We start from the raw sequence: 68,979 nt of genomic DNA on the forward strand, positions 1-68,979 counted from the left end.
AATGAGCAGTGCCCACCCCGAGATGACCCCAGTTTTGACCGTTTGTACAAACTGTGACCCCTATTAGACCATTTCAGTGCCCGGTTTGCCCAAGCATACACCCTAGAGAAGTGTATTTCTATTGATGAGTCCCTGGTACATTTTAAAGGGAGGCTTCAATTCTGCCAGTACCTACCCAGTAAGAGGGCAAGGTATGGCGTGAAGATGTATAAGCTGTGCGAGAGTGCATCAGGGTTTACCTACAAATTTAGGATATATGAAGGGAAGGACAGCAGTATTCAGCCCCCAGAATGCCCCCCCTTACTGGGAATAAACGCAAAAATTGTGTGGGATTTGGTGCACCCACTACTGGACCAGGGTTACCACCTCTACCTGGATAATTTTTATACCAGCGTCCCACTCTTCAAATGCCTCGCTTCCATAAGTACTGTGGCATGCGGCACTGCTAGAAAAAAATCTGAGAGGCCTCCCTAAGACTCTGCTTGGGCAAACACTCAGAAGGGGTGAGAGCAGGGCACATTCTAGCAGCAACATATTGTGTGTCAAGTACAAGGACAAGAGAGATGTCCTTGTATTGACAATAATACATGGCCACACCGGTACCCATGTACCTGTACGAGGTACCAGTACAGAGACCCCCAAACCAGACTGCATCCTGGACTACAATAGGTACATGGGAGGGGTGGACTTGTCAGATCAAGTCCTGAAACCCTACAGCGCCATATGGAAAACGAGGGTGTAGTATAAGAAGCTGGCCGTGCACATCATACAGATGGCATTGCACAATGCGTACGTGCTACGTCGATGTGCAAGCCAGAGGGGAACTTTCCTGGAATTTCAAGAGGTAGTTATCAAGAATCTAATCTTCAAGGACCTAGAGGGGGGGGGGGGGGCACCCAGCACTTCTAGAAGCGAGGCCACACGCATCGTACCAGGGCAACACTTTCCAGGAGAAGTTCCCCAAACTGGCAAGAAGGGAAAAAGTCAAAAGAGGTGCAGAGTCTGCTCAAAGAGGGGGATAAGGAAAGACACAACATACCAATGCGACACGTGTCCCGAAAAACCAGGGCTCTGTATGAAAGATTGTTTTCGAATTTATCATACATCCCTTAATATTTTATTTACCCTGATGCATTCCGCACAGTTTTTCCCCCTCATCTTTCCCTTCTGAGCCCTGCCGTGTGCCCAGGCAGCTGATAACAGCCAAATGTAGGGTATTGCCGTACCCGGGAGAACCCACATTACACCTTATGGGGTGTATATCTCCGGTGGCACATGCTGGGCACACTATATCACACATAAAATGGGGTCACTTCTCAGGGGTTTCAACTGTACTGGTACCTCAGGGGCTTCTGCATACATGACTTAGCACCAGAAAAGCTCCAGTAGGCCAAATGGTGGTCCTTTCGTTCTGAGCCCTGCCATGGGCCCAAATGGCAGTTTATCACCACAAATGGGGTATTGCCGCACTAAGGACAAATTGGGCAACAAAATGGGGTATTTTATTTCCTGTGAAAATAAAAAATTTTGATCAAAAATGACATCTTATTGGAAAAAATGACATTTTTTTTTTATTTCACAGTCCAATTCAAATAGATACTGTGAAAAAACTGTGCGATCAAAATGACAACAACAACCATAAATTAATTCCTTGAGGGGTGTAGTTTCCAAAATGGGGTCACTTCTGGTGGGTTTCCATTGCTTTGATACCTCTGGGGCTCCGCAAATGCGACATGGCACCCGAAAACCAATCCAGCAAAATCTGGACACCAACAAACACATAACGCTCCTTTCCTTCTGAGCCCTCCCATGGGCCCAAACTGCAGTTTATCACCACAAATGGGGTATTGCCGCACTAAGGACAAATTGGGCAACAAAATTGGGTATTTTATTCCCTGGGAAAATAAGAAATTTAGATAAAAAATGATACCTTATTGGAAAAAATTAATTTTTTTTAATTGTACAGCCCAATTCAAATAGGTACTGTGAAAAAACTGTGCAGTCAAAATGATAACAACAACCATAAATGAATTCCTTGAGGGGTGTAGTTTCCAAAATGGGGTCACTATTGGGGGATTCCTACTGTTTTGGCACCTCAACACCTCTTCAAACCTGGCATGCTGCCTAAAATATATTCTAATAAAAAAAGAGGCCTCAAAATGCACAAGGTGCTTCTTTGCTTCTGAGGCTTATGTTTTAGTCCACGAGAACACTAGAGCCACAAGTGAGACATTTCTAAAAACGGCAGAATTTGGAAAATACATATTTAGTAGTATTTCTCTGGTAAAACCTTCTGTATTACAGAAAAAAATTTAATAATATTGAAATTCAGCAAGAAAAATGAAATTTGCAAATTTCACCTCCACTTTGCTTTAATTCCTGTGAAATGCCTGAAGGGTTAAAAAACTTTCTAAATGCTGTTTTGAATACTTTGAGGGGTCTAGGTTTTAAAATGGGGTGTTTTATGGGGGTTTCTAATGCATAGGCCCCTCAAAGCCACTTCAGAACTGAAGAGGTACCTTTAAAAAAAGGCTTTTGAAGTTTTCTTAAAAATATGAGAAATTGCTGTTTATGTTCTAAGCCTTGTAACGTCCAAGAAAAATAAAAGAATGTTCGAAAAACGATGCAAATCTAAAGTAGACATATGGGAAATGTGAACTAGTAACTATTTTGGATGGTATAACTGTCTGTTTTAAAAACAGATGCATTTAAATTCTGAAACATGCTATTTTTTCAAAATTTTCTCTAAATTTTGCAATTTTTCACCAATAAACACTCTATATATCAACCAAATTTTACCATGCACATTAAGCACAATGTGTCACGAGAAAACAATCTCAGAATCGCTTGGATAGGTTTAAGAATTCCGACGTTATTGCCACATAAAGTGAAATATGTCCGATTTCAAAAATGGGCTCTGAGCCTTAAGGCCCAAACTAGGCTGCGTCCTTAAGGGGTTAAGGGGTTAAAGTCAAGTTAAAGATCACTACATCTGTACATAGAAGCTGACATATTGTGGAACAAATATATCAATAGTGTCACTTATATAAATTGAATCATTGTGTAAAACTGTCACTTCTGTATTTAAAGGGGTCGTCTCATCATAACAACTTTACCTTCAAACAACGTATTCTTTTTATTCCGGACACTACAGACACTGACCAATAGGCAACTATTTTTCTAGACTGTGCTCCATTTATAATTCAAGTGTCTTCTTTTGGGGCCCCTCAGGTAGCATGGCACCAGTGAGGCTTTTACCTCTGCAACCCCTATTATAATGCCCTTGATGATTATACACCGTTTAGCCATAAAATTAACCCCTTAAGCCTCCATAAAATAAATGTACGTCGTAGAGCCTGCTCTGTGGCTTGAAAAAACAAGTGGGTTGTAGATCAAGTGGAGTTCCAAAAACCGGAGTTGAAAAGAGGAGTTAAAGCCCCAGTAAGTGCTCTTCTATTTCTTTATCTTTTTGATTAACAACTGTTCGCTGTTTTTTTTTTTGTAACTTGGATAATGGATAGCAAGATTGGAGGTTTTCTTCAGTGCACAGTTTGCCATATGTATGCACGACTGGAGCCGGAGTTACAGGGTGAATATCTCTGTGGCAGATGTGAGCATGTTGGTCACCTGGAAGCTCATATTAGAGATCTGGAGGAGCAGAATGCAACACTGAGGGCAATAGACAATCTTGAGCTGAGCTTGCTGCTCACGGAGAATGCAGTTAGTGGGTTAGAACTGGAGGGTGAAGACATGGGTGAGCAGGATCAGGTAAGTAGCTGTGTTAATGTAGTTAGGGGCAGTAGAAAGGGGTCAAAGAAAAGGAAGGCCGATCCGGTTTCTGACATTCCAGGCAAAATTGCCAAGTTGGGTGATGATGCGAGGGTGTCAGTCTCAGAAATGGCAGCCCTAGTGGATACTGATCTCCCTAACAGCTGGGAGAACAGCCCAGCTAGTAGTCGGCGGGATGGTAATGCAGGTAAGCCAAGACAATTGATAGTCGTAGGGGATTCTATAATCAGGAAGACGGATAGAATAATTTGTCGCCAAGACCACCTCAACCGAATGGTTTGCTGTCTCCTTGGTGCCAGGGTTCGGCATGTGGTGGAACGGGTGGACAAATTGCTGGGAGGGGCTGGTGATGATCCAGCTGTCGTGGTCCATGTCGGTACCAACGACAGAATAAATGGTAGGTGGAGGAGCCTTAAGAATAATTTTAAAGAACTAGGCTACAAGCTGAAGGGAAGGACCTCCAAAGTAGTATTCTCAGGAATACTGCCTGTGCCATGCGCATCACAGGAAAGACAGCGGGAGCTCAGGGAGTTAAATGCATGGCTGAAGTCTTGGTGTAGAGGAGAAGGATTTGGGTTCCTAGAGCACTGGGCTGACTTTTCATTGGGGTACAAACTGTATTCTGCAGATGATTTGCACCTAAATGGAAGGGGGTCCGCTGTGCTGGGGGAGAGAATTCTAGCTGGGGTGGTGGAGTATTTAAACTAGGGCTGAGGAGGGAGGTCAATGTAGAAAAAAAAGGGGTAGCCAGGTTAGAGAGGGGTCAGACTATATTGGTGGGGGGAGAAACAGAATGTGGGGAGAGGACTAGACAACAAGATAAGGAGATCCTTTCGTTACAAAACATCAGTGTAAATAAAAAGGCCCAATTAATGTCAAATCACATTTCTGATAATAAAAGTGAAAAACTGACAGGCAAGTTAAAGTGTATGTTCACAAATGCCAGACGTCTAGCAAGTAAAATGGGGGAGCTGGAGGCCTTGATACTGGAAGAAAATATAGATATAGTTGGTGTTGCTGAAACATGGCTGGACTCTTCACATGACTGGGCTGTAAATCTACAGGGTTTTACACTTTTTCGGAAAGACAGGACAAATAGAAAAGGTGGTGGTGTATGTCTGTATGTGAGAAATGATATGAAGGCGAGTCTGAAAGAGACAATAGTGGGTGAATACTGTGAGGAGGTTGAAACCTTGTGGGTGGAACTAGAAAGGGAGGTAAACACTGAAAAAATTACTTTTGGTGTAATCTATAGACCCCCCAATATAACTGAGGAGATGGAAGTTTAGCTATATAAACAGATGGAGCGGGCTGCACAGGCGGGTACTGTACTGATTTTAATTTCCGGGATATTAATTGGTGTCATGGTTCAGCTTCAACTGCAAAGGGTAGACATTTCCTCAACCTGTTGCAGGAAAATTTTATGGGCCAGTTTGTGCAAGACCCGACTAGAGGTGAAGCTCTGTTGGATCTGGTAATTTCTAATAATGCAGATCTTGTTGGGAATGTCAATGTTCGTGAAAACCTCGGTAACAGTGATCATAATATAGTTACATTTTACCTATACTGTAAAAAACAAACGCAGGCTGGGAGGGCAAAAATATTTAATTTTAAGAAAGCCAATTTCCCCAGGATGAGGGCTGCAATTCAGGATATGGACTGGGAAGAACTAATGTCAAATAATGGAACAAATGATAAATGGGAGATTTTCAAATCTACTTTGAGTTATTATAGTGCAAAATGTATTCCTATAGGTAAGTATAAACGACTCAAAGTAAACCCCACATGGCTTACACCTTCTGTGAAAGGGGCAATACACGACAAAAAAAGGGCATTTAAAAAATACAAATCTGAGGGTACAGCTGTAGCCTTTGTAAAATATAAAGAGCTTAATAAAATCTGTAAAAATGTAATAAAATTAGCAAAAATACAAAATGAAAGGCGGGTGGCCAAGGATAGTAAAACAAATCCCAAAAAATTCTTCAAGTATATAAATGCTAAAAAGCCAAGGTCTGAACATGTAGGACCCCTAGATAGTGGTAATGGGGAGTTGATCACAGGGGATCAAGAGAAGGCAGAGTTACTAAATGGGTTCTTTAGCTCTGTATATACAACAGAAGAAAGAGCAGCTGATGTTATTATATCAGTTGATATACTGAATTGGATGAATGTAGATATGGTCCAAGCTAAATAAAATAAAATAAATGTGCACAAGGCCCCGGGACCAGATGGGTTACACCCTAGAATTCTTAACCCCTTAATGACCGGGCCTGTTTGGGCCTTAATGCCCAAGCCAGATTTGTTAAATCTGGTATGTGTGACTTTATCAGAGAATAACTCAGCGAAAGTTTTGAATATCCAAGTAATTCTGACATTGTTTTTTCGTCACATGTTGTACTTTATTTTAGTGGTAAAAGTAGACTGATACGATTTACGGAAATTAATAAAAAAATAGAAAATATGAAGACATTTTGTAAAAATGATCATTTTTCCCTATTTTTAACGGCAATATGTCACATATGTACATACATACAGTACAATTTTTTTAATTAAATATATATTTCCATCTCTTTACTCTATTTTGGTAGCACTTTTGGAAAAAATTTTATTTTTTTGAGCAATTTAGAAGTTTAGTAATAATTTTATACATTTTGAAGTACATTTGGTTTTCCTGCACCAAGCCAGGTTTTCAGAGGCTCATAGGTGTCAGAATGGTGGAAACCCCCACAAGTGACCCCATTTTGCAAACTACACCCCTTAAGGTATTTATTAAGGGGTGTTGTAAGTATTTTGACCCCACAGTTTTTTTGTAAGAATTCATGCAAAGCAGGCATAAAAAAATATAATCTCACTTTTTTCATAAAAGTATCAATTTGAAGACCGATTTCTGTGTAAAGCGACCATAAGAATGAAGAAACACACCCCAAAATCTATCACCCTGTTTCTCCTGTTTTCAAAAATGCCCCCATTGTGACTCTAATTCATTGCCTGGACACACAGCAGGGCTTGAAAGGAAGGGAGCACCCGGAGGCTTTCAGGACTCATATTTTGCTTGAAAATGTTTTAGGCCCCACTGTATATTTGGAGAGGTTTTGAACTACCAGAACGATAGAAACTCCCCATAAATGACCCCATTTAGAAAACTAGACCCCTTAAGGTATTTATCTAGGGGTGTAGTGAGTATTTTGACCCCACAGTTTTTTGCTAAATTTAATGCATAGCAGGTGAAAAAAATAAAAAATCACTTTTTTCTTAAAAGTATCACTTTGAAGACCGATTTCTGTGTAAAGCGACCATAAGAATGAAGAAACACACCCCAAAATCTATCACCCTGTTTCTCCAGTTTTCAAAAATGCCCCCATTGTGACTCTAATGCATTGCCTGGACACACAGCAGGGCTTGAAAGGAAGGGAGCACCCGGAGGCTTTCAGGACTCATATTTTGCTTGAAAATGTTTTAGGCCCCACTGTACATTTGGAGAGGTTTTCAACTACCAGAACGATAGAAACTCCCCATAAATGACCCCATTTAGAAAACTAGACCCCTTAAGGTATTTATCTAGAGGTGTAGTGAGTATTTTGACCCCACAGTTTTTTGCTAAATTTAATGCATAGCAGGTGAAAAAAAATAAAAAATCACTTTTTTCATAAAAGTATCACTTTGAAGACCGATTTCTGTGTAAAGCGACCATAAGAATGAAGAAACACACCCCAAAATCTATCACCCTGTTTCTCCTGTTTTCAAAAATGCCCCCATTGAGACTCTACTGCATTGCCTGGACACACAGCAGGGCTTGAAAGGAAGGGAGCACCCGGAGGCTTTCAGGACTCATATTTTGCTTGAAAATGTTTTAGGCCCCACTGTATATTTGGAGAGGTTTTGAACTACCAGAACAATAGAAACTCCCCATAAATTACCCCATTTAGAAAACTAGACCCCTTAAGGTATTTATCTAGGGGTGTAGTGAGTATTTTGACCCCACCGTTTTTTGCTAAATTTAATGCATAGCAGGTGAAAAAAACGAAAAAATCACTTTTTTCATAAAAGTATCACTTTGAAGACCGATTTCTGTGTAAAGCGATCATGAAAATGAAGAAACACACCCCAAAATCAATCACCCGGTTTCTCCTGTTTTCAAAAATACTCTCATTGTTGCCCCAATCTGCTTATTAGACGTGTGGCTGGGCCAAAAAGAGAGGGAGCACCCTTTGGCTTTCAGGGCAGAATTGAATAAATTCTAGGCCCCATATCATGCATTTAGAGGCATTGAGCTGCCTGAAAAAAAAAAAAAAACACGCAGAAATGACCCCATTTTAAAAACTAAACCCCTAAAGGTATTCATCTAGTGGTGTAGTGGGCATGCGGACCAAACATTTTTCAAACGAGGAAATAATGGGTATCATTTCAGACACTATGGGTATATAATGTTTTCTTCAAATTCTTATTACGTTTCCAGATAAAATAGAGGAGACGTGGTAGAAGGTTATTTTGTTAGAAATATGCCACATTAATAAATTTGTGCGGCACAGAATAGAAGTGAAGCCGTGTATTCATAACGGATACATGTCGCTATAGACGTATTTGCCTGTAATTATGACTATGTCTTGCTGAAGAAGCAGTTGGTGCCATTATGATGTCATTGTGGACAGAATTCTGTCCTAATATAAAATCAGTCAGAGAGGAAAAAATAAACTGTACTGGAGTGACGGGCAATATCTTCAAACAAATGGAGGAAAATGTATCCAACTATGTTGCAAACTCGAGTCTGTTCACTAGATAGAAGAACACCTGCAGGGCTGTCAAGACAAGGTGTTTTTTTTTCAGGGACTGGTTGTACAACGTCTCTTTAGCTCCATAAATCCTTATGAGGGACGAATGTGCCAAGTGACGCGGTACACCATAACAGGCCCCTGCCCGGCAAGGTAGGAACCGCTATGTGCACAAAACAACCTATCACCTACAGAATATATAGAGGGGCAGTGTCCAAAACCATCTATAGAAACAGTAAAGGATCACTAATCCCCAAAATGATGTCAGTATTTCCAGAAGAACCGTAACAAAGCCCATGGTGTATTGATAAGGAACAGCTCGATTATTAGAGATCCTCCCAAAAAAATATATCATGCCCGTATCACGGTACAGAATTAGGAATGTAACAGCTGTATGTGGCAGGACATAGTCATAAGAAAAAGGAAATACATCCCCAATTTATTCTTGTAACCATTGCTAAAATGCACGACTTCCACTAATTCAGGGGCGGCACGGGCCGCAGGTGTTGGATTTATCTACTAATAAATGCAATGCCCACATTTATTTTTTATTTCAAGAACACTTGTGGGGTCCATGTTCTGAATAGACAGATGTGGGCTCCTGCACAATAAACTGTATTCATTTGTGAGTGATTAAGTCCTGGATTTAATTGTCCAAGAAATGTATAAAAAAAAAAATCAAAAAAGGGGAAAATTAGTTTTACAGTCTGAAATAAATACTTTACTTCCTCCCCATGAGAGTCCCTCCCTCCCTTGGAAAGCTCAGAAACGAAAAATAAAATATGAATAAATGAAACTGACTCCCTAAAAAGAATCCCCCCCACCCCACCCTTTTTGGTGTTCCCTAAATTATAGATAAAATTAATAATTAGAAACGGTGTGGTAGGTCTCAAAACAGGGGTAGTTGCACAGGCCTGGATTTGAAGGGCACATGGGGCAGTAAAACCGGGTATCCCTCCTCCTTCCGTGTTTACTGCACACCCGGCATCTCCTTTGGGGGTATTCCTTACTCTCAGTGGCAGGGACGGGGTGAAGGAAGTGGCGCTCAGTGAGCCTTTTGACATTCTCTGACTCAAAGGAGTCTCCAGGTGCGGGGGAGTCAAACAGGAGGTGCTCTATAATTTTCTCCTGATACTGGAGGAAACTGAGCGTTCCCTGGGTCTTATAGAGCACATAACTGTTGTAAGTGGCCATCTGGATAAGGTAGATCGCTACCTTTTTATACCAGGCCCTAGTTTTGCGCTTGACCAGGTACGGTTGTAGGACCTGGTCAGATAGATCGACTCCCCCCATGAACTTGTTATAGTCCACCACGCAGACCGGTTTCCTCTTATCAGAGGTAGCGCCCCTCTCTCTTACTGCCACTGTGGTGTCCTCGTGCACGGTGGAGAGCATGTACACATCCTTTTTGTCACTCCATTTTATTGCGAGCAACTGGTCACTGGTGAATGAGAGTGACGCACCCCTTACTAGTCGCCTGGACACCAGCTGTTGAGGGAAGCCGACTCTATTTTTTCGTACCGTCCCACAGGCCCCTGTATTCGCAGCATGGAGGGACTTATACAGGGGGACACTGGTGTAGTAATTGTCGGTGTACACATAGTACCCTTTCTGTAGGAATGGCAGCATGAGTTCCCAGACAATTTTCCCACTAATGCCAATATCCTCTGGGCATCCTGGGGGATTAAGGTGGCGGTCCCTGCCCTCATATATAAAAAAGGCACAGGTGTAGCCCGTTGTGCTCTCGCACACCTTATAGAGTTTCACTCCATATCGGGCTCTTTTGGAGGGGATATATTGGCGAAACGATAGACGGCCCTTGAAGGCCATAAGGGACTCGTCTACCGCTATTTTTTGGCCTGGGGTGTACAAAATCAGAAAAGACTCAGATAGGAGGGAGATGAGGGGTCTCAACTTGTTGAGGCGATCATGGCCTGGGTCACTTCTTGGGGGGATTTGGGAGTTCTCCGAGAAGTGCATGAAGCGCATTAGCGTCTCATAGCGCGTTCGGGTCATGACAGCAGCAAATACAGGGGTGCTATGGATAGCGCTAGTAGCCCAGTAGGTGCGGATAGATGGTTTTTTTACTATCCCCATATTTAGGGTAATTCCCCAAAAATTTTTCATTTCACAGACGGTTGTGGGGATCCATCCTCTGGAATAGTAAGAACTGGGATTTTGGGTGACAAATTGCCTGGCGTATAAATTAGTCTGCTGGACGATTAGTTCCAGGACCTGATCGCCTATAAACAAATTAAAAAAATTATAGGGGGTAAAATTTGTGACATCAGAGTTGATGCCTGGAGTCGCTGTAAATGGCGGAATTTGGGGGGAGAAAGAAACTGCAGGATCCCACATGGCGGGAGGGACTGCAGTACTAGGCCCGGCTCCTGACGCCTCACCGGTGAACGCTGCATCCACCACCATAGGGCTGGGGGGTCCAGTGGCAGAAGCAGAACTTGTGTCGCTTTCTGAGCCAAGTTCTGCTTCTGACGCAGTGTCTGTATCACTGCCGGAACCGCTAGAGCACAGCATGGCGTATGCCTGCTCTGCAGAGAACATTCTGCGGCTTCTGCGGTTCATTATTTTATAACACTAAACTAAGAAGTAAATTTTATTTTTTTTTGTATTTTTAATTTTTGGGGGATTTATTTATTTTTTTATATAATATAGACACAACACTAACGTAAAAAAATAAAAAAATACGGTAAACCGCAGTTAATTACAGCAACTAAAACTAATTCAGCGGGAAAAAAAAAGAATTACGGAGATAACAAGTAATTACGGGTAATCTGGCGTGATTACGGGTAATCTGGGGTGATTACGGGTAATCTGGGGTGATTACGGACAATATCGGAACACTGGCGAGTACGTATGTGGTGTATTTCACAGTATAATACAGCACAAGATTTCTATAGTATTTCTCTCTCTCCTCTCACAGATCAACTACAGTGAGAGGAGGGAGGAAGAGCACAAATCTTGTGCTGTATTGTGTAAATATGGGACTATGGTCACTGTGATAGGTATATCACAGTGACCATATGATCAGGGACCAATTATCAGGGTCCCTGATCAGTTTCTATGTACAGGCAGAATAGCTGCCTTATGTCACTGCGCATACGTGCGCCATTTTCATTTTTTTTCCCGGCAGTTAGGGACGGGGGGCACGGGGGGACGACGGGGGACACGATCGGAGGCAGGAGAAGCAGCTTTTTTATCTCCTCTCACCAAACATACATAGTGAGAGGAGATAAAATCATAATTTGCTGAGGCCCATTTATTGTAACGGCGGTAGCCGGTATTCGTTGAATACCGGCGATCGCCGGTATGGGGACCGCAAACAGCGGTCCCCAGTCACTGCTCCCAGCCCTCAGCTACCTCCGGCAGCTGAGAGCAGGGAGCTAAACCTCCCCCCGGCGGCGCTATTTTATTCCGATGCCGCGACGTAAAAAGTCTATGGCATCGGAATAAAGCCCATTAGTGACTGACGTAGAAACACGATGGGTCAGTCACTAACGGGTTAAAGAGCTTAGTTCAGTTATTTCTGTCCCCCTTTTCATAATATTCAGAGATTCTCTAGTGACTGGAATAGTGCTAAGGGACTGGCGCAGGGCAAATGTGGTGCCTATTTTCAAAAAGGGCTCTAGGTCTTCCCCGGGTAATTATAGACCAGTAAGCTTAACATCCATCGTGGGGAAAATGTTTGAGGGGCTATTGAGGGACTATATACAGGATTATGTGACAATAAATAGCATTATAAGTGACAGCCAGCACGGTTTTACTAAGGACAGAAGTTGTCAAACTAACCTAATCTGTTTTTATGAAGAGGTGAGCAGAAGCCTAGACAGAGGGGCCGCTGTGGATTTAGTGTTTTTGGACTTTGCAAAGGCATTTGACACTGTCCCCCATAGACGCCTAATGGGTAAATTAAGGACTATAGGTTTAGAAAGTATAGTTTGTAATTGGATTGAGAATTGGCTCAAGGACCGTATCCAGAGAGTTGTGGTCAATGATTCCTACTCTGAATGGTCCCCAGTAATAAGTGGTGTACCCCAGGGTTCAGTGCTGGGACCACTATTATTCAACTTATTTATTAATGATATAGAGGATGGGATTAATAGCACTATTTCTATTTTTGCAGATGACACCAAGCTATGTAATATAGTTCAGTCTATGGAAGATGTTCATGAATTGCAGGCAGATTTAAACAAACTAAGTGTTTGGGCGTCCACTTGGCAGATGAAGTTTAATGTAGATAAATGTAAAGTTATGCATCTGGGTACCAACAACCTGCATGCATCATATGTCCTAGGGGGAGCTACACTGGCGGATTCACTTGTTGAGAAGGATCTGGGTGTTCTTGTAAATCATAAACTCAATAACAGCATGCAGTGTCAATCAGCTGCTTCAAAGGCCAGCAGGATATTGTCGTGTATTAAAAGAGGCATGGACTCACGGGACACGGATGTAATATTGCCACTTTACAAAGCATTAGTGAGGCCTCATCTAGAATATGCAGTTCAGTTCTGGGCTCCAGTTCATAGAAAGGATGCCCTGGAGTTGGAAAAAATACAAAGAAGAGCAACGAAACTAATTAGGGGCTTGGAGAATTTAAGTTATGAGGAAAGATTGAAAGAATTAAACCTGTTTAGCCTTGAAAAAAGACGACTAAGGGGGACATGATTAACTTATATAAATATATTAATGGCACATACAAAAAATATGGTGAAATCCTGTTCCTTGTAAAACCCCCTCAAAAAACAAGGGGGCACTCCCTCCGTCTGGAGAAAAAAAGGTTCAAGCTGCAGAGGCGACAAGCCTTCTTTACTGTGAGAACTGTGAATCTATGGAATAGCCTACCGCAGGAGAAGGTCACAGCAGGGACAGTAGATGGCTTTAAAAAAGGGTTAGATAATTTCCTAGAACAAAAAAATATTAGCTCCTATGTGTAGAAATTTTTCCTTCACTTTTCCCGTCCCTTGGTTGAACTTGATGGACATGTGTCTTTTTTCAGCCGTACTAACTATGGATTGCCTTACATAGGGCCACCGTGATGTACTGTTCCATCATGGTGATTGTGTGGGCACTGGAGGAGCACGACTGTGATTGAAACCTCTGATCTTGACCATTTAACCTCTTAGATGGTGTAGTCAATGGCAACCGCAGCATTTAGGTGGGTAGACAGTGGGAGGCGGCTCCCTCTGTCACTCCATAAGTGCCCTGTGATTTGATCATGGGACTGTCAGTACGCTGACTACAGAACAAAGTGGAAGGTAAAAACAGCAAAAAAAAAATCACAGAGAGGACTAGAGTTAATACATTTGTGGTCAGGTCTCTACAGATACAATACACAGCTACCGATGATGTGGTATCCGGCATCTGACACACTTATTGGTTCCCTATCTGTTGACACAAATTGGCAGCTCATGTCATGAGAAGCATTATGGACTACACTCTGGGCGTTCGTTTCATGGAAGACACGTGATACTCCCACCAGTGACACATGCTTGATAGACGTCTGCACCGTGCAATGGTACCTCTCATCATCACATCCGGGGCAGTACTTTATGACATCAGATGCTATTTGTATTATGTGCAGGGGATACTCCTCTATCCCCTGCACCATTATGGACTGACATCGGGTGACCAGCTAAACTATGCAGCTGACTTCTTTCTACACTGGGGACATACAAGTACTATTGCTGTGATCAGTGTAACTTTATTTTGTACTGGTCCTTCTTTTTGGAATATCTAACTATATAATTATTGTCATGATCAATACAACCTTCTGTACTGTTCCTTATCATTGAAACGTATATTTACCCAAACAACAATTATCTCACACGTCTATTACTGTATACTCAGGATCTGATTGGTATGGCAAGTAACTATATTTGCTTCCCTTATGAACTACAACCTTCGGACAAAGGGAATGGCACTGGAAGTGGACGTTTTTGGTCACCATTTCTTCGGTCCCACTAATAATTATCCGGGTGGATCTAGCGTATAATAGGTACTGTAGGTTCAAGTGTTGTATTGCTGTTATCAGAGTGGCTATCCCGCAGTGGTGGGTAGGGTTTAAATAGGGTATAACAGAGAGAGTTCCCAGCATTATCATTCCCTTACCCCCTACAACATTAGTGAGGCCTCATCTAGAATATGCAGTTCAGTTCTGGGCTCCAGTTCATAGAAAGGATGCCCTGGAGTTGGAAAAAATACAAAGAAGAACAACGAAGCTAATAAGGGGCATGGAGAATCTAAGTTATGAGGAAAGATTAAAAGAATTAAACCTATTTAGCCTTGAATAAAGACAACTAAGGGGGGACATGATTAATTTATATAAATATATTAATGACACATACAAAAAATATGGTGAAATCCTGTTCCATGTAAAACCCCCTCAAAAAACAAGGGGGCACTCCCTCCGTCTGGAGAAAAAAAGGTTCAACCGGCAGAGGCGACAAGCCTTCTTTACTGTAAGAACTGTGAATCTATGGAATAGCCTACCGCAGGAGAAGGTCACAGCAGGGACAGTAGATGGCTTTAAAAAAGGGTTAGATAATTTCCTAGAACAAAAAAGTATTAGCTCCTATGTGTAGAAATTTTTCCCTTCCCTTTTCCCGTCCCTTGGTTGAACTTGATGGACATGTGTCTTTTTTCAGCCGTACTAACTATGTAACTATGTAACTATGTAACATTACGAATTATATTCACTTGGGGCTGGTGTTGTTTTATAAAATTTCTTTTGATCAAGGTTTTAAGTGGTGGTTGTCTTTGCGATTTTTTTGCTGTTTTTGACGTTCCACTATGTTCTGTATAAAGCTTAGATTTAACTGCGTTGTCTGTATTCTGACTTCTTTATCATAACGGAGCTATACCAGGCCCTCCTACACCCTATGTGATTCCCCAATAGAATCCATAAAACATAAAAGGGCCGATCAGTGCTCCAGCATTTTTTGCAAATCACATGAGCTAGAATCGCAAATGCATGCAACCAATTGGTAAACGTTTGCGGAATCAGGAGATAACACCTTTTCTCCTCCTCTTCTTTTTTGCTCTAGTCCTTCTTCTCCTGGTCCAGATAGAACTTCTTCAAGGGGAGGAGGGGGAAGATCTCCACATACTCATCCTTCCCTATATGTTTCCTGACCTCCTGCTTAAGATGGGCACCCAGGGATCCCTCGAAGCAGACATACACAGCCAACTGATCCCCGTTTACCTCATTAGGTGTCTCAGTCTGGACTGAGACCGCAACCGCCTCATGACTCACCAGAAGAGGGTTAACAAGGGAAAATGTGGAAAACCTCCCTCCTACCCAGCCAGACTTTACAGGACCGCCCATGTGAAAACCTGTGATAGACCCACACCCTTCACCAGGGAACCACCCCACCATGTTCAGCAGGCACCCCACTGAGTCCCTCAGGCATCTACACACGCCTCCTCCTGTGTTACCCCACAGCCACTAGCGGCAGGGGGCGAACCTGACCTAAACAATAATGGCATAAAGCACCAATAGTGATGCTTTTGAAAATTATCAAAAAACTTTATTAAATATAGAGGACAAATGACAAAAAGAGTCACACAATAGATATAGCAACATCTCCGGAAGTGAAATACACAGGGTGAACATATGCCCATAACAATACGGATACATATTATTTATAAAGTGCAAAGTGCTAAGCAATATATGAAATAAAGATATATACCATATATAATATAAATTGTCTTTGCAATACTGCAGGATGGATAAGGACGATGGATGAGATGGTAGATCGGAGAGTGACTGAGGCAGTGGAGGCAAAACAGGGCGGACTCCAGTCAAGGACCTGTGTGTGTAGACAAAGCCAAGGCAGACCCAGTAGAACCGGGTTGATGGCAGTCCATTTGCAGAAGCAACAGCAAGGGGTCTCTCTAGAAGAACTGTGAGTAGATGTAGTCGATCCCCTAAATCCTGCTGGATGAAATTTCCAGCTGCCCTGGAGTCAAGATAGGCAGAGGAGAAGCGTGATGTCTCTCCCGAGATGATGGTCACAGGAATAGATAATTTGGAAGAGGTTTTGACGTTTGGCATCATCCCACCTAGAGTTGCCTCTCTAGGTGCTGGAGTTTCCCAGCTTTTGTGGACATTGGTGCACGAAACGGCCTTTAAGTCCGCAATACAAACACAGACCTGAACGAGGGTGCCAATCTGTGAAAATGTCTCTCTCCCGAACCTCCTGATCGCGTTCCTGGGTCCTCATGTTGACCCAGGTAGCCAACAGGATAAGGGCATCCAGGGTAGGTGGGAGGTCGCAGGCTGCCAGCTCGTCCTTGATGTGTGAGGACAGTCCATGCAAAAAGGTCACCACCAATGCTTCATTGTTCCATGCCAACTCTGCTGCCAGGGTACGGAAGGAGATAGCATGTTCTTCTACTGTGGACCCCCCTTTCTTGAGGGTTAGCAGACTGGCTGCTGCTGAGGATGTTAGACCCGGCTCCTTGAACACCGCATGAAAAGTCTGTAGGAATAGGGATAAGTCCGAAATTTATAGCCCCTGACGTTCCAAGATAGGGTTCGCCCATGCGAGGGACTTGCTAGCGAGGAGGGAAATAATGAACGCTATCTTGGCCTCATCAGAGGAGAAGAGGTGAGCACACAGTCTAAAATGCATGGTACATTGATCGATGAACCCTCTCAGGCTCTAGGATCACTGTCATAGCGAGGAGGAAGAGACAGTGCAACTGTGGATCCGGAACAGACAGGAGAAGTAACGGGCAGTGGAACGGCAGCAGTCTCTCGGGAAGGAACAGGGAGTTGATCCAGTCGGGTGATGATAGAGTTTACAGCCACGAGGAGTTGATCCTGGCGTGCATGTAGGTCACACATATCCGTCCGTATGACCTGAACTGTGGTCTTAGGCTGGCCAGCGGGTTCCATGGCCTGAGCGTACTGTCACGATCTAGGGTACAGGATGTAGCCATCTTTAGCTTGACTTTTAACGCATTAAATACACAGTGGAAAGATCCCTTATCTTGACTTTTTCAATGACTTTTCAATGGTTATTGTTGTGTGATATCACGCTGCAGCAAGTTATCAGAGTCAAGTTAAAGATGGCTACATCCCTATGTGGACCCACTAGGCCGCTCTGCCGTAGCAGGCTCCGGCGCAGATAGAGCTAGGTGTGGCAGGTTGCGCCAGTCGAGACGGATGGCACCAGGGATGGCAGATGACACACAGTTGTGGTGATATAGCAGGACTGCAAGGACCCATTATCCACTTTACCTGCCCAGGACCTTAACCATCCTTCTTTGAATTAACACACCAACACCTTCTTTATGGAAATGTGGAAGTGGCCACAGCTTTATTCTTATTTACAAACATCGGCATGAAGACATAAATATATTTATTTTTCTCTCTCTCCTCCTGAAATGCCGATGCTCCCTGTCTCCATCAGGCATGTAGGGTGCTACCTCCGTCTTCATCTGCCGTACTTTCCGCCAGCTGTGACATCTACGAAAAACCAGAAAAAACGCCAGAACAAGAATATAACCGTAGAAAAATCTTTTAAAAACAAAACCAAAACCACCAGGGGAGGGAGGGCGGGTGTTTCTTCCACTGCAGCTTGAAGGTAAGAGGGCTTCCCGCTCCAAACCCCTGCCTTATATCTTCTTAACCACGCCCCTCTTACCCCTTGTTGACCAATCCTGGTCCTGGGCATTATTTTAAACCGTTCCATCCTTTCTTAACCCCTTGCAGTCCCTGACACTCTCCCTAGGCGCTTCAGTGTCTACAAGACTGCAAGGACCCATTATCCACTTTACCTGCCCAGGACCTTAACCATCCTTCTTTGAATTAACACACCAACACCTTCTTTATGGAAATGTGGAAGTGGCCACAGCTTTATTCTTATTTACAAACATCGGCATGAAGACATAAATATATTTATTTTTCTCTCTCCCCTCCTGAAATGCCGATGCTCCCTGTCTCCATCAGGCATGTAGGGTGCTACCTCCGTCTTCATCTGCCGTACTTTCCGCCAAGAAGGGGGAACTGAGAAACCTACTCAGTCCCCCGACCACCCCCACCAAGCAACGCCAACCCTCTCTCGGCACCATCCAAGAGATCCAATAGAAAGATATCAAGCCCGATATCATTCAGATGCACTCCATCCGGCGCCAGCAGATCAGCATTATCCCCCTCCAGGGATTGGTGTCGCAACCCAATCCCCCCTATAGAGCGAATGAACCGCGACACCCGCACATTGATTAGCCTGCGCACTCTCTCCAACGCTGCCATATTCCTCGCTCCTCTCCACACCGTGCGCGCCACTATTTCGGACCAAACTACTACGCAACGGGCGAACAGGTCCTGAAAACGCGCCAAATCAGTCCGTATAAATGACAATAACTCAGCCATTTTCACTTGGCCGATATCATTTCCACCCGCATGTATGATCAGGACAACAGGTCCATACGTGTGCCTTGTAACTGCCACTACTTCTGGCAGTAACTGCACCCACCGTAATCCCCGTACACCTCTCCAATGGACGTCGGCCTGTGAGAGGCCCAAATTCGGACCTAATGGCCTTCGACCCGCTCGAACCGCTGCCCAGTGCACATACGAATGCCCCAAGATCCACACTTGGGTGCGCCGCGACCCTAACAAAGAAATTAAGCTACATTCCGGTCAAATGAAGATACAGGCAGGATTAACATAACACTCCATATAAAACAAGGAAGGAAAACAGGGATGGGGGGGGGGGGGGAAGGGGGAGACATTTTCTACTATGAAAACTTCCAGCTTACACACTCTTTAAAACCAAATCAGGTCGCACATATGACTTATAGCTATTAGAACGCCATCTACCCAGACTCATGATAGCCGCTGAATCCAAGCCCAAGGCATCTGCCTCAGTTGCCGCCCCTATCCTAAACGAATGTGTACCAAACTCACCCGGTGGCAAACCTAGGTACTTCAAACCGGCCTTAAAAATCGCCTCAAATTGAAAACGCGACATTGCGGATCCATCCTGATGGATCAAGAATTGAGACCCGGGCACTCGGACCAACACGAATTCCTGTACCCATTTTACTGGGCAATACTGCCCCCCAATCCTCCCAATCGACAACCAAGCCCCCCTCCCTACCATATCAGTCTTTGACCTCCGCACACAGACCCTGAGAGAATCTCCCAACGTTACTACATCCGATCCGAGAAGACCACCGCTTGCACTTACACTGTGCGGAACCAGCTCACTAACCCGTAATGCGGCAAAGAAAGCCAAAGAAAACGCCGCTCCGAACAAAGACACTTCATATTCATCCCGACACACAAAACATAAAACGGCTAGAAGCCGACCCAAAAGTGAAAAAGATACTGGCCGCCTCGTGTCCCTGGAACACGCCTCTTTTTTCCACCCTTTTAAAGACTGCCGAACTACAAATTCTTTTGTAACATCTCTGCATCCCCACAATTTTAACATAAAGGCCACCCCTGCTAAAAACTTGCTCGCTGTGGCCGCACTACCCCCTTCCTGACGTATTTGTACCAAACTTGCTAACGTGACGTCCAGGTGACAACCATCCTGTGATGGGAAGTTATTCCCCGCAATCTCCAACCACCGATCCCACGCTCTGCAATGACTCTTCCAAGTCGCCGGTACCACCGAACCCCTCAACAGCCTCATAAGTTGTCCTCGACCAGGGCCCATAAGTGAAGGGGGGGGGGACACCCCTTCTGCCAAAGCTGCCGGGTGCAATTCCCGAAACCGAGACATCTGTGAACGAGACAAAGCATCCGCCATCACATTACGGACACCCGGAACATGTTTCGCACGAAACCACACATTCAAACGCAAACACTTCAAAACCAACCGTCTTAATAAAGCTAACACCGGCAATGAACTAGACGACAACCCGTTCACCGCATGCACCACCGCCATGTTGTCTGTCCAAAATACAATCCTCTTGTTAACCATCACGCTACCCCACAACTCTATTGCCACTATAATAGGAAACAATTCCAATAGCGTCAAATTACGTAAAACTCCCAAATCACTCCAATGCAAGGGCCAAGGGGATCTACACCAACTTCGGCCCAAAATTGCTCCAAAACCATCACTTCCGGCTGCATCCGTAAACAATTCCAAGTCTACATTAGACAACTCAGCTTCCTGACACACCGACCTCCCATTAAACGAACTCAAAAAGGAATGCCAGACAAACAAATCCTTCTTCATACAAGAAGTTACCCGGATAAAATGATTTGGCTTCGAGATACCTCTAGTGGCTAAAGACAAACGCCTAGAAAAAACACGACCCATTGGAATTATACGACAAGCAAACACCAGCAATCCCATTAACGATTGTAACTGTTTTAACGTCACTTTTTTCGACCCCATGACCTGGTCAACTTGCGTCACTAGCCTTGCCAATTTATCATCGGGCAAGCGAAAAATCATCCGCTCGCTATCTATTTCGATACCCAAAAATGACAAAACAGTAACAGGGCCTTCTGTTTTATCTTCAGAAATAGGTACACCGAAACGCGACATCACCTGTCGAAACACTCTCAGCAACGTGCTGCACAACCCAGAGCCCCCCGGGCCCACAAAAAGAAAATCATCCAGATAATGAATAACCGAGTCACAACCAGACTCCAAACGAACTACCCATTCTAAAAATGACGCAAACATCTCAAAGTAACTGCATGATATTGAACAACCCATGGGAAGGCACATATCCACGTAAAACCCTTTGTCTAAACAACAACCCAACAGGTGAAAACATTCCGGATGAACCGGCAACAAACGAAAGGCCGCTTCAATATCAGATTTAGCTAACAACGCCCCCTGTCCAGCCGCCTGTACCAGCCTTACTGCAACATCGAAAGACGTATACGAAACCGCCGCCTCCGCCCTAGAAATACCGTCGTTAACAGAACCACCGCGAGGAAAGGAAAGGTGATGAATCAGCCTAAACTTTCCTCGTTCCTTCTTTGGAACTAAACCAAGGGGAGAAACCCGCAGATTCGTATACGGCGGCTCACTGAATGGACCTGCCATTCTCCCCAATTCCACCTCTTTTGCCAATTTTAACCGCGCAATGCCCACATTCTCATTGATCGACTTCAAATTGTCAGCCAATGACAATGTCGCAGAATATTCAAAAGGAATCTCGAACCCAAACGAAAACCCGCTAGTGAGCACCTCTGCTTCCCGCCTCCTGTGGTACCGCTCTAACCATGGGCCCATCTCGAGCACGTTCACCGGCGTTCTCCGCTGCGCCGGAAGGAGGTGCCTTAACCGGCTGCTTACCTCTCCGGAAACACCGGAGCGCCGCATGAGCGCCCCCACAGATGGAGCATTCATGTCGGAATTTGCACGTGGCAAAGAAACGACAGTGGCCCTCGTTGTAGAGCCAACAGGCACCCGTGGGCCTAGCGGCCGCAACTCCAGGGGCGGGGCCCGGAGCTGCGGCCGCACTGGGAAAGGGGCGTTGTTGCCTACTCCCTTGCGCTAAAATAAGCTGCAACCACACATCCGTTGCCTTCGTCGCCCAACTAATATCAGGCGACAAAGCCAAACGTCGCCGAAATTCTTCATCATATCGCCACCAGGCCGCACCACCGTGCAGCCTGTGGGCGCTGAAAATTGTGTCAAAATAGACAAACAACTCGGCCCCTTTCCCAGGATAGCGTTGGCAAATAACATGAGCCAGTGTAGCGTAACACTGTACCCAGTTGCCAAATGTTTTCGCTACTTTCGCTTTCCTATCCGAACCTCTCTCAAAGCCCCGCTCCTTGTCGACAGTCACCTGCTCCACCGAGACCAAGGACCAAATATCCACAAATTCATTCCTCCAAATCTTGTCCTTGACCTCAGCTGACAAATGAGTCCCGAGAGGAGCAACTCCACAAAACAATGAATCTCTAAACGTCAAACTAGCTAAAGCATTCTCTTTCTCAGACGGGGGCATAGCTCCCTCTGGTGGCACAGAGGGACACGACGTTCCCTCATTCACTTTCAACCCAGCCACCACGGCTTTTAAAACAGAAATCAAATCCGCACCCGCTGCATTAGGTTTATTAAGCCATGCGTCACCGCAGGCCGACTCACCGCTCCCAGAGGTCCCACCGACTCCAGAGGGTCCTTCAGCCACTTGCCGCGGCACTGGAACCACGGCCTGCACCTCCTCCACCGGCCCGGCGGGAGGTACAACCTGGGACAGCTGCTCCTGATCCACCGACAAGCGCTGCACCTCCCGGCGTCGACTGCGTCTCTGCGGCCGTGAGGATCTCCTCGACGACCTCCTCCATGATCCGGATGATGCGGACGTCGTCGCAGACGAGGAGGAGAAACCATCGCTGGAAGACGAGGAATACCGTCGACCACGCCTCTTCCCGTCACCTGACCTGCGACGTCCATGATGGCCGTGCCGGCGATGTCCACCAGCCCGGCGTTTCCTCCCTCGCCTGGAACGCTCCCTTCTTGGACCTGCAGGAGAGAAAGATGACAAGGCAGGAGAAGGGCAAATAGAATCCAAAACACCCTCAATCCTATCTTTCCTAGCACACTCCCCCCCTGCCCCTGACCCATGCTGACAGGGGCCCGGGGGGGACCGGGGTGGAGAAGCGACAGGCACCGCAGAAGCCCCCGCCCCCTGGCTGGGCTGCTTGCTCACCGTCCGCCTCCCCGCACCCGCCGCCATCTTCTTTTTTCGTGCGCCGCCATCTTGTGTCCTGGCTGCACTGCGCCTGCCAGGACGTCCCGCCCCTGTTCCCCCCGCCGCCAATTCTGGCTGCGTAGAGAACAGCACGGGGAAAGATGGCGCCGACCCCGGCTGCACACAGGCCCCAGAAGCAAGTCCCAGCTCCTGTGAACATGCCGCATGGTAAGCGACCATGTCGGACCAGTCGCCTGAGTCCGCCATATTCACCCCACTGTCACGATAGTCGGCCGCTGCTTCCGCGCCCGCATCAGCAGCTCGAGGCGGGTTGTACCGTGCCCGTGCCGGTTTAACAGCCGCCCTCTTACCGCCATGGGGAAGGACGCCAGCGCGACGAGTGGACGGGGGGGAGGGGGGCACTATGTCGACCGACGAAGCACCCGTCGACATAGGCCTAGGGGACCTGCTGGGACCACCGCATGACTGTGCAGCAGTCACAGCACCCCTCATAGCAACAGGGCTAGGGCTCAGTCGAACCGGAGGGCGTGTAACGCGCTGCGGCCTACCTCGGGTAGCCGCTCCCGACTGTTCCGTGCCCCGCTCAGATCCTCGCTTCTCTCCTTCCTCCAACAGGGATTCCAGCCAGGCAGGTCCCTCCGACGCTACCCGCTGTGCCACCTTCCGCAATAGTTCTTCTGCCATCTTCTCAACGACCACGCTCTGAATCTCCACAGCAGCAGCAAAGGTGTTTCTTCCACTGCAGCTTGAAGGTAAGAGGGCTTCCCGCTCCAAACCCCTGCCTTATATCTTCTTAACCACGCCCCTCTTACCCCTTGTTGACCAATCCTGGTCCTGGGCATTATTTTAAACCGTTCCATCCTTTCTTAACCCCTTGCAGTCCCTGACACTCTCCCTAGGCGCTTCAGTGTCTACAAGCCGTATCACACGACTCAGATAAAAGGCAGGCACAGTTAGGAGACAGCACGAGATACAAGAGATAGGATGCAGGGAACGGGAACACTGGGAGCAAGCAGGAAAACCCTAAGTGACCACTTGCAATACAAACATGGGAAAAGTACAAACAACTTTCAAGCAAGGAGTGGGAGGGCAGAGCCCTTTTTATAATCCAGGGTGCACTGGGGTAGGATAGGAAACTTTTAGGAAGTGCGTGCGCTGCCCCTTTAAGCTACTCCTCGCACACTCCAGGAAGGGAAGGTCGCGCCAGCTGTGGTCTCTGGGGAGGAGGACTTCGGCATGTGGCCAGGTAGTAGCGGTCGCGGCCATTTGCAGAGGGTGAGCAGCAGCGGTCCGTAGCCATAACACTGAGCTTTTTTTTGGTGCTTTATATATAAACTGAGCTTATTTCTATCCCCGTCTCTATGCTATACGTATCTATGCTTGAATCTGATATTGTATATGTACACTAAACTATTGTATTTAGGATTTGTCTTCAATAGCCGGATAATTCCCGCTTCTAGGGCCAGCCGTGGCCACCTGCTCCCTGTTCCCCTACCCAGGTAGCCAATGATCACCCTGACCAATCTTCATGACCCCCTGACCACACTGTCCAACAAATTTACAGAAGAAAATACGGGCCAGCAATACTCATCACAATGTGATGACTTTATTAGAAAAACATTTTATAAACCACACGGCATGTTGACTTGATGATACAAAACCGCTTACGTGCTTCGAAAGCCAACTACGTTCTCTGCAAATGTACGCCATCGCCTCCAAACAGTCAATTATATCCCAAGTCCAGTTCATTGTGTCTCATGGACGCCCTATCCGTGGCGATATCCGGGTCCCTTCCACTGCTTCTCGCTTCAGACCTGTAAGCACAAAAACATTCTGCAAGTATCCATTGTCACCCGTACCTGCAGATTCTGCTTTAATGATGCAACTCACTCAACTCCTTGTCTATTGCATCGTTTACTGATGCCTCTTTTAGATGCAACAGATGTATTTTTTTATACTTACCAGCCTGGTTCACAGGCACCATCCCTTTTTATTGGCACCTGATCAATAAGGGTTTCCTGGTCCACCACCATAACACTGCAATACTATACAAAATCTCTTCACTCAATCCCTAATAACCTCCTCTGCCTCTTTTCCCTCTGACAGCTACCCAACCCCTTAAGCTGCAACAGCTTCCATAGACATCTCAAAAACTAGACAAGCCTTTCCCCACTTATCGTTCCCAACATTTCCTGGGACAAGTGTGTGTAAGTAGAAATCAACAAACATGTTTCCTGGCCCCAAATTTTACCCCCTCTTTCCAGTAAAGGATTGGCTTTCGGTATCACACCTCCTCGCTTTTACCTTTTTACTTTATCCAGCTTAACAGGTTCCCGACCGCTGGCCGTAAATATACGGCCAGCGGTCAGGGTCTCTAAAGTCCGGCGTATAGTATATATACGGCCGCACTTCAGAGACTGTGCACGCGCGATCGCGTGCACACAGCTCTATGCCCTGGCTGTTGCTAACAGCCATGGGCACTGGGCAGAATGTCAGGGGTCAATCTTTTGGCCCCTGAACATGTGATCGCTGTGACAACCAATCACAGCGATCACATGCATTTCTGCATAGAAAACAGTGTGCACGCGATCGCGTGCACACAGCCCTGTGCCCTCGCTGTTACCAACAGCTCTGGGCACTGGGCAGAGTATCAGGGACCAATCTGATGGTCCCTGAACATGTGGTCGCTGTGACAACCAATCACAGCGATCACATGCATTTCTGCTTATAAAACAGTGTGAACGCGATCGCGTGCACACAGCCCTGTGCCCGCGATCGCGTGCACACAGCCCTGTGCCCTCGCTGTTACCAACAGCTCTGGGCACTGGGCAGAGTATCAGGGACCAATCTGATGGTCCCTGAACATGTGGTCGCTGTGAAAATCACAGCGACCACATTTGTTTTGTTTTGAGTTTTCTGGCAGTAAATCTCCTGCCTCTTTTCTTCTCCTCAAATATTGTTTCAGTTTGAGGAGAAAAAGAGACTCGGGAGAATTGCTGCCAGAAGATTACAGTGAAAAAAAAAAAAAACAGTTACACTATAAAACATTCTCTGTATAGATAGATTTCTATCTATCTATACAATCTATCTATCCATCTATCTTTTTTTCTATCTATCTACCTTTCTTTCTTTTATTCTATTAGAATAGGCAGGTAGGGAGTATATAATTATATATATATCCACATATATCTAATATATATAGCAATAGCGGTTTATTTTTTTGTTAGCGGTAGTGTGGATATATATAGCAGTTAGGCCCCATGCACACGACAGCAAAAAACCTCCGTTTTTGCGGACCGCAACTGCGGTCCGCAAAAACTGAGCCATTCACTTTCATTGAACGCTGACACCTTTCAGTAGCACTACGGAAGGGTGTCAGCGCCGTGGAATTGTTCCGGGAATTATGGAACATGTCCGTTCTTTCGCATTTTGCGGGCCGTGCTCCCATACTTTGTATGGGAGCACGGCCCGAAAATGCGGCTGTCAGTCAGCGGCCGGCCGTGCCCGCGATCGCGGACAGCAATTGCGGGCACGGTCGTGTGCATGGGGCCTTAGTTTGTGTGTTTTATAAAAAAAATAAAAAAATAAAATTTGTTTAGTTAGTGTTAGTGTTAGTTACGTTATGGCGAGGAAGTTGTTTAGCGCCGAGGAGGCATACGCCATGCTGTGGTCTGAGTCGGAGACCGCATCAGAGATGGCGTCCGAGATGGAACCTGTTTTAGGTAGTGACGATGACAGCGTCACTTCAGGTTCATCTTCAGGGGACGTTGTCCCTGATGCAGTCGAAACTGCAGAACATGAAAGCGCAGGGCCAAGTAGCGCTGTAGCACGGGACAGCCTGGTCCCTCCAGTCCAGGCTCTTGTATGGGCACCTGCCCCATCTTTTGGGCCTAGAATCCACGGATTTACGGCCACTCCTGGCATAACCGTGGACAATACAAATTTTGTCCAAATGGATTACTTCCATTTATTTATAACGGACGACATCCTAAATCAGATTGTCCACGAAACAAATTTATATGCCACGCAATATATAAGGCAGAAACCTTCATCCACCCATGCCAGAGATTGGACGCCCACCAATTTGCAGGAATTAAAAAAAAATTTGGGGCTCACCCTAAATATGGGTATTGTCAAAAAGCCCTCCATTAGGTCTTACTGGTCAACAAGACCCGCCCAAGCCACCCCAGTATATTCTGCAGTAATGCCCAGGTCTCGTTATGAGACAATAATGAGGTTCCTCCACTTCAATGACAACGCACAGACCCCCCCAAGTACCGATGCAAACCGGGATCGGTTGTTCAAAATAAGACCGCTAATAAATTCCCTGAATAATTTATTTCTGCAACTCTACACCCCTGAGCAGAATGTAAGTGTGGACGAGCAGATATTTTGGAAGTGTTATAGAAACTCTGTTGAGTTTTGTAAAACCAGCTTTGAAAAAAAGCGATATGTGAAATAATCTTCTTCTATCCTCCGCCCTCCTACATCTCTATGTGATAAATAAGGCCACATATTTGGTATCCCCGTGCACGGGAGAAGTGGCAGAATGTGAACGGAGATTAATTTTGACCGTGGTCTATACCGTGTGTGAAAAATGCTGGTATAAACTGACGCATTTGCTAAAAAATTGCTAATTTTATTTTGTTCCATCTTATTCAAGAAACTTTCAGAAGAAAACTGGACTGTCTAAAAATATGATAAACCCCTTGAAGAAAACCTTGTGGGGTCTGCTTGCGTGAATGAAGTCATTTATGGGGTGATTCTAATCTTTCAGCAGCATTAGGCCCCCCAGAAAACAGTATGCGGCTATAAAATCAAGTGCAGAATTCCTGGACCGAAAAGGCCAAAAAGCCTCCTTTTATGCCAAGCCCTGGCACATGCCCGCACAGTGAATAAGGCACACATATTTGGTATCCCCATGCACGGGAGAAGTGGAAGAACGTGAAAGGAGATGAATTTTGGCCGTGGTCCATACCGTGTGTGAAAAATACTAGCCTAAACTGACGCATTTGCTAAAAAAGTGCTGATTTTATTTTGTTCCATCTTATTCAAGAAACTTTCAGAAGGAAACTGGACTTGCTAAAAATATGATAAACCCCTTGAAGGAAACCTTGTGGGGTCTACTTGTGTGAACGAAGTCATTTATGGGGTGTTTCCAATGTTTCAGCAGCATTAGGCCCCCCAGAAAACAGTATGCGGCTATAAAATCAAGTGCAGAATTCCTGGACCGAAAAGGCCAAAAAGCCTCTTTTTATGCCAAGCCCTGGCACATGCCCATGAATAAAGCACACATATTTGGTATCCCCATGCACGGGAGAAGAGGAAGAATGTGAAATGCGATGAATTTTGTCCGTGGTCCATTTTGTGTGTGAAAAAGCTAGCATAAACTGACGCATTTGTTAAAAAAAAAAGCTAATTTTATTTTGTTCCATCTTATTCAAGAAACTTTCAGAAGAAAACTGGACTGTCTAAAAATATGATAAACCCCTTGAAGGAAACCTTGTGGGGTCTACTTGTGTGAATGAAGTCATTTATTAGGTGTTTCTAATGTTTCAGCAGCATTAGGCCCCCCAGAAAACAGTACACTGCTATAAAATCAAATGCAGAATTCCTGGACCAAAAAGCCTCCTTTTATGCCAAGCCCTGGCACATGCCCGCACAGTGAATAAGGCACACATATTTGGTATCCCCATGCACGGGAGAAGTGGAAGAATGTGAAAGGAGATGAATTTTGACCGTGGTCTATACCGTGTGTGAAAAATGCTAGCCTAAACTGACGCAATTGTTAAATTCTTGCATTTTTTTCCAATTTTGCCCACTTTAGAGAAAAAAAAAAAAATTATATATACTGACAAATGCCACTAAAACAAAGCCCTATCTGTCCTTTAAAAAGAGTGTAAAATTCAAAGATGAACTTTATTCACCTGCTGAGTTATAGTCATCTAAAGAAGCGCATAGCAAAATTGTGAAATTTGCTCTGGTCATTTAGCTGTAAAACAGCCTAGTCCTTAACCGGTTAAACATTTTTTTTCAGCACCTTAATTGTCTTGCCCATCAGCCCTTCTATCCCCAACATCAGACCACTCATAATCATCTGACAGATCAGAATCAGACTCAACCAGCTACTGTTGCCTTCTTCTGCTTCTCTTTACATCCAGATGTGCTGCTCCTGTAATTCCAAACATTGTGCCAGTACTCCATGTTATAAACATTTTGGAAACCCCCAAGATGTCCCTCTCCCATGTTGAGATTATGAGGCCCTCCTGGGATAATGTTGCCCTCACCGACCCAGGAACCCTGTGCAAGCACCCTGGCACTTGGGCCATCATCGTGCCATGTTCCCTCACATTTTTGCTAGAATGATACCATTGAGGATACCTTGCCTTGCTACCTTGATGCCAGGATAATTTTTACTTCCAGCTATCGGCTCGAAACAATCCAGTATACCCCAAGTCCAGGTTCTTGTGCTACATGACTTGTGGGGGCTCTATACGTGGCAATATCCTGGCACCTTCCATTGCTTTCCGCTTGAGTGCTGTAAATATAAAAACATTCTGCCAGTGTCCATTGTCACCTATGCCTGAAGATCATGACTGTGTAATGCAACTCACTTAAGTCCTTTTCTATTGCATCGTAGTGGTACGGCCGCCTCCAGTTTCACACCAAAATATTAGGCCTAATTTAGGCCTATTGAACTTCCAGCCTGTGGCACCGTGAAATCGATGTCATTGACGGGCCCCCTAGTTACTACCCTCCCTTCCTGAAGCCATTGTAGATACCTTAACCAGGCCTTGACACATCGCAAATGTTCTTGGCAGACCAAAGCTGTCTAAAATTCCACTACACTACCCTAAGTCCCCTCATCCAATTACCTTACACCTACGTTCAGTCCCAATGTGGCCAGCATTTTGGACAAAGATACCCCTAACTTACATTATGCCTATTCCTACCAACTATACAAAGTTCCCCACTGCTATGCCTTTCTTGGCATTTTGCCCGCTCATCACTTTTTCAATGTACAGAGCTACTGGTGGGTACTGTATATAGTAACAATGATGGACATACCGCATATAGATGAAATATTACTTCAGAGAGTCCCCCTGGCAGCAGGCAGCCGATCATAAGTATTTCTGGAACAAAAAGTATAAACTGTGAAGATATTATGACGTGCGCTTAGTATGGTTCATCATATCAACAAATATATGATCTGCCTATTGACAACCTTGGAGAATTTGTTCCCACAGTCTTGTCGTGTGTCTCTATAGGAACATTCTGGATGACATCAGATTATAGAATTTCTATAGGTTGTTATTTGCTATAATACTTACATATATCCAGTGGATCTTCTAGCATGTCGGCTGTCACTGGTGCCACATATTCAGATGTTATAAATGTCTGTAAAATACATAATGGATTTAATGCACATACATAAAATAGCCCCATATCTGTAATGAATAGTAATATATTTACTTTCCCACATTTCATTTTCTATCACAGGAAGCGTCCAATGCCCCCCTGCCACATAAATAACACCAGCAGTATAATGGCATATGATAGTTGGAGGACACTGGTATAGATTTTGTATCAGGGACCAGGAGCTTATCATTATTCTTGTATTAAATCTTATCCTTAATGGAAAACTTCTAATTTGTCTTTTGTGGAGTCTTTTGGACTGGAGTAGAGAGTGTAGAGAGTAGAGAGTCCGTGTGCCGTCCGTTTTTTTGACGGGCCCATAAACTTCAATGGGCCCCACGGTCACTGAACGACGGACAAAACTAGGACATGCACAACTTTTGACGGAACAGACAAACGAAACCGTCAAAACAACTGAAATGTGCATGGCCACATAGAAATGAATGCGTCAGGGTGCTATCAGTTAAAAAAATGGATAGCACCCTGAAGAAAATAACTGAAGTGGGCATGAGGCCTTAGGCCTCATGCCCACTTCAGTTAAAAGCCTTTTATGCCCACTTCAGTAATTTATTCAGGGTGCTATCTGTTTTTTTAACTGATAGCACCGTGACACATTCATTTCTATGGGGCCAGGCACACTTCAGTTGTTTTGACGGTTCTGTTCGTCCATTCTGTCAAAATAAGTGCTTGTCCTACTTTTGTCTATCGTTCAGTGACCGTGGGGCCCATTGAAGTCTATGTGTCCGTCCAAAAAACCGGACGGCACACGGACCACATCCGTGTGCCGCCCGTTTTTTACGGATCCGTTGCTAAGCAACGGAAGTGCGTGCCAAAGTTCTCTGCATTCAACACACAAGATGGATTTTAACAGACCATTTAAAGCGGAAGACAAACTGAAGCACAGCATCCATTTAAAATGGAACAACGGAACAGATGCGGAGTGACAACGGAAACCACACGGATGTCACAACGGCACACGGATCCGTTTTAAACTGACATGAAAATGGTGAAGGACGTGTGCATGAGGCATATGGCTGAAAATAACAAATAGTCCCTACTAACTTTTAAAATTCCCTGTGGCTCCTGCGCTGGTGGTTCTGTTGTCTTTAGTTACTAGGCCACAGCGGTCATGTCCGTGTGGATGGCATGTCACGTGGCAGCTATTGTGTCACATCCAGGGCCGGCCTTAGGTTTAATGGTGACATGTGCAGTATCTGTGACGTCCTCCCCTTTAAGATGCACCATGTAGTGTCCAAATACTTTAGTCATACAGTGCCCAAATAACATCACCTAGTCAATAAATTAGGGATTGTATCTTTCTGTTTTTTTATATTATAGGTTTGGGCCCTAAATGTTGGATCGGGAGTGCAAGTTGAGGGTGCTCAGGCCATCTATGGTGGTAGTGCCCTCTGCAGTATTGACCAGTAATGCGCCCTGTGCGATCGTGTAGAGATGCAGTTAATAAAATACACTGACCTTGGACTCTCCTACTGAATACATACGGCTGAATGTAGAACGTTATGTGAGGTGAGGTGGAGGGCTCTGCTTAATCTTTGATCTGGCCTCCTGGGATGTGTGGTTATCATTAACTCTTATGAGGAATTAATTCTAGGAGAAAGAAAGACAATGTATTAGGACGCATCTCAATCAATGGCAATATTTTCATCTAGAACAGAGTCCAGTCCCCAACCATTGTTAGATTACCAAAGGGGTAAATAGGGTGACTGCCTGGGGTCCAGGGCTTTGGGGTGGCCCACAGCTCCAGGGCTCCATACGCCCCTGAAATTGGACAAACAATAACGGCACAGGGAGCCATTGGGTTCCTGCTCTGCCGTATGATTTCATAGGCCATGGCCTAGTTCAGGCCTGTAGCCAATGAGGCACCGGGAGTATACTAATAATGTCAGCGGCCCAGCAGGATGAAGTCACTGAATCACGCCGTCTGCGCCAGGCCGCTGATTTTGTAGTAAGCGGAATATCTGACCCGGTTGGTCGTCTATTAGGTGAGTATCATTTTTTATTTTATAGGTGCAAAGTGGGCACTATTAATATAGGGAATAAAAGGACTCAGCGGGGGCTTAAAAAAGGGGGCTTCATTACTGTGGGGCCATACAAAAGGGTCATTCTGACCCAGGACATACATAAAGTGTCATTCTAACTGTGGAGGGTATTGGTGGATACTGCACATAGTAACTAATAATAGACGCACCTTGCATAGATGAAATATTGCTTCGGAGAGTCCCCTGGCAGCAGGCAGCCGATCTTAAGGTGTTCTGGAAAAAACAATAATTGTGTCGTTTTATTTCTCCAGACAGACGTGTGTTCAGTATCGATCACCCAGCAATGAAGGAAATATACATTGGGGCTCATGTACACAGCAATTTCATGTGGACGGACCTGTATGTGGCGCACAGACTGCAGTACCGGTAATGTAGACACTGTGTGCGCTGTGTACTGCCTCCATAGTCCAACAATGTATTAGGAAATTACATAAATAACAAGTCCCTTATATATTACTAATATCATAATATCTTTTTTATGTAGCATGTCTATAATAATAATAATATAGAGCAGCAGCAAAATTCACAGCGTTTACTTTTGCTACATGTGGATGAGTTTTTGAAACTGTAACTATTTACCTGTAACACCTTTGAATTTTGCCGCGCAGCAAATCTGCAGCGTGTGAATTCAGCTTTATGGCGTAGAATATAGTACTCAAATAATGCAATCATACAGTGCCCAAATAACACCGCCAGACAGATATTGTCTGCCACACTGTAATGTAATCCATTATCAAGGAAATGTATCTGCTCCCTGAGCCACTAGTGCCCTTTCCTTTTTTTTACATGAAGAGTGGGATTGAGTATTCCAGCAATGGGTGCCCCAGAGATCAAGACCAGTGGCGCCCCATTCAGTAGTGACAGGTGATGCACCCAGTGTAACCGCACAGGTCGCACACCCCTAAGACCGGGCCTGGTTTAACAACATTGGGGAATTAGTTCCCACAGTCTTGTCATGTGTCTCTATAGGAACATTCTGGATGACATCAGATTATAGAATTTCTATAGGTTGTTATTTGCTATAATACTTACATATATACAGTATATATCCTAGCATGTCGGCTGTCACTGGTGCCACATAATCAGATGTTATAAATGTCTGTAAAATACATAATGGAATAAACATAAAATAAGCCCATATCTAGAATGAATAATAATATATTTACTTTCACACATTTCATTTTCTATCACAGGACGAGTTAGACATTGAACATATTTTGTAATGTTAGTGTAAACCCAGAGAACACAACTATAGGGGTGAAGAGGTTGCAGTCACACCCAGGCCCTGGTGTCCATGACTTGTGTAGAGATACAAGAAATATTCGGCTCTTACCTTGGACACTCCTACTTTATATACTGGGCATTAATTGGGTGCTCTCCTTATTCTTTGAGCAGCCCTCCTACACCTGGACCTGAGACCATGATAGAGCGCTTCATTGTGCCGTTCCTCTTTTATTACTCCTGGAAATGTAAGACTAAATTTACAACTGCGTGCTGCTATTTCCTTTTGTACATGGCCATGGTCTGATACTATACAATCAGTGCTGATGGTTTAAGAATGTTTAGGGACATGGCCTATAATTGTTGGATGGTAAAAATGCATAAAAAAACCTGTTATACTTTGTGCCAAAACGCACGGTGAAGCATGGTCATTTTATGTATCTTGCCTTAATTTTCACAAAAAATAGAAATGAACCGTAATGGGTGAACGTTGCTTAAGGAGTTTTTTAAGTGACAGATACTGATGTAGGTGATAACTTATCAGCCTGAAAATTCCTCGTATTATATGTTTCAATAAAATATAGTCAACCAAGGCCGGACATACATAGAGATAGACCATGCGGCTTCTATGGGCTTGGTTGGTCTTATCCTCTTTGCGGCTGGGTGGTGACAGCCTGCGCAGGACTCCTCTCTCCAGAGGAACTACATTGTTAGCAGGCAAGGTGGTGGAGAATTGGCCCAAAGGTCATGGGAAGAAAATGGAGAGGCAAACAAAACTCACGGCCATCTGTCCTCAGTAGCTAAATTGGCGCATCATAATGGGGGGCCCAGTTTGATCTTTGCTATGAGGACCCCTATCTTCTATGTATGGCTCTGTATCCATGAGTCAGATTATGTGACTGTTTGGTGAACTTTTTGGTGTCAAAAGACTAAGAGTATTCATGATAACTATGACTTTCTCCAAGTGTCATGACTTTCTATGTGACATGAAGGAATGGGGTCACTCATACACTACAGTGCCGTCTATTTTCTGACCAGATAATTTGTGATGTGTGTGAGTAATATGCAGGAAAGGTGAATGAAAGGAAAGATAAATCAATACCTCAGCGCTGTATTCAGGACTCTGCCCCGGCAACAACAGATCTGGGACAAATTGAGGGATCTGTTCAGAATAAAATACAAAACCTCTGATGACAGGATAGATACAAGTGTAGTTGTCATGTCACAAGAAGTTACACTTATAAACTTATAAATTAAACATTTACACTTTTTAACATTGGAGTCTATGGGCGACAAATGACCAACATATGACATCTATCTATACAATTTTTTTAACATGGGAATATATGTGTGACGGAGGCTGATGGGTGGCATCCAGGGCCGCCATCAGGAATTTCAGGGCCCCCTACAGCTACATTTTCTGGGCCCCCCTACCGTGGCACCGCCTGTTAACGGTACTCCGTCCAGTACTATATCATGGTACCCAGGGCCGCCATCAGGGGGGGTATTATGGGTACTGATGTGAGAGGCCCGGCCAAACCTAATTGAAAGGGGGGCCCGGCAAACTGCCGCGACTTGCCTTTGGTAGAAAAAAAAACAGGCCCCTGCAATGGGGCCCGTTTTTTTCACCAAAAGAATGTCATGAGCTGCGGGCCCCCCTTTCAATTAGGTTTGGCCGGGCCTCTCACATCAGTACCCCTAATACCCCCCTGATGGCGGCCCTGGGTAGCATGGGGGCCGTCAAACACCGCCGCCTGTGCGACCGATCACGCGCACCCGCAAACTCCCGCGCATGCGCACCGGCGACCGCCTGGAACCGCGCACCGAATTTTGAGGCAGATTTTGACCTGCCCACACTATCTTGCCGCGTTTTTTGCCCACGGCGATTGAGGACAGCAGACAGAAAACGCAGCGAAAAATGCATTTTCTGCCTCCCATTGATTTCGATGGGAGGTCAGAGGCAGAACCGCGGCAAGAAAGGACGTGCTGCTTTTTCTTTTTTCCGCGACTGGCTCCCATTGATTTCAGATTAAATCAATGGGAGGCGGTTTTGGAAGTTTTTTGGTGCTGATTCTGACGCAGTGTCCGAGTCAATATCAAGGCCCAAAAACTCTGTGAACTGGGCCTTATTGTTAGGGCTTATTCAGACGAACGTGTAATACGTCCGTGAAACGTGTGTGATTTTCACGCGCGTTGCACGGACCTATGTTACTCTATGGGGCCGCGCAGACTGTCAGTGATTTTCACGCGCCTCGCACGGACCTATGTTACTCTATGGGGCCGTGCAGACTGTCAGTGATTTTCACGCAGCGTGTGTCCGTGTGTACGCTGCGTAAAACTCACGACATGTCCGATATTTGTGCATTGTTCGCGCATCACGCACCCATTGAAGTCAATGGGTGCGTGAAAATCACGCCCAGCGCTTCCGCAGCAGTATAAACTATGAATGAAAACAGAAAAGCACCACGTGCTACAAACATACAAACAGAGTGTCATAATGATGGCGGCTGCGCGAAAATCACGCAACCGCGCATCATACGCTGCTGACACACGGAGCTGTTATGGACCTTTTGCAAGCGCAAAACGCCACGTTTTTGCGCGCGCAAAAAGCACACGCTTGTGTAAATCCGGCCTTAGGGTAGGAACACACTAGGCATGAACGCTGCGGATTTTATGCAACACATTTTATTGTGTAAAATCCGCAGCGTATTACAGTCGCAGCAGAGTGGGTGAGGTTTGAACAAATCTCATCCATACGCTGCAAAAATAATGGACCTGCAGTGTGACTGCAGTCGCATGTCAATTTATTCTGTGGAATCGCTGCTCCTCTGTTGCGGAAATGCTGCGGTTCTGCCGCAAAAATCACAAATGAGAAAAAAAAAAAAGGCACTTTTTTAAATTTATAAAAAAGTTTAGACTTGCCCCGGCCGTAGTCCTGGTGACGCGATCCTCTATTCTTAGCGTAGCCCTGCCTCCTGTCATGACGTTTCATCCCATGTGACTGCTGCAGCGGTCACATGGTCTACAGCGTCATCCCAGGAGGCGGGGCTACGTTCAGAAGAGAGAGATGCGTCACTTAAACTACGGCCGGGGTAAGTCTAAACTTTTTTTTCCCTGCAGGATTCCCGCAGCGGACAAGCCTCACGAAACCTGCGCCACTATTCGGTGCGGTTTTGCTGGCGGAATTCCCTGCGGCTACCGGGGCGGATAAGCTGTGTCGTTTTACTCAGCATATCCGCCTAGTGTGTCCCTTATGATGTCGCTCCTGGAGCTGCTGCCGGTCTCTAAATAGGCAGTTGGTTCAGTAGAATTTGGAATTATTTTTTTTTGTGAACCAGCTTAAAAAAATACAAAACTTTTGTGTTAGGGCCTGTTCACATCACTGTTCGCTTCCGCTCCGGGGTTCCGTCTGAGGTTTCTGTCGGGTGAACCCCGCAACGGAAAGTGAAAGTGATAGCACAGCTTCCGTTTCCATCACCATTAGCGCAGTCGACTGCGCTATTAATTCCGTCCGAAAACCAGCCGGAATGGTGACGAACGGAAACCATTAGCGATGTTTCCGTCACCATTGAGATCAATGGTGACTGAAACGGAAGCTGTGCTGTCACTTTCACTTTCCGTTGCGGGGTTCACCCGACGGAAACCTCAGACGGAACCCCGGAGCGGAAGCGAACAGTGATGTGAACAGGCCCTAACACAAAAGTTTTGTATTTTTTTAAGCTGGTTCGCAAAAAAAAATAATTCCAAATTCTACTGAACCAACTGCCTATTTAGAGAGCGGCAGCAGCTCCAGGAGCGACATCATAAGGGACACACTAGGCGGATATGCTGAGTAAAACTCCACAGCTTATCCCGGGAGCCGCAGGGAATTCTGCCAGCAAAACCGCACCAAATAGTGGCGCAGGTTTCGTGAGGCATGTCCGCTGCGGGAATCCTGCAGGGAAAAAAAAGTTTAGACTTGCCAGGGCCGTAGTTTAGGTGACGCATCTCTCTCTTCTGAACGTAGCCCCGCCTCCTGGGATGACGCTGTAGACCATGTGACCGCTGCAGCAGTCACATGGGATGAAACTTCATGACAGGAGGCCGAGCTGCGCTAAGAATAGAGGATCGCGTCACCAGGACTACGGCCGGGGTAAGTCTAAACTTTATCAATTTAAAAAAGTACCTTTTTTTTTTCTCATGTGTGATATTTGCGGCAGAACCGCAGCATTTCCGCAACAGAGGAGCGGCGATTCCACAGAATACATTGACACGCTGCGGCTTAAAAAGTCACACGGCAGGTCCATTATTTTTGCAGCGTGTGGATGAGATTTGTTGAAATCTCATCCACTCTGCTGCGACTGTGATACGCTGCGGATTTTCCACAATAAAATGTGTTGCATAAAATCCGCAGCGTTCATGCCTAGTGTGTTCCTACCCTAAGGCCGGATTTACACGAGCATGTGCTTTTTGCACGCGCAAAAAACGTGGCGTTTTGCGCATGCAAAAGTTCCATAACAGCTCCGTGTGTCAGCAGCGTATGATGCGCGGCTGCGTGATTTTCGCGCAGCCGCCATCATTATGACACTCTGTTTGTATGTTTGTAGCACGTGGTGCTTTTCTAATTTCATTCATAGTTTATACGGCTGCGGAAGTGCTGGGCGTGATTTTCACCCACCCATTGACTTCAATGGGTGCGTGATGCGCGAACAATGCACCAATATAGGACATGTCGTGAGTTTTACGCAGCGGACACACGCTGCGTGAAAATCACTGACAGTCTGCACGGCCCCATAGAGTAACATAGGTCCGTGCGAGGCGCGTGAAAATCACTGACAGTCTGCACGGCCCCATAGAGTAACATAGGTCCGTGCGAGGCGCGTGAAAATCACGCGCGTTGCACGGACGTATTACACGTTCGTCTGAATAAGCCCTAACAATAAGGCCCAGTTCACAGAGTTTTTGGGCCTTGATATTGACTCGGACACTGCGTCAGAATCAGCACCAAAAAACTTCCAAAACCGCCTCCCATTGATTTAATCTGAAATCAATGGGAGCCAGTCGCGGAAAAAAGAAAAAGCAGCACGTCCTTTCTTGCCGCGGTTCCGCCTCTGACCTGCCATCGAAATCAATGGGAGGCAGAAAATGCATTTTTCGCTGCGTTTTTTGTCTGCTGTCCTCAATCGCCGCGGGCAAAAAACGCAGCAAAAAAACGCGGCAAGATAGTGTGGGCAGGGCAAAATCTGCCTCAAAATTCTTTAAGGAATTTTGAGGCAGATTTTTTTTTGCCTGCAAAATACTGTGTGAACAGGGCTATACATAAACAACACTTTGAGATAATTTACTCACTGTCAGAAGAGCTGCTCCCACTCCAGTCCTCTTCCGGCGATGTCTTCCAGGGGAGGTCTTCGGTCCAGACGTCCAGTCCTTCACCTCCAGCCAGGCTCCAGGTAAGTTTTGTCCATGTGGGTCCGCCGCTGCGCGCGCTTCGTTCGCGGGCGGCCGGTCGCGGGTGCGCGCGCGGTCGATCGCGGGTGCGCGCGCGGGCGGTCTCCAGTGCGGGCGTTCGTGGACGCGGACGGTTTGACGGCCCCCCATGACGAGGGGAGGGGGCCCGCAGCAGCAGCAGCAGCTCACGACATTCTTTTGGTGAAAAAAACGGGCCCCATTGCAGGGGCCCGTTTTTTCCTACCAAAAGAATGTCGAGGCAGTTGCCGGGCCCCCCTTTCAATTAGGTTTGGCCGGGCCCCTCACACCACTACCCCTAATACCCCCCTGATGGCGGCCCTGGTGGCATCTATCGGAGGTATATTCCAGTTAACATCTCGCGCCATACATCTCAGGATATGTCAGGTTTAGGGATAAGTTAAGAAAAGACACATCTGTATAAATGAAAGATAAATTAATATAAAGATAGATCAAGCCTGAGTCTGTATTCGGTAAGCTTACCCGTCAGCAGCAGTTCTGGTATAAATCGAGGGATCTGTTCAGACAAAATCCAAGATAAAATATAAAACCTCTAATCACAGGGTAGATACAAGAGTAGTTGTCACGTTACAAGAAGTTACACCAAAGCGGAAATGTAATTTATTTATTAAAAAATTTCTCTATCTTGTACAGGCAGTCACAGAACCACCTGAATGGACTATAGGAGGACTATATCATGCTTCCCTAGTCCACAAAGGTGAGATACTTGGTTTCCCCTTTAGACTCTGATAACTATGACTGACTCAGAGTATTAGAAGTTACCTATCTGCCTAAATCACATGAAGGAGCTGAATCAGCCATATGTAAAAGTGTGAACTGTTGTCGGGGAGTTAGGGCGGGTTCACACATGGCGGAATTTCACTTAAATTCCGCTGCGGACACTCCGCAGCGTTAATCCGCAGCGGAGCCGTTTCTCCATTGACTTTCACTTTAATTTAGCAGTGTTCGTTTACACGATGCGTACAATTCCGCTGCGGAGCATAGGCTGCGGAGCGGAATTTGGTGTCCGCAGCATGCTCTGTCTGTTGCGGAGCAGTGGCGGACTGGTTGCGGACTCATGGCGGAATTTCTCCATTGACTTCAATGGAGAGTCAAAATTCCGCAATGAAGTCCGCAGATCTTATGTGTGCTGCGGAGCGTATTGTTTTTACTACCATGACATTTCTTCATTCTGGCTGGACCTATGTATTTCTAGGTCTACAGCCAGACTGAGGAAGTCAATGGGGCTCCCGTAATGACGGGAGCGTTGCTAGGAGACGTCTGTAAATAGTCACTGTCCAGGGTGCTGAAAGAGTTACGCGATCGGCAGTAACTGTTTCTGCACCCGGGACAGTGACTACCGATCTCAATATACATGTATCTGTAAAAAAAAATATAAGTTCATACTTACCGAGAACTCCCTGCGTCTGTCTCCAGTCCGGCCTCCCAGGATGACGTTTCAGTGTAAGTGACGGCTGCAGCCAATCACAGGCCAAGCACAGGCTGCAGCGGTCACATGGACTGGAGCGTCATCCAGGGAGGTCGGGCTGGATGCCGAAAGAGGGACGCGTCACCAAGACAACGGGCGGTAAGTATGAATTTCTTTGACTTTCACTAGGGAAAGTGCTGTCCCTTCTCTCTATCCTGCACTGAATAGGGAGAAGGGAAGCACTTTTCCTGCAGTCCGCAGCGGCCAGTCCGCATCAATTTTCTGCACATTTTGTGCAGATCCGCAGCCGTAATCCGCAACCCGGATTAGGTGCGGCATTGATGCGGACAGTTGCGGAGGAATTCCGCCATGTGTGGTCATGCCCTTATAGGGAGTCAATACTTTCAGCATCACATATTCACTCAATGAGTTCATGAATAAAACTATAGTGAACATAAGGAAGCAGAAGCAAAGATCAGAAAATACCTCTGTAATGTGGCAAATGTGAAACATGAACATTGAAGGGATTTTCCGGGACTTTGATACTGATGGCCAATCCTTAGCAAAGGCCATCAATATCAGATTCTAAGTGGACACATCTTTCACTATCATAGGTGAAGTAACTGGTTATTTTTTACTACTGTTGATGTTTATACCAGTAAGACTTGTTTGTCCTTTGGAGAATAGTTCTGTACTCACATCACCGGATCATGGTTATGTATGAGGTTACTAATGGCTACTGCCAGGGCCGACCTTACGATAGATTGCGCCCTGTTGCGAAATTATCTTTCGGCGCCCCACCACATAATAAAAAAAATGCCCCATAAAAAGTATAATGCCCCCACAGTATAATACCCAATTTAGTGCCCCCACACAGTATAGTGCCCATTTAGTGCCTCTCACACAGTATAATGCCCCTGGCCCCTTTAGTGACCCCTCAATTCCCCACCTCCGCCTTGTAGACAGTGCCATACAGCCCCCACCTCCTCCTTGTAGACAGTGCCATACCTCCCCCACCTCCTTCTTGTACACAGTGCCCTCCACCTCCCCCTTGTAGACAGTGTCATAAAGCCCCCACCTCCCTCTTGTAGACAGTGCCATACAGCCCCCCACCTCCCCCTTGTAGACAGTGCCATACAGCCCCTACCTCCCTCTTGTATACAGTGCCCCCACCTCACCCTTGTAGACAGTATAATACAGCCCCCATTTTCCCTTTTAGACAGTGCCATAGAGCCCCCCACCACCTCTTGTAGACAGTGCCAAACAGCGCCCCCTCCTTGTAGACAGTGTCATACAACCCCCACCTGACCCTTTTAGACAGTGCCATACAGCCCCCCACCTCCCCCTTGTAGACAGTGCCAGACAATGCCCACCAAACAAAAAAACAATTGTACACACCTTCCCATGACGAATGGAGCTGATCCACAACGCCGACGACAGGATCCTTGCATAGGCCGGCGTGATCCAATGATATCACCACGACGGCCTGCGCAGGGATCCCGTCCCTGTGCCTGATAGCCTAGTCTAGAGTTTCCCAACCTTTTTGGACTCGAGTCACCCCTTGAAAAAAAAACAACAATTCCTCAGGGCACCCCTACCAAAAATTGTTTAGAGAAAGACAGAAAATGGCTAAGAACAAGCCCACACTCTTAGGCTGGGTTCACACGACCTATTTTCAGGCGTAAACAAGGCGTATTATGCCTGATTTATGAATGGGTTTGCCGACGTACTGTGCCGACGACCAGTAATTTACAGCTGTCAAATGACGACACGTAAAATGACTGCCTAGACAAAGAAGTGCAGGACACTTCTTTGAAACGTAATTTGAGCCATTTTTCATTGAATTCAATGAAGAACAGCTCAGATGTTCGGCCGTCAAAGACGCCTCGCATAATGCGTGGAGGAGCTTTTACGTCTGAAACGACGCAGCTGTTTTACCTGAAAACAGTCTGTCTTTTCAGACGTAAAAGCCAGTTCTCGTGTGCACATACCCTTAGGGTATGTTCACACAACGTTTTTTGTAAGACAGAAAAAAATCTGCCTCAAAATTCGTTTTGCGTTTTTTTAAGCAGTTGAAGCTAATGCAAAAGACACAGGCAAAAAGCTGCAAACAAGCCATCGCAGGTGTATTCTGCCTCCCATTAATTTCAATTGGAGGTCAGATGTGGAAACCACTTGAAGACCATCAGCCCCCACTCGCAGTAATATAACCATCAGCCCCCCACTCACAGTAAAATGACGATCAACCCCCCCCCACTCACAGTAAAATGACATCAGCCCCCCACTCTCACGAAAATGACCATCAGCCCGCCACCTCACACATGCCTCTGTATAGTGCCACACAGCCCCTTGTAGGTAGTGAAAGACAGCCTACTTGTAGGTAGTGCCACACAGCTGCCTTTTGGGAAGTGCCACACAGCCCCCTTGTAGGTAGTGCTATACAACCCCCTGTAGGTAGTGCCACACAGCACTCTTGTAGGTAGTGCCACACTGCCCCCTTGTAGGTAGCGCCACACAGCCTCCTTGTACATAGTGCCACACAGCCCCCTTGTAGGTAGGGGCACACAGCCCCCTTGTATGTAGTGCCACACACCCACTTGTACGTAGTGGCACACAGCCCCCTTCTAGATAACACCCGCCCCCCCTTCCTGTACATAGCGCAACTGTAGCTCCCTAAAGGAGCGGAATCCCGCTGTGGCCAGGGGATTCTGCTCCTGGACAGAGCGCTTGATGTCTCTGTCCATATATGGTCAGTGACATGAGGGGCAACTCCTAAAGTGGAATCCCCGCCCATAGCATTGCCGACACTGTGACCAGGGATTCCACTCCAGGAGAAGCCCCTGACGTCTCTGTCCATTTATGGACAGTGACGTCAGGGGCTTCACCTAGAGCCGAATCACCGGCCACCGCGCAGGCAATGCTATGAACCGGAATGGCGCTTCAGGAGTACAGGGGGGTGTGTGGCACTACCTACAAGGGAGCTGTGTGTCGCGGCACTCCTCGAGGGTTCTCATGGCACCCCTTGTTGGGAACCACTAGATGAGGGAGATAGTCCCTGCTCTGCTATAGTGTTCATTAGTATCTGTGTCTTAAGGATGCAGAAACTATTAAATGTGGGGCGCCCTCATGCCTGATGTTGCTGCTAAAGACGCCACGCCACCGAGAGAAGTGCTCAGGCGGAAAGGCAGCTGCTGAGTTGCCCGGCCATTTCTAAAACACAAGCAGGGGCAGGGAGCCAGTGCAGCGCCCCATTCCACCTGCTGGAGCGATGCGCCCTATGTAATGGCACAGGTCGCACACCCCCAAGGCCGGCCCTGGCTACTGCTGAGCCTTATTAGGATAATATACGGTAGCTTTTTAAGACTATTCACAGCCATCTGGTAAATATTTGTTCCTATTTTTCTCCCCTACCTATTATAGAGGATTTTGTATTAGTCACATCTATGAGTGTGCATTTATGTGATCAGCTGATGCCGGCTTGAATCCGGTTTGTTCCATCGATTATTTTTTTATGTTTGTATACTTTTAACAAAGATATGTTTTTTTTATATGGAAAAATTATATTCTTTATATGTGATATATGTCTAATAATAGGTTTATATATTAGAGATGAGCATTTTGTACACACATGTATACTTGTTTGATAAGCTACAATTATCTACATGGAAGACAGTCAGAAGAATCACCTCTCCCCAAATAATATCTCATTTTAATTAGGATATAATGAAATATGTAAACAGTGAAGATACAATAAATGAGTTCCCTCTAGCAACTAAGGCTATGTTCACATGTATACTTGCTGTATGTACTCCTGTATCATAGGAGCAGAACCACTAACAGAGCCTGCAACACAGATGTAAGCAAAGACAGCAGAAAAATTAGACGTCATATTGAAAACTGAAAAAGTATAAAATTATAGAGGATCTGATATCTCTCCGGACATGTCTGTTCTAGAAAATACTTGAGAAGTCACATTCCACATTACTGACAGCTGCAATTCTCAGACAATGGTAAGGGTATGTTCACACACTTAACAATAAACGGCTGTAAAATACGGAGCTGTTTTCAAGGGAAAACAACCTCTGATTTTCAGCCGTTTTTTAAACCAGAAACGTTTTTTGAGGCGTTTTTAATGACGTTCTTGGAGCTGTTTTTTATTGAGACAATGAAAAACGGCTCCAAAAGCAGCCCAAGAAGTGACATGCATTTCTTTTTACGGGGCATTTTTTATACACCATTTTATCAAACGCCCACATAAAACGCACCATCGGAACCCCCGTTTTTTCCATTGAAATCAATGGGCAGATGTTTGGAGGCGTCCAGCCTCCGTATTTTCGGCTGTTTTTTTGGGTGTTTACGGCCAGGAAAACATCTTATAATAGGCTGTGTATACATACTCTGTTGTACTAAGTTGTAACTTTAATGAGAAAATATGAAACATTGAAATCTGAATGTAAAATGTCCAGTTGTTACTTGCATTAATAGAAACATTTTACTGGAACTTGAACTGTTTGTCTAAAAAAATCAACCCCAACTCCCGACAATCACCAGAAAAAAATCCTTCTACAACCATATAGTTGTGGTGAGGTGTTGGTGTGGTTGGAAATTGCTGCAGTAATGTCCAGTGCGAATCTGGCCTTATATGAGAATACTAGAGCGTATATATTTCATGTATCCAGTAACATGTAGAATTAATGATAAAATGTTGCATCTTACCTGTCAATCACACAGTCAATCACAGTCCTGGTCCAGATGTCATTGCCAGAAATTGTAGAAAAAGTCAAAAAATCGTGAGCTGTAGGATACACACTGATCCAATATCAAGCAAAGTGAGTGTAATCCAGCTGCACATAGAACCTAATGACTAATACTGTCTATGACATCATCAGTGACATCACAAGCTGCTGCAGTATCAGTTACATCATCGATTATCTCCTATTGCTTGGATAGACTGTCTGTGTATACACTGGATATAGGCGTTACATGGGGCTGCTGTTTTATAAACATGGAAGAAAGATACATGTGTGATTATAGGGGCTACGACTAAGAACATGTAATGTATGAAACGTGTAATCTGTTACTAGATGGATTTTATCCTGTTATACAGATGTAGCCATATTTAACCCCTTCCCGCACCTTGACGTAACTGCACGTCAATGTGTGCAGTAAGTTCGCGCACCTTGACGTGCAATTACGTCTGTGCTTTGACAGTTAACCGCCGCGCCGATCAGTGGCCCATCGCCGCTGATTTCGGCAGTTTACCCCTTCGATGCGGCGGTCGATTCCGATCGCCACATCGAAGGATTTTAGCGTCGATCGGCAGCCCCCACGTGAAATCACGGGGGCTGGCGATGGTACCCATGGCAACCGGATGCCAGACAATTGCTTCCGGGCTGCCATGTACAGAAGCCTATGAGGACCAGCCTCTGCCAGTCCTCCTAGGCTTCCTGTCAGTGTGACTATTACGTCACAATGACAGTTAGAATACATTACACTACTTAAGTAGTGTAATGTACTCTAGCAGCAATCAAAGCTGCAAGTCTAAGTGTTCTCTAGTGGAACAAGTGAAAAAAGTAAAAAAAAGAATAAAAATGTTTTAAAACAAGTGTCAAAATAAAAGTTATAAGTGACATAAACAAGAACTGCTTTTTTTTCCTATAATAAGTCTTTTATTATAGGAAAGAAATGAACACGTAAAAAAAAAGTACACATATTGGGTATCACCGCGTTCGTAACGACCCCAACTATAAAACTATAACATTATTTTTCCCGCACGGTGAACACCCCAAAAAAAATAAACGAAAAACAATGCGAGAATCACTATTTTTTGGTCACCACCCCTCCCAAAATATACAATAAAAAGTGATCAAAAAGTCGCATGCAAAAATAGTACTGATACAAATTACAACCCGTCCCGCAAAAAACAAGCCCTTACACAGCTTTTTTGACTGAAAAATAAAAAAGTTATGGCTCTCAGAATATGGTGACACAAAAAATAAATTATTTTCTAAATAAGTGATTTTATTGCGCAAACACTGCAAAACATAAAAAAAACTATATACATATGGTATCGCCGTAATCGTACCGAACCGCAGAATAAAATATAATGGTAATTTATAGCCCAGGGTAAACGCCGTAAAAAATAAATAAAAATCATTGTCAGAATTGATGGTTTTTGGTCACCTGGCTTGCCGAAAAATGGAATAAAAACTGATCAACAAAATCGCATGTACCCCAAAATGGTACCAACGAACATTACAGATTGTCCCGCAACAAATAAACCCTCACGCAGCTTCGGTGGTGAAAAAATAAAAAAAAGTTCCGGCTCCCAGATTATGGCGATGCAAAATATGCAGAGCGTTCCAAAAGCGGATAAGATTGGGCACCATTTATCCGTGCGACACCGGCCACATATCTGCGGATTACTATTTATTTACCCCATTATTATACCCCCTTATTATGCCCTGATGTACTCTGCCCAGCTTACATATGCCCCCACATTATAAACTGAAATACCAGCAAAACGCCAAACAGAACTACTACCAAGCAAAATCTGTGCTCCAAAAGCCAAATGGCGCTCCCTCCCTTCCTAGCCCTACAGCGTGCCCAAACAGCCGTTTACGTCCACCGATATGGCATCACCATACCCGGGAGAACCCGGTTAATATTTTATGAGGTATTTGTGGCACAAACTTGGCACAACATATAGTGCACTAAAATAGCACATCAGTGGAAAATTTACATTTTCACTCTGCACCATCCGCTGCGCATTAAACCCTTTGCGCACCATGACTTAATAGCATGTTGTGGTGTGTGGGGGGTGATATATGGAGCGTCTCACTCACTGAGCCCGTGCCATACGCTGCGGGTGTCAGCTTTGTATTAAAGCTGATACCCGGGACTAACGGAAAGAAACAGCGATCGCGCTGTTACTGGAGCCTGTAAAAATGACAATATACTGCAATACATTAGTATTGCAGTGTATTCTACCAGTGATCTAACGATCGCTGGTTCAAGTCTCCTAGGGGGACTAATAAAATATGTAAAAACAAAAGTGAATAGTTATTATTAGTGGAAAAAATTAAATAAATATTTAAAGTCCAAAAAGAAACCCTTTTCACATTTTTTCTCTAAAGCAATGTAAAAAAATTAAAAAAATACACAAAATTGGTATTGCTGCGTCTGTAAAAGTCCAAGCTATTACAATATTTCATTATTGAACTCACACGGTAAACGCCGTGAAAAAGAAAGAATTTTAAACAGCAAAATCTCAGTTTTTTGGTCACCTTGGCTCTACCAAAAAATTTAATAAAAAGTGCACAAAAAGTCTTATGTACCAAAAAATTATACCAATAAAAACTACAGCACGTCCCGCAAACAATAAGCCCTCACACCGCTCCATTGACGGAAAAATAAAAAAGTTGTGGCTCCCGGAAAGCGGGGAGGAAAAACTAAAAAGAAAAAGCAAAACATGGATCAGTTCGGAAAGGGTTAATTACTTTCTAATGAAAAAACATTTATGACCACATGTGAGGTATAGCCGTACTCGGGGGAAATTGCTTTACAAATGTTGGGGTGCATTTTCTCCTTTATCGTTTGTGAAATTGAAAAAAAATCAACATTTTAGTGGAAATAATGTTTATATAAATTTTCACGGCCTAATTCTAATAAATTCTGCAAAAGACGTGTGGGGCCTAAATGCTCACTATACCCCTAGATAGATTCCTTAAGTGGTGTAGTTTCCCAAATGGGGTTACTTTTGGGGGGCTTCCACTGTTTCGGTCTCTCAGTGGCTTTGCAAATTCGACATGACACCCAAAAACTATTCCAGCTAAATTTGAGCTCCAAAAGCCAAATAGCACTCCTTCCCTTCTAAGCCCCTGTGTGTGTACAAACAGCAGTTTTTTTTACCACATATGGGCTATTTACGTAATCAGGAGAAATTGTTGGGGTGTTTTTCTACTTTTATTCCTTGTAAAAATTTACAATATCTACGTTTTTTCACATAAAAAGTAGATTTTCATCTTCACATACTAATTCAAATAAATGTATCAAAAAATCTGTGGGTTCAAAATGCTAACTATACCCATAGATAAATTCCTTGAGGGGTATAGTTTCCAAAATGGGGTCACTTTTGGGGGGTCTTTACTGTTTTGGTGCCACAAGACCTATTCAAACCTGACATGGTGCCTAAAATATATTCTAGTTAAAGGAGGCCCCAAATTCCACTAGTTGCTCCTTTGCTTCTGAGAGCTGTGTTTCAGTCCATTACCGCACTAGAGCCACATGTGGGATATTTCTAAAAACTGCAGAATCTGGGCAATAAATATTGAGTGGCATTTCTTGGGTAAAACCTTCTGTGGTACAGAAAAAAATATATTACAAATGAATTTTCGAAAAACAAAATGAAATTTGTAAATTTCACCTCTACTTTGCTTTAATTCCTGTGACACGCCTAAGGGCATGACCACACGTGGCGGATTTCCTCCGCAACTGTCCGCATCAATGCCGCACAGAATCTGCGTTGCAGATTCTGCTGCGGATCTGCACAAAATGTGCAGTAAATTGATGCGGACTAGCTGCTGCGGACTGCGGGAAAAGTGCTTCCCTTCTCCCTATCAGTGCAGGATAGAGAGAAGGGACAGCACTTTCCCTAGTGAAAGTAAACGAATTTAATACTTACCGGCCGTTGTCTTGGTGACGCGTCCCTCTTTCGGCATCCAGCCCGACCTCCCTGGATGACGCGCCAGTCCATGTGACCGCTGCAGCCTGTGCTTGGCCTGTGATTGGCTGCAGCCGTCACTTAGACTGAAACGTCATCCTGGGAGGCCGGACTGGAGACAGAAGCAGGGAGTTCTCGGTAAGTATGAACTTATATTTTTTTACAGGTTGCTGTATATTGTGACCGGTAGTCACTATCCAGGGTGCAGAAACAGTTACTGCCGATCGCTTAACTCTTTCAGCACCCTGGACAGTGACTATTTACAGACGTCTCCTAGCAACGCTCCCGTCATTACGGGAGCCCCATTGACTTCCTCAGTCTGGCTGTAGACCTAGAAATACATAGGTCCAGCCAGAATGAAGAAATGTCATGGCAAAAAAGCAAGACGCATCCGCAGCACACATAACATGTGCATGACAGCTGCGGACTTCATTGCGGAACTTAGAATCTCCATTGAAGTCAATGGAGAAATTCCGCCATGAGTCCGCCACTGCTCCGCAACAGACAGAGCATGCTGCGGACACCAAATTCCGCTCCGCAGCCTATGCTCCGCAGCGGAATTTTACGCCTCGTCTAAACGAACACTGCTAAATTAAAGTGTAAGTCAATGGACAAACGGCTCCGCTGCGGATTAACGCTGCGGAGTGTCCGCAGCGGAATTTAAGTGAAATTCCGCCACGTGTGAACCCAGCCTAAAGGGTTAAAACACTTTCTGAATGCTGTTTTGAATACTTTGAGGGGTGCCGTTTTCAAAATGTTGTGATTTATGGGGACTTTCTAATATATAAGGCCCTCAAAGCCACTTCAGAACTTAACTGGTCCCTGAAAAAATAGACTTTTGAAATTTTCTTGAAAATATGAGAAATTGCTGCTAAAGTTCTAAGCCTTGTAACGTCCTAGAAAAATAAAAGAATGTTCAAAAAACGATGCAAACATAAAGTAGACATATGGGAAATATAAACTAGTAAGTATTTTGTGCGGTATTACTATCTGTCTTACAAGCAAATACATTTAAATTTAGAAAAATGCAAATTTTTGCTAAATTTCTCTAAATCTTGGTGTTTTTTACAAATAAATATTGAATTTATCGACCAAATTTTTTCCCTAACATAAAGTACAATATGTCACGAGAAAACAATCTAAGAATCACTTGGATAGGTAAAAGCATTACGGAGTTATTACCACATAAAGTGACACATGTCAGATTTGAAAAATCAGCTTCGTCCTGAAGGCCAAAACAGGCTCAGTCCTGAAGACACTGGCGTAGCTATAGGGTTTGTAGCAAAGTGTGGAAGACCACCTATCACACAATATCGTAGTCAGATCACATTGGTGTACACCACCCAGTATAGCTATATGTATGAGGGAAGGGAAGAGGGAGAAAGTATATGATCTGAATTAATATGTAACTTTTATTTGTATGCATTAAAATAGAGATAATTGTAAAAATCCTTGGTGTAAGAGGTATGTGTGAGTGACCCCCAAACTCACATACCTTGGCTATATAAAGTATGGTGTCAAAATTGCTGAGTTTGCAAAGCAGTAGTAAATTGTAAAGTGGCAGTACCGGAGGATTAGGCAATAATAACCTGCTGTACTGCTATATGGCTGCACTGCTGTATAATGTGAACAGGAGCCTACAAGCAGCGCTTTATAGCTGTAATCTATTGTGCTAATCAAGAGCACAAATGGCAGCCCGAGGCTGCACTGCTATGATGTGCTGGAAACCTTGACAGAATTGCTATGCTGTAACAACTGAAGAGCAACAGTTTAATTGTAAACAAACTGTGGTTACAGTGTAAGTAACGGTAGCAAATATATAGAATGCACGGGCTGAGTACATGAGAGCCACTCCTGCCTGCAGTTTCTTGCAGGACATGACAGTGCTGTTAGTCAGAATGAATGTACCAACGCACCACCGTGCATGTCTGCCATATTCCGTGTGAATGGTCAGCATACAGCTGCACTCTCACGCCGTCGTCCCTGTGTGTCAGAGCGGTAGCGTGGAGATCAGCTGTGGTTCCCTGAATGTGCCCGCGCCCAGTTGTCAGCTGAGACGCGGCACAAGTTCTATACCAAAGTGCAGGTCCACTGTAAGCGGACCTGAATTGAGCATGTAGCCCTATTCCCGTATTAGAACGGAATAGGCAGCATAGAGGGAGCCGCACGGCAAGTACACCGGCGGTCAGATTGGAGCGGCGGCTGGTGGAAACACAACCAGCCGCTCGTGTTGTGACAGCAGGGTGCGCTGTGCTAACAGCACAGTCGCGCTGCAGACTATCAGCTGTCAATTATCTCTATTTTAATGCATACAAATAAAAGTTACATATTAATTCAGATCATATACTTTCTCCCTCTTCCCTTCCCTCATACATATAGCTATAGGGTTTGCAGCGGTCGCAATTGCGACCGGGCCCCGAAGCCAGGGGGCCCACGGCCCCCCGCACCACATCAATAAAAAGTTACTATAGTAACTCGGGCCGCGGGCCCCTGTTACTATAGTAACAGACTTTACTTACCTTCCTGGTTCCGGATCGCAGCGGAGGTCCTGACGTCAGGTGCTGTGCGCAGCGCATGATGTCACAGCGCTATGCGCCACGCACAGCATCGAGAGGACAGAACTCCCGCCGCGGCCGAAGAGGAAGGTAAGATTAGCCCTGACTGGCGGGGTCCGACTCCCGGGACCCGCCAATCTGCTGTTTTGAAGGGGCCGTAGCACTCGTACGAGAGCTGCTCCCCTTCTTTCCGGTCACGTCATTCCGGTCACACTGTGAATCGGTGTCGGCGATTCACAGTGTGAGCGAGTAGTGAAATGAAGGGGAAGCAGCTCTCATACGAGTGCTGCGGCCCCTTCAAAACAGCTGATTTGCGGGTCCCGGGAGACACATCAGCTATTGATGGCCTATCCTGTGGATAGGCCATCAATGTTTAGGGACTGCACAACCCCTAAGGGTATGTTCACACGAGGGCGTCCGTTACGGCTGAAATTACGGGGATGTTTCAGCCTGAAAACATCCCCGTAATTTCAGCCGTACCGGCATGTGCAGGCGCTTGAACGCCGCGTCCATTACGGCCGTAATTAGCGCTGCTATTCATTGGAGTCAATGAATAACGGCTCCAATTACGGCCAAAGAAGTGACAGGTCACTTCTTTGACGCGGGCGTCTATTTACGCGCCGTCATTTGACAGCGGCGCGTAAATATACGCCTCGTGTGAACAGACAAACGTCTGCCAATTGCTTTCAATGGGCAGATGTTTGTCAGCGCTATTGAGGCACTATTTTCGGACGTAATTCGGGGCAAAAACGCCCGAATTACGTCCGTAAATAGGCCGTGTGAACATACCCTAAGCCTACAATGTAGCAGGCTTAGGGGGCCCATGAGACAGGATCACAGATTGTGTGATCCTGTCTGCTGGGCCCTGTATCTAAGCCAATCACATGGTAGGCTTAGATACATGGCCCATGTGTGATCCTGTCTGCTGGGCCCTCTATCTAAGCCAATCACATGGTAGGCTTAGATACATGGCCCATGCGTGATCCTGTCTGCTGGGCCCTGTATCTAAGGCAATCACATGGTAGGCTTAGATACATGGCCCATGTGTGATCCTGTCTGCTGGGCCCTGTATCTAAGCCAATCACATGGTAGGCTTAGATACATGGCCCATGCGTGATCCTGTCTGCTGGGCCCTGTATCTAAGCCAATCACATGGTAGGCTTAGATACATGGCCCATGTGTAATCCTGTCTGCTGGGCTCTGTATATAAGCCTACCACACTGTAGGTTTAGATACAGGGCCCCAGCACACAGTAATCTTATATTGTATAAGATTACTGTCTGCTGGACCCTGTATCTAGGCCTACGTTGTGGTAGGCTTAGATACAGGGTCACACAGACAGTATCAGACATGGGCCGTGTATCTAAGCCTAAGGGGGGATTCACACGAGCGTGTATTCGGTCCGTGCGGGCCGCGTGGTTTTCACGCGGCACGCATGGACCAATACAAGTCTATGGGGCAGTACAGACAGTCCGTGCTTTTTGCGCAGCGTTTGTCTGCTGTGCAAAAAGCGCGACAGGTTCAATAACTCTGCGTATTTCGCGCATCACGCACCCATTGAAGTCAATGGGTGCGTGAAAATCACGCGCACCACACGGAAGCACTTCCGTGGGACGAGCGTGATTCGCGCAACAGCAGTGAAAAGGATGAATGAAAACCGAAAAGCACCACGTGCTTTTCTGTTTCCGAACATCCAAACGGAGTGTCTTTGCGATGAGCGAAGCCGGACAAGCGTACCGAACTTCACCGGGTTCGGCCAAACTCGTTTTGGCCGATCCCGGCAAAAAAATTATCGGTACGCGACGTCAGGAGATAGTCACTGTCCATGGTGCTGAAAGAGTTAAACTGTTTCAGCACCATGGACAGTGACTTGCGATCCCAAAATACATTAACCTGTAAAAAAAAAACGAAGTTCTAACTTACCGATTACTCCTGTCTCCTTCCTGCAGTCCGACCTCCCGGGATGACACTTCAGTTCAAGTGACAGCTCCAGCCAATCACAGGCCAAGCACAGGCTGCAGCCAATCACAGGCTGCAGCGGTCACTTGGACTGCTGCGTCATCCAGGGAGGTGGGGCCCGATGTCAAGAGAGGCGCGTCACCAAGGACGCGTCACCAAGGACGCGTCACCAAGGCAACGGCCGGGAAGTTCTCGGTAAGTAGGAACTTTATCTTTTTTTTTTACAGGTTTTTCGCTGTTGTGTTCGGCATTCACTGTCGAGGGTGCTGAAAGATTTAGCTCTTTCAGCACCTTGGACAGTGACGGGCGTTGACAAGCCTCATCTCTATGATGCCGGCTGCACGAAAATCACGCAGCCGCGCATCAGACACGCATGACACACGCAGCTGTCAAATGGTTTTTGCGCTCGCAAAACGCTGCGTTGTTTGCGCGCGCAAAAACGCAACGTTCGTGTGAATCTGGCCTAACACATGTGTTACTAATCATTTTTCTTGAGTGTTTTCTTACAGGTTCGGTCGTTGGGCTACGGCGGATTCCAGGACTACTTCGATGACGGCTTTTTTTTATTATCAATAAAATGGTTAATGAGGGTCGTGTGTTTTTTTATTTTTATTTCAATAAAATATTTTTTCTATGTCTTTGTGTTTTTTTTTAAACTATATTACTACCGCCTTAGTAATGGCCGCCGGCTGATTGACAGCGTCCGTTGCTAAGGCGGGGTTTAGTGTTAGCCGGTGCAGAGGCGAACACTAACCCCCTTTATTACCCCTGTACCCACCGCCACCAGGGGTGCTGGGAAGAGCCGGGTACCATCCAGTACCTGACCATCTGTGGTGATGGTCCGTCACTGGGGTGGCCGCAGGCTGGTAATATCAGGAGGTGAAAGGCCAAAAACAGTGGCCCTTCCCACCCTGGTAATGCTAGGCTGCTGCTGCTTTATTGTATCTGGCTGGTTATGAAAAATGGGGGGGACCCCACGTCATTTAAAAAAAATAAAAAAAAATTGGAAAGAACGATGTGGGGTACCCCCCAATTTTTATAACCAGCCAGATACAACACAGCAGCACCAGGCAGCATTACCAGGGTGGGAAGGGCCACTGTTTTTGGCCTTCCCCAGCCTAATACTACCAGCCTTCGGCCACCCCGGTGCCTGCCAGTCACTACAGATGGACGGGTACTGGTTCGTACCCGGCTCTTCCCAGCATTCCTGGTGGCGGTGGGTACCGGGGTAATAATGGGGGTTAGTGTTAGCCTCGGCACCGGCTAACATTAAGCCCCGCCTTAGTAATGGACGTTGTCAATCAGCCGGCGGCCATTACTAAGGCGGTGATAATAAAGTTTAAAAAGATACAAGCACATAGAAAAATATTTAATTGAAATAAAAAAACACAACCCCCATTAACCATTTTATTGAGAATAAAAAAAACGCCGTCATTGAAGTCCTCGAATCCGAAGTCCAACAACCGAACCTGTAAAAAAACATAAACACACAAAAATAATCAGTAACACATAAAGAAGCAAAATTATTATTCTTACCTTTCCTGGGTCCAGCACTGGAGCTGCAATGTCAGTGAGCTGGGCCCCGTATCGAATCCGATCATGTGTGATACTGTCTGCTGGGCCCCGTATCTAATCTTATCATGTGTGATACTGTCTGCTGGGCCCTGTATCTAATCGTATCTTGTGTGATACTGTCTGCTGGGCCCTATTTCTAATCCTATGATGTGTGATATTGTCTGCTGAGCCACTGTATCTAATCCTATCATGTGTGATACTGTCTGCTGAGCCACTGTATCTAATCCTATCATGTGTGATACTGTCTGCTGAGCCACTGTATCTAATCCGATCATGTGTGATACTGTCTGCTGGGCCCTATCTCTAATCCAATGATGTGTGATACTGTCTGCTGGGCCCTGTATCTAATCCAATCATGTGTGATACGGTCTGCTAAGCCGCTCTATCTAATCCTATCATGTGTGATACTGCCTTCCGAGCCACTGTATCTAATCCTATCATGTGTGATACTGTCTGCTCAGCCACTGTATCTAATCCTATCATGTGTGATACTGTCTGCTGAGCCACTGTATCTAATCCTATCATGTGTGATACTGTCTGCTGAGCCACTGTATCTAATCCTATCATGTGTGATACTGTCTGCTGGGCCCTATCTCTAATCCTATCATGTGTGATACTGTCTGCTGGGCCCTGTATCTAATCCAATCATGTGTGATACTGTCTGCTGAGCCGCTGTATCTAATCCTATCATGTGTGATACTGCCTTCCGAGCCACTGTATCTAATCCGATCATGTGTGATACTGTCTGCTCAGCCGCTGTATCTAATCCTATCATGTGTGATACTGTCTGCTGAGCCACTGTATCTAATCCTATCATGTGTGATACTGCCTTCTGAGCCACTGTATCTAATCCTATCATGTGTGATACTGTCTGCTCAGCCACTGTATCTAATCCTATTATGTGTGATACTGTCTGCTGGGCCCTATCTCTAATCCTATCATGTGTGATACTGTCTGCTGGGCCCTGTATCTAATCCAATCATGTGTGATACTGTCTGCTGAGCCGCTGTATCTAATCCGAAGTCCAACAACCGAACCTGTAAAAAAACATAAACACACAAAAATAATCAGTAACACATAAAGAAGCAAAATTATTATTCTTACCTTTCCTGGGTCCAGCGCTGGAGCTGCAATGTCAGTGAGCTGGGCCCCGTATCGAATCCGATCATGTGTGATACTGTCTGCTGGGCCCCGTATCTAATCTTATCATGTGTGATACTGTCTGCTGGGCCCTGTATCTAATCGTATCTTGTGTGATACTGTCTGCTGGGCCCTATTTCTAATCCTATGATGTGTGATATTGTCTGCTGAGCCACTGTATCTAATCCTATCATGTGTGATACTGTCTGCTGAGCCACTGTATCTAATCCTATCATGTGTGATACTGTCTGCTGAGCCACTGTATCTAATCCGATCATGTGTGATACTGTCTGCTGGGCCCTATCTCTAATCCAATGATGTGTGATACTGTCTGCTGGGCCCTGTATCTAATCCAATCATGTGTGATACGGTCTGCTAAGCCGCTCTATCTAATCCTATCATGTGTGATACTGCCTTCCGAGCCACTGTATCTAATCCTATCATGTGTGATACTGTCTGCTCAGCCACTGTATCTAATCCTATCATGTGTGATACTGTCTGCTGAGCCACTGTATCTAATCCTATCATGTGTGATACTGTCTGCTGAGCCACTGTATCTAATCCTATCATGTGTGATACTGTCTGCTGGGCCCTATCTCTAATCCTATCATGTGTGATACTGTCTGCTGGGCCCTGTATCTAATCCAATCATGTGTGATACTGTCTGCTGAGCCGCTGTATCTAATCCTATCATGTGTGATACTGCCTTCCGAGCCACTGTATCTAATCCGATCATGTGTGATACTGTCTGCTCAGCCGCTGTATCTAATCCTATCATGTGTGATACTGTCTGCTGAGCCACTGTATCTAATCCTATCATGTGTGATACTGCCTTCTGAGCCACTGTATCTAATCCTATCATGTGTGATACTGTCTGCTCAGCCACTGTATCTAATCCTATTATGTGTGATACTGTCTGCTGGGCCCTATCTCTAATCCTATCATGTGTGATACTGTCTGCTGGGCCCTGTATCTAATCCAATCATGTGTGATACTGTCTGCTGAGCCGCTGTATCTAATCCTATCATGTGTGATACTGCCTTCCGAGCCACTGTATCTAATCCGCTCATGTGTGATACTGTCTGCTCAGCCACTGTATCTAATCCTATCATGTGTGATACTGTCTGCTGAGCCACTGTATCTAATCCTATCATGTGTGATACTGCCTTCTGAGCCACTGTATCTAATCCTATCATGTGTGATACTGTCTGCTCAGCCACTGTATCTAATCCTATCATGTGTGATACTGTCTGCTGTGCCACTGTATCTAATCCTATCATGTGTGATACTGCCTTCTGAGCCATTGTATCTAATCCTATCATGTGTGATACTGTCTGCTCAGCCACTGTATCTAATCCTATCATGTGTGATACTGTCTGCTGAGCCACTGCATCTTATCCTATCATGTGTGATACTGTCTGCTCAACCACTGTATCTAATCCTATCATGTGTGATACTGTCTGCTGAACCAATGTATCTAATCTATCCATAGTTTATAGGGTCGTAGTGCTATAGATATGCTATGCTGTCTCCTATACACACATTTTTTTGGGGGCGGAGACATGTATTGGGGCTATTTCCCCTGACATTTTAAGCCCTGAGGGTATGTTCACACGGCAGCGTCCGTTACGGCTGAAATGACGGTGCTGTTTTTAGAAGAAAACAGCACCATAATTTCAGCCGTAACGGCATGTGCAGGCGTCTTTTGCTGCGTCCATTACGGACGTAATTGGAGCTGTTTTTCCATGGAGTCCATGGGGTCCCAATAAGAATTTTTGCATCGGGGCCCATGAGCCTTTAGCTACGCCCCTGCCTGAAGGGGTTAACTTGACTCTGATAACTTGTTGCAGCATGATGCTTTCTTGATTCCCCAGCACTCCGTGTTTCAAGGGTGCGTGAGTAGGCTTCCACGCCAATGTATAAAACATGGGAACTCAGCACTCCAAGGTATTATGCAATAAGTGATACTTTATTTCACATATAGCGAAAAGTAGTAATCCAAAAGTAATGGGACAATTACCTTACAGCGACTGAGGTCACAAGCGCAGCATATCCTTATCCACGGTCATAATACGTGTCTGAAGAAGGTCGAATGTATAGACCGAAACGTTAAAAAACTATTTTTGGATTACTACCTTTCGCTATATGTGAAATAAAATATCAGTTGTTGCAGCGTGATATCACACAACAAAATCCATTGAGAAATTATTGAAAAAGTCGAGAAGGCCTCAAGCATGGCTGACCTTAGTTATGTTCGACCACTGCGGTCGCACAGGGCGCCAGTCGCCACACCGCAAGAGGGGCGCCAGCGGGTGTGTGTATCCCCACGCCGTTGCAACTACTTGCTGCTAGCGGTAACACCGGGCATGAGGGCGGTGGCGCCGCTATCAGCTGCTGTGGCTGCTATAGCGGTAGCGACGGCACTATAGCAGAGCAGGGAGGTATCCCAGGACAGGAGTTTTCCCTGATGTCACTGTCCATATATGGACAGAGGCATCAAGCAGCGCTCCAGGAGCGGAATCCCCGGCCACACGGGGATTCCGCTCCTTCAGGGAGCTACAGTGGCGCTATCTTTACTGGAAGGGGGGGGTTTGCTATCTACAGGGGGGCTGTGGGCTGTGTGGCACTACCTACAAAGGGTAACTGTGCAGGGGCACACAAAATACCCAGCTTTCCTGGGTATCAAAAAAAAGTGTGGAAATAAACTAAGATATAACTTTTATTTAATCTAGCTAAAAGGATTAATCCTTTACTCAGACTAAATAAAAGTTATATCTTAGCTTATTTCCACACATTTATTTTATAGCTGGGAAATCTGGGTATTTTGTGTGCACCTGCACAGTTGTCCTTTTTTGAATGTCTATTGCCCGCCAGCTATCAGGGTCATTTCGTAGTCCTTGCACTACCGACAAGGGGGCTGTGGGCAGTGTGGCACTACCTACCAGGGGGCTGTGGGCTGTGTGGCACTACCAACCAGGGGGCTGTGGGCTGTGTGGCACTACCAACCAGGGGGCTATGGGCTGTGTGGCACTACCAACCAGGGGGCTGTGGGGCACTACCTACCAGGGGGCTGTGGGGCTCTACCAATCAGGGGGCTGTGGGCTGTGTGGCACTACCAACCAGGGGGCAGTGGGCTGTGTGGCTCTACCAACCAGGGGGCTGTGGGCTCTGTGGCACTACCTACCAGGGGGCTGTGTGGCTCTTCCAACCAGGGGGCTGTGTGGCACTCCCTACAGGGGGCTGTGCGGCACTCCCTACAGGGGGCTGTGCGGCACTCCCTACAGGGGGCTGTGCGGCACTCCCTACAGGGGGCTGTGCGGCACTTCCTACAGGGGCCTGTGCGCCACTCCCTACAGGGGGCTGTGCGGCACTCCCTACAGGGGGCTGTGCGGCACTCCCTACAGGGGGCTGTGCGGCACACTCTACAGGGGGCTGTGTGGCGCTATCTACAAGGGGGCTGTGTGGCGCTGTCTAAAAGGGGGCTGTATGGCGCTACCTACAAGGGGGCTGTGTGGCGCTACCTACAAGGGGGCTGTCTGGCGCTTCCCACAAGGGGACTGTGTGGTGCTACCCACAAGGGGCTATGTGGTGCTACCCACAAGGGGGCTGTGTGGTGCTACCCACAAGGGGGCTGTGTGGTGCTACCCACAAGGGGCTGTGTGACGCTACTTACAAGGGGGCTGTCTGGCGCTGCCTACAAGGGGCTGTGCGGTGCTACCCACAAGGGGCTGTGTGGCGCTACCTACAAGGGGCTGTGTGGCGCTACCTACAAGGGGCTGTGTGGCGCTGCCTACAGGGGGAATCTGTAAGTGGGGGGCTGATGGTCATTTTACTGTGAGTGGGGGGTTGATGATCATTTTACTGTGACTGGGGGGCTGATGGTCTTCAAGTGGTTTCCACCTCTGACCTCCAATTGAAATTAATAGGAGGCAGAAAATACCTGCGGCACCCGTTTGGAGCTTTTTTTTTCCTGCGTCTTTTGCATTCGCTTCAACAGCTTAAGAAAAAACACAAAAAAAAGGTCACACAACGCTGTTAGTTGCTGAAGGAATTTTGAGGCAGATTTTTTTTGCCTTAAAAAAACGTGTGTGAACATGCCCTACGAGTGGAGTGCTTGTTCTTAGCCGTTTTCAGTCTTTCTCAAAACAATTTTTGGTAGGGGGGCCCTGAGGAAATTTTGTTTTTCCAGTGCTGCCTCGAGTCCGAAAATGTTGGGAAACTCTGTACTAGGCTACAGGGTCCCGTCATAGAGCAGCTCAGTTCGTCATGGGAACGGGGCCTAGGTGAGTACAATTTTTGTTTTTGTTTGGGGGCACTGTCTACAAGGGGGAGGTGCGGGGACTGTATGGCACGATCTACAAGGTGGAGGTGAGGGACTGTATGGCACTGTCTATAAGGGGGTGGTGGGGGACTGTATGGCAATGTCTACAAGGGGGAGGTGGGGGGCTGTATGGAACGATCTACAAAAAGGAGGTGGGGAATTATGGCACTGTCTACAGGGAGGCTGTATGGCAAAATCTACAGGTGGCACTATACTGTGTGGGGGCCACTAAGCCGACATTATACTGTGTAGGTGTACTACAGATTGCATAATACTGTGGGCACAATTAGGGGACAAAATACTGTGTCCTTGAAGGGGTTGTAATATATTATATTATTAAATATTATTATTATACTGTATGGGGGCACGAAAGGGGCATTATGATTTTTTTATGGGTCATTTTTTTTTATTGATGGGGTGGAGCGCCGAAAGATCATTTCGCACAGGGTGCCATCTATCCTAGGGTCGATTCTGGCCTCAAGCACACGAACATATTTATGTCCTCCCTTTAATACTGGCGTAAATACGGGTCCTTGGTCACACGTATTCGACCCGTATTGCACCAGTATTTACGGACCCGTGCCCGTAAATACGGGTCCGGTGTCACCTGTATTCCACCAGTATTTACGGGCACGTTTTCGCTGCAAAATTGCACTGCACTAATCGGCAGCCCTTCTCTCTATCAGTGCAGGATAGAGAGAAGGGGCAGCCCTTTCCGCAGTAAAAGTAAAAGAAATTCATAAGGCCTGAAGGTGGAAAAAGTGGAAAATTATTCATCTTGTACTGATTTTATAACATGACAAAAACTGTCATTTTAACAGGGGTATGTAGACTTTTTATATCCACTATAGATTAGTGTTTATGATAGAGGCAAATTGTTTTGGGGCAGTGCTAAAGGTTAGGAAGCCACAAATGCTCCTCCAAATGAATATCATTGTTAACATTATTTGTTGGCATAAAATGCGCTAGGTGTGTAACCCGAAGAATATATTTTCCTATTTTGCCGTATGTTTTGTTTAATACGGTGAAATTATATTGTTTTTAATGTATTTTCCTTCTTATGTCTTCATAGGAGCAAACTAGAAGGAGCCACCAATGTTACGTGCATCTGACTGTTGAAATAAGTAAAAGAGGGGCCATTTTGCGCAACTTTATCAGTTAAGACTTCAGTATAAGTTTTTTTACAATTTTGAGATATCTTTAAGGTTGTAATTTTTAGAAGTGTATTCTTGAGTATAAATAATTCATAATCTATTTTGTTTATTTTCAACTTCCCAGTAGAATTCGCATGGAGGCTTCAATAATTCTTGATTCTGCAAAAACACCATCTCGGAGAGGACACGGTGATGAGGAGGTCCATCAGTCATACTCAGAGGCTGCTAGTCACGTTGAGGTGAGTTTTTATTGGAAAAAAATAAATTATAATTTATTTTTTGTCTTCCAGGTTTTGACCTTCTAGACCATGTTTACTAATGTAATTATTATTGGTGGGTATGGTCAAGGGAAGCAGGCAAATTTGACCCCAAGTTTGTACTAATATATATTTTTTCTCCTTCTCTTTCAGATTTTTAGCCACTGGAGAGAGTTATTTACATGGAGCGCGCTGGGCTATTTCCAACAGTCCCATAGACATAGAATTAAGGGTGACATCTGCCCCATTCAAGCTTCTCCTCACTACGGGGAATGTACAGTTACGAAGAATGGGGGTTTCAAGACCCCCGTTCTAGTGACCAGTGGTGCCCCAGTGATCAGACACATCACATATCCACATAATTGCCTATTCTGGGAATCTTCTGTTAAATAAAGTGTTATTGATTTATCTAGAAACATGTCTTTATCTTTTGTACTACTAGGGATATATAGTATAGTTGCTAACGATTTTGAAAAAGAAGGCCGCCTTATATTTTGCTTTTAAGTTCATTGGTTTATTTAACCACTATAGAATTGGGCCTCTTTAGTCAAATTTCCATCTTTTACATGCAACTGTGGAAGTAGATCATTTCATAGACATTATTTTAACAAAAACACATCTTCAAGAAGCGAAATGTACTTATGACTTTATAAACTTTATTTATTAGTACCATAGTACTTTAACAGCTTGTGGTGCTTTCAGGCCGCTTTCAGACTGGCGTAACACGTGTGCTTTTGGAGATCATGTTACAGACGCAACACCTGGACCTCCGTGTTTCAACAGAACTGGACTTAAGTTCGCATGGTGCTCTAACTCTGGTTCTGATGAAGTGCGGGAGGTTTGGGTGTTGCATCTATAATACAGGCAGTGACAGATTACCAGAGGGACGAATGGGGCGACCACCCAGTGCCCAAGTGCCTAAGTGGTTTAAGTGAGCATACGTTCTTTTATTTTTCAGGGGCGCAAAGTGGGCACTAATATTGGGGGAGGAGACATTACTCTAAGGGGGCATTAAAGGACTGGGTGGACACAAAAGGAAAAGTACTATTACTGTGTGGGGCACAAATGGTTACTATCTAGAGCACTATGTATGGGGATTTTGTGTAGAGAGTGGGGAATGGGTGTAAAGTGTGCTGAAAAAGAAAGAATGGAAACCAAAAAATACCCATGGAGGGATTTGACTCAATAGTGATGATACATATCAAAGTATTAGTACATTATATCAGTCCGTGTTTGTGGCACTATGAGAAGTCCGTAGTAATAACCAAGTAAGACTTGGTGCGTTGATCAAATACACAACTGGAAGAACACTACAAAGTGGAAAAATGATCAACTTCGACACAAAATGTTGGAGTATAAAAATATATAAATTCTATTACAAACAGACATGTCAGAATAAAAAGATGAGTCACACAATGAGAAGGCGTCAGCCTATGCTAGACCAAAAAGTAAATGTAATGGGCATGTTTATGCATATTTGTAGCACGATGCAGATACAAGTGTATATCAAAGTCCAAGGAGGACAGCCAAGCGGCATGGGAAATGCATCAGATAGTTGTTAGATGTGAGATAGTAGTCAAAATGTGCAGTGATAGACAGTACAGATATATAACTTATAGCCACATGCTAATATTACCTATACACATCAATAATGGTGCTAATGGTTATATGCTGCAAAATCCAAAGGACTGAATGACATCAAACTGCCAACATGAGATAACAGACGAGTGTAAGGAATAAGTACATACCAAAAGTCATGGTCTCGCATAGGAGGGATGCCAACACCCGACGCGCGTTTGGGCGAATGCCTTCGACTGGGGGTGGCATCATCCTAGCGGGACCTCCTCCAATATGCTACCTGGCCCATGTGTTACAGATCAAAAATCACCGGTCACAAGCGGAAGGAGGAGACCGACGACAGATAGGGGGTACAAAGATGGCCACCGCACCACTTCCGGAAGCCGTGTCATCAGGGAGGATGTGGGACAGTGATGTCTGAGTTGGATGCATTCATGACTAATCTGAATGTGAATACATTAAACCTGAAATTTACCTATAAATTCCACTGCAAACAAATAGAATTTCTAGATATTAAACTTGTCAAGGATATACATGACTTTCTGCAAAGCGATGTGTATCGTAAGGAGACCTCTGTCAGATTATTGTTACACTCTTCTTCTTCCCATCCCCCACAGACTATTCAGGCAGTCCCCATTGGACAATTTCTGTGGATTAGGAGAATCTGTTCATCAGACAAATTGTTTGAAGAACAGGCAGAGGACTTAAAAAATCGTTCCCTTAACCGCAGATATAGTATGAGGTCCATTGAAAAGGCATATCACAGGGCGAAACACACTTCTAGAGATGACCTCTTTCCAAAGAAAAAGACAAACACACAAACACAGGTAAGGTTTATAACCAGCTACCACTCAAGGTGGTTACAAATTAGGGAAATTTTTAAACGATATTGGCCCATTTTATTGACAGACCCTACACTGGAGAGATTCATCACCAGACACCCAAGCATTACAGCAAGATGCTCTAAAAACCTGAGGGACCACCTGGTGAGGCGCCACTACAATCCAATCAAAACCAAGTATGCTTTTGGGACTGAGGGCCCGAAATGGGGCTGTAATCCTTGTGGACACTGCATTGCATGTCCAAATGTAGAGAAGGCATCAACATTCACGAATGCCTCAGGTACAAAAATATACTACATCACCTATTCAATAACCTGCACCACAAATGCTGTAGTGTATTATGCGGTATGTCCCTGTCCCAAAATCTATGTTGGCCTTACATCCAGAGAATTGAAGGTCTGAGTAAGGGAACATATGTCCGACATCAAGCGAGCGACAGAAGTGGACAATTTGGAAGGTCTCAAACCAGTAGTCCGACATTTCAGATTACATCATTCCTGTGATCCATCTCAATTAAAGGTGAGAGGGATTGACCACATCATATCGGGTATGAGGGGAGGTGCTGTTAAACATAAGCTGGCACAATGCGAGACTTGTTGGATATGTACCCTTGGGACAATGTATCCACATGGCTTGAATGAATCTCTGAGCTTCGCACCGTTTCTATAACCATTGACTCCTAGCGGGTCCTGATTTTTGAATCATGCCATGTATTGTATTTTTCATGTTGTTGATTACCCTCTCCCTGTCTTCCTTTTTCCTTTACAGGACTGGATACATATAGCCCTATAAAGGATTTATTGAGGTGACTCAATAGGAAGAACGCAAGAAGAAACCGGACACTATTTGAATACTGCTACCGTATACGGACGTGTCCTTTGCTTCAATATTCTTGTTTCTCCCTAAGCAGTCATACATACACTACTGTTCAAAAGTTTAGGGTCACTTAGAAATTTCCTTATTTTTGCAAGAAAAGCACAGTTTTTTTCAATGAAAATAACATTAAATTAATCAGAAATACACTCTATACATTGTTAATGTACTAAATGACTATTCTAGCTGCAAACGTCTGGTTTTTAATGCAATATCTACATAGGTGTAGAGAGGCCCATTTCCAGCAACCATCACTCCAGTGTTCTAATGGTACATTGTGTTTGCTAACTGTGTTAGAAGGCTAATAGATGATTTGAAAACACTTGAAAACCCTTGTGCAATTATGTTAGCACCGCTGTAAACAGTTTTGCTGTTTAGAGGAGCTATAAAACTGACCTTCCTTTGAGCTAGTTGAGAATCTGGAGCATTACATTTGTGGGTTCGATTAAACTCTCAAAATAGCTAGAAAAAGAGAGCTTTCATGTGAAACTCGACAGTCTATTCTTGTTCTTAGAAATGAAGGCTATTCCATGCGAGAAATTGCCAAGAAACTGAAGATTTATTACAACGGTGTGTACTACTCCTTTCAGAGGACAGCACAAACAGGCTCTAACCAGAGTAGAAAGAGAAGTGGGAGGCCCCGCTGCACAATTAAGCAACAAGACAAGTACATTAGAGTGTCTTGTTTGAGAAATAGACGCCTCACAGGTCCTTAACTGGCAGCTTCATTAAATAGTACCCGCAAAACGCCAGTGTCAACATCTACAATGAAGAGGCGACTCCGGGATGCTGGCCTTCATGGCAGAGTGGCAAAGAAAAAGCCATATCTGAGACTGGCTAATAAAAGGAAAAGATTAATATGGGCAAAAGCACACAGACATTGGACAGAGGAAGATTGGAAAAAAGTGTTATGGACAGACGAATCGAAGTTTGAGGTGTTTGGATCACACAGAAGAACATTTGATTGACGCAGAACAACTGAAAAGATGCTGGAAGAGCGCCTGACGCCATCTGTCAAGCATGGCGGAGGTAATGTGATGGTCTGGGGTTGCTTTGGTGCTGGTAAAGTGGGAGATTTGTACAAGGTAAAAGGGATTTTGAATAAGGAAGGCTATCACTCTATTTTGCAACGCCATGCCATACCCTGTGGACAGCGCTTGATTGGAGCCAATTTCATCCTACAACAGGACAATGACCCAAAGTACACCTCCAAATTATGCAAGAACTATTAAGGGAAGAAGTAGGCAGCTGGTATACTATCTGTAATGGAGTGGCCAGCGCAGTCACCAGATCTCAACCCCATAGAGCTGTTGTGGGAGCAGCTTGACCGTATGGTACGCAAGAAGTGCCCATCAAGCCAATCCAACTTGTGGGAGGGGCTTCTGGAAGCATGAGGTGAAATTTCTCCTGATTACCTCAGCAAATTAACAGCTAGAATGCCAGAGGTCTGCAATGCTGTAATTGCTGCAAATTGAGCATTCTTTGACGAAACCAAAGTTTGAAGGAGAAAATTATTATTTGAAATAAAAATCATTATTTCTAACCTTGTCAATGTCTTGACTATATTTTCTAGTCATTTTGCAACTCATTTGATAAATATAAGTGTGAGTTTTCATGGAAAACACAAAATTGTCTGGGTGACCCGAAACGTTTGAACGGTAGTGTATATGAGTGATATACTTATTAATTTTGTATCATATTAGTGTTTTGATTCTTGCCCTCTCTTCCCAACCTTTTCCCAGCTCTCCTCCCTGCCCTTCCTTTTCCCTTTCCACCCTCCCTTCTTTTCTTTTCCTTTTTTCCGTTTCGCACACCATGCATGTAATTCATACTCACGTTGTTATATATACAAACATGTCGTTTGCATTTTTTATTTACAGAGCACATATGTGTTTTCATGTCACGTCTCATTTTTATATATACACATATATAAAATTGTTCACATTGAACAGATATACACTCCACGGATTATGATCCTATTTCTGGTTCTAAATATGTTCCCTCCATACACACATTTACTTTTATCCCATCCATAGCGTGTTTACCAATATATCCATTCACTCACATGCCCCGAAACCCCCCCCCCCTCCCTCTTCTTTCTATGGTCGGTTGTCTTTTTAGTTCATCTTTCACTTGTTTATTGTTTGATTTTGGCTTTTTAATTTTGTCACACATCGGTCCCCTAGTTATTGCTTTCATCCTGGACCGTCTCCCTTCTCTTTCTTCACATGCGGTTTTTATTCTCACTACATATTCACACCATGTGCACCTTCACCATTTTCTGTTTCAGCATTTTGCTATATACATTGGCTTGATCACCATCATCATCCCTTACTGTAGGACATTCCCCACTTTTCTTCAAAACATTATATGCATACACAAAACAATGTTTACAACATGTCTAGATAGTATCACACTCATGTCCACTCTGTTCTCTGCTTCCTGGTTACGCATTAGGTACCTGCTACAATCCCATCTGATGTTTTGTGAGTACGTCACATATACTTTCCTTTTTTCCTGATCTGACTTACTGGACTCAGCGGTGGGCCGGTGCGCAGATGGGGGGGAGTGGCTTACGCACCTTCCGTCTGCTCTGTGTTCAGACATCGCTGTCCTACATCCTCCCTGATGACGCGGCTTCCGGAAGTGGGGCGGCGGCCATCTTTGTACCCCCTATCTGACGCCGGTGTCCTCCTTCCGCTTGTGACCGGTGATTTTTGATCTGTAACACATGGGCCAGGTAGGATATAGGAGGGGGTCCCGCTAGGATGATGCCACCCCCAGACGAAGGCATTCGCCGAAACGCGCGTCGGGTGTTGGCGTCCCTCCTATGCGAGACCATGACTTTTGGTATGTACTTATTCCTTACACTTGTCTGTTATCTCATGTTGGCAATTTGATGTCATTCAGTCCTTTGGATTTTGCAGCATATAACCATTAGCCCCATTATTGATGTGTATTGGGGAATATTAGCATGTGGCTATAAGCTATATATCTGTACTGTCTATCACTGCACATTTTGACTACTATCTCACATCTAACAACTATCTGATGCATTTCCCATGCGGCTTGGCTGTCCCCCTTGGACTTTGATATACATTTGTGTCTGCATCCTGCTACAAATATGCATAAACATGCCCATTACATTTACTTTTTGGTCTAGCATAGGCTGACGCCTTCTCATTGTGTGACTCATCTTTTTATTCTGTC

At 45.2% G+C, this 68,979-nt stretch overlaps 1 long non-coding RNA gene across 1 annotated transcript; it reads right to left on the minus strand.

Annotated features, from left to right (window-relative positions):
- Positions 1–29,262: 29,262 nt before the first annotated feature.
- Positions 29,263–45,584, minus strand: LOC142722929 (uncharacterized). Its single transcript, XR_012875197.1, has 8 exons — positions 45,510–45,584; positions 34,032–34,159; positions 33,731–33,797; positions 32,848–32,911; positions 32,115–32,246; positions 30,554–30,620; positions 30,291–30,355; positions 29,263–29,760 (listed from the first exon to the last, which is right to left on the minus strand). It is a non-coding gene; the product is annotated as an uncharacterized LOC142722929 (long non-coding RNA).
- Between the last annotated feature and the right edge of the window lie 23,395 nt (positions 45,585–68,979).

The sequence above is a fragment of the Rhinoderma darwinii genome, unplaced genomic scaffold, assembly GCF_050947455.1.
Source record: "Rhinoderma darwinii isolate aRhiDar2 unplaced genomic scaffold, aRhiDar2.hap1 Scaffold_541, whole genome shotgun sequence".
Taxonomy (NCBI): Eukaryota; Metazoa; Chordata; class Amphibia; order Anura; family Rhinodermatidae; genus Rhinoderma; species Rhinoderma darwinii.